The sequence below is a fragment of the Schistocerca cancellata genome, chromosome 6, assembly GCF_023864275.1.
Source record: "Schistocerca cancellata isolate TAMUIC-IGC-003103 chromosome 6, iqSchCanc2.1, whole genome shotgun sequence".
NCBI lineage: Eukaryota > Metazoa > Arthropoda > Insecta > Orthoptera > Acrididae > Schistocerca > Schistocerca cancellata.
Genome location: NC_064631.1, coordinates 513,607,857 through 513,679,945, shown reverse-complemented (window position 1 = coordinate 513,679,945; position 72,089 = coordinate 513,607,857). Strand labels below are relative to the sequence as shown.

General features: G+C 40.3%; 1 protein-coding gene across 1 annotated transcript; it reads right to left on the bottom strand.

Annotated features, from left to right (window-relative positions):
* Positions 1-11,660: 11,660 nt before the first annotated feature.
* LOC126088515 (UBX domain-containing protein 6) lies at positions 11,661-71,569 on the bottom strand. The gene is made up of 9 exons (XM_049906668.1): positions 71,435-71,569; positions 67,542-67,609; positions 53,908-54,235; positions 50,200-50,381; positions 47,635-47,762; positions 47,204-47,449; positions 34,635-34,792; positions 25,406-25,535; positions 11,661-12,089 (listed from the first exon to the last, which is right to left on the bottom strand). Exons 3-9 carry the CDS (start codon positions 54,138-54,140, stop codon positions 11,820-11,822), a joined length of 1,347 nt encoding a protein of 448 aa, XP_049762625.1. The 5' UTR covers positions 54,141-54,235; positions 67,542-67,609; positions 71,435-71,569; the 3' UTR covers positions 11,661-11,819.
* Positions 71,570-72,089: the final 520 nt, after the last annotated feature.

Sequence of the window (72,089 nt, the reverse complement as noted above, 5' to 3'; positions counted from 1 at the left end):
CAAAAGTATCAAAGCTTCTTTTCAACTTCAGGTTAAAAAAAAAAAAAAAGGGGGGGGGGGGGGGGTTGCGTACTCAATCTGAATATTCATTTTCCCAACTTTGTTGCCACTGAGTATTTTTTAACTTTTTATTTTGTTCATAGGTTTGAGAGAAATAGCAGGTTTATTTTGAGTAGATCATGTTCATTCAGACAAACAGTGGCTTTACTCATAGGTTACCTTGTGGCATATGCTCAAGATAGATTTCATGTCTTATCTTGTGGTTTGTATTCCTTGTGACATCAACTTCGTGCTATACTTAAAGCTATTTGTGAAAAATCAAACAATGGAAAATCCAGGATGGAATGTAACAATACGAGAGAAGGATAGTTGCTACTCACCATACAGCGGAGATGCTGAGTCGTGATAGGCACAATAAAAAGATTCACACACACACATGCAAGCACAACTTGCACACACATCTGCAGTCTCAGAGAGCTGAAACTACACTGCAAGCAGCAGTACCAGTGCAAGATGGGAGCGGCGACTGGGTGTGGGTAAGGAGGAGGCTGGGACGGGGAGGGATAGTATGGTGGGAATGGCAGACAGTGAAGTGTTGTAGTTTAGACGGAGGGTAGGAGAGAAAGGGGGGAGGGGGTAAGTAGCGGAAAGGAGAGAAATAAAAGAAATTAACAGACTGGGTGTGGCGGTGAAATGACGGCTGTGTAGTGCTGGAATGGGAACAGGGAGGGGGCTGGATGGGTGAGGCCAGGAGGGTTACAAGAATGTAGGATGTATTGCAGGGAAAGTTCCCACCTGTGCAATTCACAAAAGCTGGTGTTGGTGGGAAGGATCCATATGGCACAGGCTGTGAAGCAGTCATTGGGATGAGAGGTATCATGTTTGGCAGCATGTTCAGCTACAGGGTGGTCCACTTGTTTTTTGGACACAGTTTGTCAGTGGCCATTCATGCGGACAGACAGCTTGTTGGTTGTCATGCCTACATAGAATGCAGCACAGTGGTTGCAGCTTACCTTGTAGATCACATGACTGGTTTCACATGTAGCCCTGCTTTTGATGTGATAGGTAATGTTAGTGACCAGACTGGAGTAGGTGGTGGTAGGAGGATGTAAGGGACAGGTCTTGCATCTAGGCCTATTACAGGGGTATGAGCCATGAGGTAAGGGATTTGGAGCAGGGGTTGTGTAAGGATGGACGAGTATATTGTGTGGGTTCGGTGGACGGCAGAATACCACGGTTGGAGGGGTGGGAAGGATAGTGGGTAGGAAATTTCTCGTTTCAGGGCACGACAAGAGGTAACCGAATCCCTGGCGGAGAATGTAATTCAGTTGCTCCAGGCCCAGATAGTACAGAGTTAAGAGGAGAATGCTCCTCAGTGGCCGAACTATGGGACTTCGGGAGGTGGTGGGAGAGTGGAAAGATAAGCCACGGGAGATTTGTTTTTGTACAAGGATGGGAGGATAATTATTACCTCTCGTCGTGCCCTGAAATGAGAAATGTCCTACCCACTATCCTTCCCACCCCTCCTACGGTGGTATTCCGCCGTCCACCAAACCTACACAATATAGTCGTCCATCCTTGCACAACCCCTGCTCTCAATCCCTTACCTCATGGCTCATACCCCTGTAATAAGCCTAGATGCAAGACCTGTCCCATACATCCTCCTACCACCACCTACTCCAGTCCGGTCACTAACATTACCTATCACATCAAAGGCAGGACTACATGTGAAACCACTCATGTGATCTACAAGGTAAGCTGCAACTACTGTGCTGCGTTCTATGTAGGCGTGACAGTCAACAAGCTGTCTGTCGGCATGAATGGCCACTGACAAACTGTGACCAAAAAACAAGTGGACCACCCTGTAGCTGAACATGCAGCCAAACATGATACCCTTCATCTCAATAACTGCTTCACAGCCTGTGCCATATGGATCCTTCCCACCAACGCCAGCTTTTCTGAATTACGCAAGAAGGAACTTTCCCTGCAATACATCCTACATTCCCATAACCCTCCTGGCCCCAACCTTCATTAGTCACTGGCCTGCCCCCCTGTTCCCATTCCAGCACTACACAGCCGTCATTTCACCGCCACACCCAGTCTGTTAATTTCTTTTATTTTTATCTCCTTAGCACTTCATACCGCCTCCGCACCTTCTCTCCTACCCTCTGTCTAAACTACAACACTTCACTATCCACCACTCCCACCATACTATCCCTCCCCGTCCCAGCCTCCTCGTTACCCACACCCAGTCGCCGCTCCCATCATGCACTGGTGCTGTTGCTTGCAGTGTAGTGTACTGCTGCAAAGGCCTCAATGGCCGAAAACTATGATTGTGTGAATCTTTTATCGTGCCTATTGCGACTCAGCATCTCCGCTATATGGTGAGTAGCAACTTTCCTTCTCTTGTATTGTGAAAAATCAAATGATTACAAGTTTGTGTAGGCATTATATGGCTTTAGTATTATTGCAAGGTAGAGTGAGAAGTGGTATTACTGTGAAAGTCTGCTAGAGTTCTCTACAGTGGTAAAGAATTCAGTGTTATTAAAAATGATTCATTACTTTTTGACATCTTATAAATTCCGTAGTGACGTGGGTCGGGCAAATGCCCAGTGGACAGGACATTTATAAATGGGTATTTTTCAGGAATTTGCCCAAAACAGTTTTAAAAGACCAAAATCTGAGTATTTATTAAAAAAGTACTTTTTTATAGTTTTTACTGCTAGAATGTGTAATTTATCAATTAAAATAAGGGATGGAACAAAGTTAGTGAATGTTTACACTTAAATCTACACATATATCATCCATTGGCTTTATTACTAACAACAAAAGGAAAGAGGAGAGAAGCCTTTTTTTCTCACCTGGCATTCCAACTTGTACCAAGGAACGACACATGTTGCTGACAGCAGCTAATCATTTATAATGTTGCCATTTCTACTCCCTCCCTCCCTCTCTCTCTCTCTCTCTCTCTCTCTCACACACACACACACACACACACACACACACACACACACACACACACACTTGGACAGCTGTTTAGTGATAAGCCAGTATATAATTAAAAAAAAAAAATTTCAACACTTTGTAACTTAACACACTTTATGATTTCTGTCAAATCTCTGAATATTATTGAAGAATGATTATTGGTAGGAAAATTATTGCTGAATGTATTAAACAGCTGGCATGTTTTTCTTGATGAAGTTATTCTTAAATGTTAAACTTCTTTTTTGGGGGGCAGGAGGGAGAGTAGGAGGGGAAGAAAAATTCTTGATTGTCAAATGAAGCAACATTTCACACAGACTATAGTTTTTGTATTCTGTTCCTTTATTTATCTAAAATGAGAATAGTAATATAAAAAGGATTTAATAACATAGTGTCGATGCCCACCTTGCAGGTAATCTTTTTGATTCAGCAGTACGAGGTAGTAAATGGAAGTCTATCGAGATGCTTGTTGCACAATAAGCTTTGTGATACAGCAGAAAACACTGGACTAAACTGTATTCAGGTTAGAAAAAATTTGGCTGATTATAGGGAAAAACAAGGAATTTGGCCCCTACAATTTGTGTGGGAAGGAGTAAGTCCTTACCTCCTCATTGTGTAAATTCTTTATTGTGGTGTTGATGTTTAAGAGGAACTTGTGAACTGGCAGATGTTGCTGTAAAAATTCTGGACACATCAGTTAAATCTGCTGCTACAGTGTGTCCTTTCAGCACTTTTGGGTGGATCCACAGTAAAAAAAAAGAAACTAATTCAGATTAAAGAGAGCTGCAAAACTAAGCTACTTACAACTGGAGGTTGATGAGTGGAGCAGGAACAAAATGTAAGCATGTTGATCCCAAGGAAAAACCAATACCGAACAGTCCAAGCAAACACAAATTGGGAAGAAACCCAGGAATCAGATTCAGAGGAATCTGAGGCATAGTCGGAACTTCATGATTCTTGTTCAACTTGTGAAGATAAAGAAACTGATGGAGAACATTTTTTCAATTTTTTTTTTTGCAGTAGTGTAGTATAAGTAAAAATACTACCTACAGGCTAGCTACTTAATATAAACTATATTTATCTTCCAAAAAATTACTTTTAAGTATAAGTATTGTTTTCTTTTTTATTATGCACTACTACAAGAATTGACCACATTGAAGATGTAAAAATTATGTTTACTGTCCGATTTATTTCCTCTAATAACTCTCCCCTAACTGTCAAGCAACTTTTTCAATTTAATTACCTTATCACCAAAGAAGCAGTGTTGCAAAAGACCTTTCCCAAAACAAAATATCAGCTTGTAATTTTTTTATAAGTGTCACTTATCAGTTAATCTTTAAAATGCATATAGGAAATTATCCTAGGCATTTCCCCCAACTTATGCCCAGGCATTTCACACCTCTAAGCTTCATATACATAATTCCCACCCGTTGGACTAATGAACAAAAAAAGTATTTTAAAGTTTTGTTTGTGTCACTGCAGGTTTCATTACGGTTCTACATGTGGCCAGTTTGCAAAATGGCAACTAATCAACAAAAAGCATTTTGTGTATTGCATTATGGAAACACTAAATCCATGACTGCCATGCAGCTTATGTTCCTTATACAATACAGCATACAGCCACTAACCCATCCTGCTGTGGAATCAATGGTTCTAGGACCAAAGTTGCCTCTGTAAAGGATACACCTTTGGATGATCACATGTTGCAGTTGAAACAATGGAGTGTCTGAGAGGCATTCCTACTTAGCCCAAAGAAATCTGCACAGTGTACAAGTCATGAAGTGGACAGTGCACAACCCGGTGGAAGAATCTGTGCAACCAATTTCAGAAACCATATAGTATAGAGCTGCTACAAGAGTTACAGCCAAGTGACCGCATCGTCAGACATGAATTTCATGAACTGTTCCAGGAAGCAATGTAATATTACGAATTTACCCACCAATTTATGTTCAGTGATAAGGCAACTTTCCACATAAAACGTCAAGTGATATTCACATTGTTACAGTGGAAATGCCAGGTTGGAATTAGTTAATGTTACAATACGATTGAGATAGATTCTTCTGTGCTGTTTCAAGTACCCAAATGTGTAAGTTCAACTTTTTTCTTGGAGATACTTGTGATGAGTGCAATGTGTTTACACATGTTGCACGCTTTATTGCTTCCTAAATTGATATTCCAAACTTCATATATCAACAAGACAAAGCTCCAGTTCATTGGCGTATAGTAGTGCATCAGCATCTGAATAAGGAACTTCTTAACTAGTGGGTTGGGAACTTATGTGACCCCATCAGGTCTCCTGAGTTTTTGATTTTTTTTTTTCTTTGGGAATGAGGGAAGACAATGTTTATGTACCACCTTAACCGACAACACAGGGTTGCATCATTGATGCGCTGATGAACAGTGACATGCTCAAAAGTGTATGGGTCAAAGTCCAATATCAGAGATGTTTGTCCTGGATCAGAAGTGTGCCCAACTCGTTGGAGATGAACAGTTGTTTACGCCATTTGTCATGTCTCCTATGTCTTAGCCAAAAACTAACAACTTATATTAAATGATCCTCTTCATCCCCCAATGGTTACCTGCATATGCATTGAGAGGAAGTGAAGATGATGAGAATATGCCATTTGTGCCGTTTCCTACCTGTAGAACAGCAAGCATTGCTACCACCACTGTTCATTTTAGCAATCACATGTCTATAAAATGGTCTTGACTCTGTCTTATCACTGCTAGAATTTGAAACTGTATATTGAAAACAAAATGTTTTTATATTCTATGTACCTGTCTTAAGCAAAAATGTCTCTGTCCGTGAACATTTGGATATTTATTTACAGAGTGGAAGAAGCCAGTTCCAGAACATTTTATGAGAGAATCTCCACTAGATGCTGCTGCTGATATATGTTTAGTCTCTTCAAAACTTTTTTAAGGCCATCAGTCTCTTATTCACACCCTCAGCACAAAATGTGTATTCCCAGTCTGCATCTGAGCTGATCGTATGTGCCTAGAAGAGTCAACAATTCCTGTCAGATGAAGATGTGCAGCAGGCAATTACAAACTTCTTCATGCAACAGGACACAGCATTTTACCAAATGGGGTATCTTCAACCTGGAGTGTTGGTGGGATGATTGGGTGTACCGATTCTGGACTGTATGGCTCTTGAATGGAAACATTTTGATCACTCTTATACATTTAAATGCATTATGCAATTATGAGACACAATCATGTATGTTTGCTAAAAGTTTCAAATGTTATTTTTCTTCTACTCATTGTGTTGTTCTAGAATAGCCTTAATTTAATTTCATACTCCTTGCTACAAATATGTACCACATTTGAAAATTACCGTTTCTCTAATGCAAACATTCACAAATCCATGTTTCCTCTACATCAAAATTTATACCGTAGCAGCTGATAGGTCAAGTCGCACACACGACCATCAGTAGTCAGAACTGGAAGAAGAAGAAGAAGAAGAAGAAGAAGAAGAAGAAGACCACACACACACACACACTCCCATCAAATCGTTTAACTCCACAGTGCTGTGCTACTTATCCCTCTCACATGAGGTAAGCTGCCAACTTTACTTAGCTCTGGCCTGAACTCACCAACGCCAATTAAAATTAAGCACTTCTTAAAATATTACTATCTCTTTAAGTATTTTTATTACAGAGAATGAGGAAGAAAACTATGCTTGTAAGTTCTAAACATTAGTCGTCAGTTTTGAATTTGGCTGTTACTTGCTAGAAGCATATTACAAAATGTGGCTCAGAACTGCGGGGCACTCAGATATTTGACTCAGGCCACAAGATGCCCGCTGGCTGCAGTTTGACAAACACTGGTCCAGATGATTTAACTCACAAATAGGAAAAAAAAGACTGTCAATTAACTTCTGTCTCCCTAACTGAGATATTTTATTTATGTCCTACTGGACATTACAGTAGATCTTATGTAACTTTAATCCATGGGATTTATGGTCAAGGAGATATTGGCATGTATAGGTGTCCTTATGGGAGGCACAGTTGTGTGTGCCCACCTTTTGCTATAGTTTTCTGTATGCAGCAATGAGGTACAATTGAATACTTTTGGTGAAGTACTCAAGGACTAAAGGCCTGGCCAGACAGAACGCGGCCTGGCCGTCCGGCCTGTGGCCTTGAACCGCAGCCGGCAGGCCGCACTGTTGTATCGCTCGTTACTGAATGGCGGCGGTCACACAGAGTGCGGCTCTGACGCACCGGCATACGGCCTGCCGCACCGGCCGCCGCCGGGTTGTCACAGATTACAGATTCGCCGCAAGCCGGAGCGGCTGCTTGCCTCTGTTGGCGCATTCAACTGCTCTGCGGTCACACTGGAAGCAGCGGCGTGAGACAGTTTTTGTCTTGTAGCTCGTAGTGCATGCATCATGGACACAGAAAGACTTACAGAGGAGGTGGGAGAATACAACTTTTTGTATGATACACGCGATCCTGATTTGGAGGTAGAATACTTTTGCCCTCGATATACTCTTGATAGAAAGCTGAATTCTCAGAAATAGTGTTGTCACTGTGACGTCCATAACTTCCAATATCAACTACTGTAAACTCCGTAGTATGGATCAACGATCGCCAGGAGAACTAGCGAAAAGAACTGTTCGTAACAGAAGAACTGGGATCCACTATCTTTCGGGCATTTTAACATGATATGCTTTCCGTCTATGCTTCCAAGGCAGTCCGGAAACCCCCAAAGTTCTAGAAATCCTTCTTCAGATTTCTTCCACATCTCTGTTGTAGGAGTATGTAAATAAATACTTGGGCTGTAGAACAGTCCATATTGCATGGCACACTTATTTCACAATATCTGAGAGTGTTGAACGTCCTAACCGAAAAGAAAAAGCTATGGTCTGGTGTCTGTCGCCTGTAGTCAAGTATCTGGAAAAGATTAAAATCTGTTATGCCGATAGAACGAATGGATTAGTTAACGACCAAAGATATGTTTGTTTAAATTCAATGACAATGGTATGAATACAATGAAACAAAACAATCTATTAAGTAGAAAGGTCTCTCTAGCGGGACATACGGAACTAGATGTTACTATCGTTTGCTGTACTCGTAAACACTGCAAATAAATTTATCACTCCACTCGTAACTACGTTGTGGGATAGCACTTTCTTCCGCCAAACCTTTCATATGATACAGCAAAACTGAAATGGAATAATTTATGTGACTTCTGTTTGAAGCACAAAGAGGCCACAAACGGTAAAACTTACCTCAAACAAATGGTTAGCCTGTGCCTTGTATTAATTGGCTTTCTCCAGTTCGTTGTGCACTTCTCGGTGCTACCTTTTTTATCGGGCGATGCATTTCCTCGAAACATTCTCGCGACACACGAAAATATTTGAAGAACCTATCTTCGTCAGACTCTTAGATCAATACACAGACGATGGTATTCTCCTAAGCTTCCTCTCTTGCTATTAATGTCGTGCACCCAACATCTCTTCTTGGTGCCATTTCGTATCGCTAGTGCGAGCTACTCATTTCTGCAATTAAAATAAATAAATAAACTCGCACAAAGATAACGCGTCCTGCGTGAGAATTCCAAATCGTCTAACGCCAAGACAATCGCCGTCCGTCGCAGCGGCAGGCCGGATTCTGTCTGGCCAGGCATTAAGTTAGCAGGCTCTTTCAGTGGCAATTTTGTAATCATGACAGTTTTTTAAAAAAATATTTTTAATGGCAGTCCTGGACTATTTCATAGATTGCTAGCCACTTAGTAGATGGTCTTTTGAACAAGAAAACAGAATGAACTCTTCACAGTTGAAGGTTTGAGTGTACCCCTGGGCTGCTGTACAAATACAGCACCCCTCAGCGTTGAGTTTCTGTGATAAATAATCACTAGTATGAGCATGAGCTTTACAAAGCAGTTTTATCATCTCACTCTTCACCAATACTACTACATATGTAGGGGAGGATCTTTAGTGCCAATATGGCTACATTGTACTTGGGATGGAAATACTAGCCATGCACGAAGTATTTCTAGAGCATCAAATTTTCGGTGCAGCTCACAAGTTACACTGAGATAGCACATGCCCCAAAAACTAGTATTTACTGATGACCCTATCATAACGACAAACACATTGCTCATGTGATTGGGCTGTAGGTGCTTTTTAATTTTAATTGCCTGCTCTTGATAGCATACCAAGTGCTGCTAAATTGAATCTGCTGTATGGATACTGATTTTTAGTGCTTTGAACTTTACTGGTATATTCAAAAGTAACTCAACCTGCCTCTGTTCTAAATCTTCCATCTATCACTGAGCAATCCTTTTCCTTAACCTCTTTCTTTCCTTTCAACCCCTATGCCAGGAGGAGGAGCCCACTGGCCCCCAAAGCTTGCGCATTTCCATATCTTTTATATCGGGTTTCTCTTGCCATGTGGTGAGCAGATTTTTTCAACCTATCCAGTTATATTTTCCAACAGTGTAAACTTAGCTGTGTATTAACTTCAGAAAATTCTGTTAAATATCAGTTTAACAATGTGGATAGTGACTGTGTTGTTCGGAAAGTTCCTGCATTTACCGTATTTACTCGAATCCCTTCCTTTTTCACGTGCTTCGTCTGGTTTGAATCGATTGCTTATTTTGCTTTGATCTGATAAATGCCGTTTTCTTTGTTATAGGTGTTTGCATCACTCGTAAGCTGAAAATGCATTACTGCACTGTGTCATGCATTGTTTGTCGCATTCTGATAGTGCGTGTTTACGGCCAGTCGCGGCTCGCGGCATGGCTTGCTTTTGTGCGCGCTACCGCCGCGTACAATTAAGAGAGAGAGAGAGAGAGAGAGAGAGAGAGAGAGAGAGAGAGAGAGGAATCGTCTCATTAGCGAAACAATGGCAAGAGACTGCTATTTGTTGTTACTTACACTGCTGCTTTCTTTGATAATGATCAACAAGAATCAAATAATAGACTGCGTATGATAGAACATGTTCTGAACGAGAGTTTGTGAAAATTTTTCTCCGTTTGAAAATCTTTGCGGCCGGTTCTTTATTACATCAAATTCTGCACAGAAATTACAGTCATCTTAGATTTAAAAATCTAGTCACTTGCCGTGCTTCATTTCTGACTGTATCACTATTAGACATAAGAATAATACAAATATAAACATGACATGATATGTATATTCTTCCACGTTTGCTGTTGTCTCACTCTATAGTTTCGTAGTTTATTAGGCAGACAGGATTTAAATGAGATAGCAGCAAACACGAAAGAATACATGGCAAAATGTTTATATTCGTATTATTCTTATGGTGAAGAGAATACTGTATGTGATTCAAATTTCATCAGGTTCCTATTAGCAACCATCTCTTCTCACAGATAGGAAAAAATTCAGAACGTAGAGTTGGCCATATTGACAAACATCCCAAACAGTCTTGCCAGTCAGATTTTCGTAGTACACTGAAATTGTGCTACATTCGAAGATGAACAATACGGAATTTGTATTTACTTCGTTGGATAATGTATGAAAATGCAGTGGTCGAAACTCGCGGCGGAGAAAAAAAATCTCGTCTTCCACCTTTTTTTTTTTTAACGCAGAGGTTTTGGCGCCAGTATTTATCTTTGTGCCTACAAAGTATGCTTGCGTAGCGCTACATGTATTCGCCGGCAGAAGTTAGTTGTGGCGGCACGTACGAACATTTTTCATAACTTCCGCTAGCTTTGCACTCGATTCTAAGCCGCAGGCGGTTTTTTGGATTACGAAAACCGGAAAAAAAGTGCGGCTTAGATTCGAGTAAATACGGTAATGAAAATTCTTATAATTGTATTTATCGAGTTGGAATTTTATTCCACAGTAGAATCACCTAATACCTGCCTCATGAAACAATGAAATATTCATTCTCTCCTACAAAAGCAACAGTATCATTGGTCTGTAATAGTAGAACAATTACTCATGTTTTGAGGACCCAAAACAAAAGGCAGGTCTCTGCTGCCAGGTTCATTTAAATATAGCTCATTTCACACTCCCATAAAATTTATTTCCTAGTAGCCATATTTTATTTTGTCTCCAGATCCACCTCACACTTTACAACTTACACTACTAGAGCATTTGCAATAAAGCAACAGTGACTGCAGTTTTATACTCTAATATATGATCCAACAAATTTTGAAGTAATTATTCATTCAATTTATCATTTGAATATTTTAAATGGTGGTCTCCCTCCAGCAGAACAAGCATTACTCTTTTATTTCCATTCCATTGCGAGTACACATCAAATAGCTTGCCAGACAGCTTTCAAAATTTATGTATAATTCAGCGTTACACTCTGTGTACATAGTATATGAAATCAAAACACCGGCTTTAATATGGCATGCAACAAGTATTGTGTGGTGTTGATTAACAGCCCCAATTCACCATAAAAATGTCACTTTAGTTACCTCCTCGCTGTTTGTTTTGTTTTACTACCCAACCATATTAGTAACATCATACAATTAAGTGCCCAAGAGCTTCAACAGCATTTACTTGGTCGCAAGGTTTGAAACATTCAACATTTCCTGCTTCAGGAAGGCCTTAACTGCAAATCATTCTCAACCTTTAATATCAGCCATCCCTCTGCAGCTGAACAGCTTCAAGTTTTCCTTTCCAAGAAGAAAGCAAAAGTTACCACTAGTGCAAATACCATTTCTTGTAATCGGTGAAGGCTGTTAACAGAATTATCATAGTTTGTTTATAAATTTATATACACAGTTATATTCAGATATACAGTCCATCAGTGCAATAAATAATAAATATTTATACAAGAGACAGCAATAATGCAGCAATGCACAACCAAAGGATGAAACTTAACAGATTCACAAAAATTTGTGAAGCATAACTATCATTACACAGCTTGTACAAGTAGCATAACTTCAGGTTTGAGATACATTGCTTGTTGGTCAACTGATTTTTCTTCTGTTTCCTGTGTGTCCCAAGAAAATATAAGAACTGAAGCTGGTACAAGGCGCAGATCAACTAATGTCTGATTCGCTTCCTCATGGCTCAAACGACAACCATTTGCCATTATGAGAATGAATGGTTGGTCATCTTGAACCAAATTCTCAGTAACAAAGTTAAGAACAGCGTCAAATTTTTCGTAGACGTGGAATGTCCCCTGAAAATATAAAAAATCATTCACTTCATATACATAATTTTAACAGTTTCACAATGAATTAAAAGATTGTCACAGAGCTTAAGAGGAGACAAGACTTTTTTCCAAGCACTGTATCATAGGTTACTAAACATACAGCATAGATGAAGTAACATGTAACTACTGTTAAAGGTACCAATCAGATGGACAAAAGCAGGCAAATTCAATAATAATTTGATTGTAAATAACAAGTTATAACAAATATCAAGAGCTGAAACTAGGAAAAAAGTTGTTCTCCTCATGTAGAATTACAAGATTCAAAATTAAGTGGTTTAGTTGAGTGAATTACAAATAGAGAAATGTTACAGGGATGGAATTGGCCCAAATATCACAAAAGGAGTAGTTAAAAAAGTCACAGCAGATCTCAGGAAAACAAAAGCTGTAGGCAAGCATTGCACATAGTGAGAGATGCTCAAGGTTTGAGGAGATGATGTGATACAGAGAGTAACATTGTTTATAAAATATACAGGGTAAAGAAAATATGGTGGTTAGCACGAGATTCCTCATCCTAAGTAAAGTGTATCTAGAACAACCTAGTCTCACCAACAGGTTTAACAGAAATGCGATGTAAAAACGAGGCTCTCACACTGCTGTAACTATGCACAGCATGGCCAACAACATGCAGCATGAACTCTGTATGTGCCGGAGCTGCATCATTAGCTGAGTGAGACAAGGCAATGACATGGGGAACGGATAATATGCAGACCTACCACTGTTTGAGTCAAGTTGCAGCCAAGCTCCTTCAATCATATTAATTAAACAATGATGTAGCTGTTGTTATTTAATGATGCATTATTTGAGTGCCTTGCAAAGTGAAATTTGTTACTCCTCTTCAATAAGAAAGATGTTATGGTGATCCACTAACAATCTTATTAGTGTCTAAAATTATGTATTCTTTTAAATGATATAACATAATTCTCCCATCCAATAATGACACAACTGAGGTAACAACACATTCTACTGCAATACAATCTGAGGCTTTTTGCAGCCCTTCATCTGATAAGCTGTAAATTTTTCCAATGGCAGCTGAGAGATTTACTTCACAAAGTACGAAATTTCTTTTATTGGAGTCAATTTATTTGGTCTTCTTGGTTATGAAAAATAAAGAGTTGATCCACAATGGTGTGTAAATAAAAGGTTTACTTCTACTTTTTCATCTCTGGATAGCACAAAAGTCATCTACTTTGCTTTATGTTTGGCTTTGGTCATAGGAATAAATGCATGCTGTTTCTGTCTCCCAGTGACAGCTATGGCTATAAAAACTTTTTGCCAAGCTGCTTTTTTAGACTGCATGCTCATCATTTGTCACATATTAGTGACTGATGGCTCATACAGGTGTTCTGAAACTATTTGTTCGATTTAATACAAGAGACAGAACAAATATATTCCGATAAGGAACATATGGTCTCTGAAGTCAACTTGTAATGTTAGGGAACATTTTGTTAGTGGTGCTATGGAAGCCATTGTGTCGGTGTTGCTGATTGGGAACATACACTGACATTCAAAACCGCTCTTTCCACGGATGGCTGGCTCTGAGATCTGTTTGCAAACACACCAACTCATTTGCAAGCATCACCGCATTGTGTCAACTATGGTGATAGGTTGGCTGGACCACAGTTCTTCCATTTGGCCTCAACAGATAGTGATACCACGTCTTCATGGAACTTGTTGCCAGGACTACTGGAGGACATACCTCTGAATGTTAGACAAAGGATGTTCTTTCAGCACAATGGGGCACCAGCTTATTTCAACATTGCTATGAGAAATCATCTGCGAGCCACTTCTGCGAACTGAAGGACCTGCCGAGGCAGCCCTATGGCCTGGCCACTCAGGTCACTTGACCAAGTGTTTGGATTTCTTCCTCTGAAGGCATATGAAGCAGTTGGTGTAAGAAACAATTGTGGAAACAGAAGGAGACCTCATCACTATAATTGCCATTGCTGGTGGTACCACTGTCGACATTACAGGAAATTTGAAATGGACTCTTACAATGATCTGACGATATACCGTGTGCATGCAGGCCAACGGTCACACATTTGAGCATTACCTGTGAATGGAACTGCTGTAATTAGAATGCTGAACAAATGTCTGTCTAAATCATCCACAACATCAGAAATTACCATCAGCGCCCATATGTACCATAACTAAATTGTGTGTTTTGATGTTCCTTACCTCCTGTCTTAATTTGAAGTAGTTGTTTTGGAACACTATGCACACTTTACCGCATCCAAACAACTGGAATGAAGCTAATATTTGATCACACTCTGCTTCAACAACCGATTAATAGAAGTATTAAGAGAACCATTTTGACTGAACATCCTCAATTGACAAATGTGCCGGTGTCATGATTTAAAATGCTTCGTTTCCCAATAAAATGTTGCACCACTCATGCCTGAATACGACAAGTACAATATTCCACTTCATGGGCTGTGCTTGATGCTTGTTTTCTAACGCGCCTTTCAACATTTTATTGGATGATTAAGCATTTTAAATCATGATGCAGCAGTTTTCAGTCACTTAATATCCCCTGAGCTCATGTGTTTAAAAAGTTATACATGCATAAAGCACCCTGGTCCTCATTCCTTCACCACTATTTTGCTGATGTCATCTCAACAATTCAATCTCTACTGAAGTGAATTACTGTCAACAGAAGTGACTGCACACACACACACACACACACACACACATACAGTTGTTCTACCAATATGTACAACAACTACCGTAAATTAAAAGTTATATAAAATAGAAAATGCATACGATCCCATACATTATTTATGTTAATTGTTATATGTCAAATAGATAAGACGTAAAGAACCCCCTCCATTATGGAAAGGGCTTGGCACATGAGAAAAGGTGCAAGTGGCAGTCAATCTGGGCGGCAAGAGAGAGAGAAAGTTAGGCAGTCAGTGGCCAGCAGTTGCATAGTCAACACCGCAGGTGCCAAGTGGGGCATTTTGAAACCAAATCTATGATGGTATGGCCTCGGATGTGGTTCCAGCTGAGAAATGGTGCTCTCACATGTGGAAAGACTCTAAAGATGATGAATATGTCACCAAGAAGAATTAAATAGAGCTTAAAACTGCCAGCCACCACGTGCTTGCCGCCTCTACTGCGCCACTACTCAACCTACTTGGAAAACAGATATGTATGCCAGTATGAACCAGTGTGCTTGTGTGTGCTTTTGCAATAATTATTCAAGTGTTGCAAAATTTGAGTTTGAACTTTGAAACTGTCCTCTTCATGATACCAAGCAGGGTCCTATCCTAAAAGTGCTAAAGACAGAGTATCCTGTTCATAAAGAAATGCAAATTTGTTTCTATTTAAATGTGCCTAAGTTTCAGTTTTAAAGCATACAAAAGTTGCTAGTTAAATCATTTGTTTCATAGGTAAAGAGAGAGGCACATTATTTTAAGCTTGTTAAAAAGCTTTATTTTGCTTTGAATTGCTACTACTTTGATTGTGCCAAAGTTTAGTGCTAAAGCGAATAAATGTTGATAATTAAAATCACTTGCTTCTCAAGTAATGAAAAAGGCACATAATGCTAAACCTATCTGAAACTTTACTTTATCTTGAATTTATTTCCGAAGCTAAATAAGAATATTGCTAGTGTAAATTATTATCTGCATCTACATCCATACTCCGCAAGCCACCTGACGGTGTGTAGCGGAGGGTACCTTGAGTACCTGTATCGGTTCTCCCTTCTATTCCAGTCTCGTATTGTTCGTGGAAAGAAGGATTGTCGGTATGCCTCTGTGTGGGCTCTAATCTCTCTGATTATATCCTCATGGTCTCTTCGCGAGATATACGTAGGAGGGAGCAATATACTGCTTGACTCTTCGGTGAAGGTATGTTCTCGAAACTTTGACAAAAGCCCGTACCGAGCTACTGAGCGTCTCTCCTGCAGAGTCTTCCACTGGAGTTTATCTATCATCTCCGTAACGCTTTCGCGATTACTAAATGATCGAAGCGCGCTGCTCTCCATTGGATCTTCTCTATATCTTCTATCAACCCTATCTGGTACGGATCCCACACTGCTGAGCAGTATTCAAGCAGTGGGCGAACAAGCGTACTGTAACGTACTTCCTTTGTTTTCGGATTTCATTTCCTTAGGATTCTTCCAATGAATCTCAGTCTGGCATCTGCTTTACCGACGATCAACATTATATGATCATTCCATTTTAAATCTCTCCTAATGCGTACTCCCAGATAATTTATGGTATTAACTGCTTCCAGTTGCTGACCTGCTATTTTGTAGCTAAATGATAAAGGATCTATCTTTCTGTGTTTATAAAGCACCGTGGGCTAAATAATCTTAAGTGGGGTTGTAATTCTGCATTTATGTGATGCAAGCTGTTTCTGAAGTGTGTGCATAGTTGCTTATAAAGGAAGGGACAGTTTAAGGGTCCCCACTTTAATCTTTCATAGTAGGAAAAGGTTAATTTCAATTCAGTTTTTGCTATTGAAATCTGGAACATTTCCACAGTAGAGTGAACATGAAATATCTTTGTACAGAGTTAAAATATTGCATTTGTGATGTGTATGTGTTAGTCAAACTTGAACCTTTGTTAGGTGCCACTTAATCTCTTTGAGAACATATTGTGCTGAATTAATTACTGGTTGAGGTAGTAATAATAGTTAACAAGAGTAAAGTCTCTTTTACATTTCTGTGATTGCTAACCTATGCTATTAATAGCTACTGTTATCCACTGTGCATTTCACCTGGCAGTTGTGTGTTCTTTGCACTTTACTAAGTAAGAATTTATGAAAGTCCCTTTTGCAACGGTATATTTAAATCCACTGAAAATAATGTTTTCACATTATTATGCCTAATTAGGCTGGTGACCTTTTATTATTTCATTTGAGGGAACTTTATTTCTTTCATTTCTTACAAAATTAAAGCCTTTCTACTTTCTACTAACTGCCATAGTATGAAATTCATGTCTGATACCCTCTACCCATTAGGTTAACACATGGTCAATTTCAAAATTCCTCCCAGAGGGTAACGCTATACTGTAGGTTTATATCATATTTGGCATTTAACATTCTGCGGTAGCGTTACACTTGGCTTTCCTGCGACAGGACTAAGAGTTCAGTTATTAGGAAACAAGTAGCACGCACTGCCAATAGTTTTGTAAGTCGGAATACAAATACCATTAAAATAAAATTTATTCCCATATGTTAACTTTAGAACACCACCATGAAATTCGGTACACACGTTATCAGTGTACAACTAACATTTTTAAACATTTTTGTTTGGGAATGAAAAAAGGATTTTAATTAATTGGTCAAGCAGCCCACAGTTTTAAAGACTACAATAAACTGAATAAAATGGTATAAATTTTATGTCTGTATATCAAATACTTTTTGAGATATTGGCATTTTAAAGTTTCCAAACATGGTAAAAATCACAGTTTCAGGAACTTTAAAAATTAATAATTCAAAAACTAGAAGTTCAAAAAAAATTTTAGTTTTGGATTTTATCTTATTCTGATAAATAGAATAAACTGATAAAAATTACAAAATTCTAAACCACCAGGGTTGAAATTTATTTTTTTATTGGTTGATTTCACATGGAATTACCCTTGAAGCCTCAAACTGCATCCAATTTACACCTCCACAACGCAGTATCTTGTGTATTTCTTCCTGCTATTGTTACCTTCATGTAAGTATTAAGACATAACATAAACATCTTACAGGTGTAAACAACCACTTTGTTTTGTCCACGATACAAATAATGCCACTACCAAATAATAGTGGATAACACTGTCTGTATCCAATGAGGTACAAACAACATTAGGTACACTACACTAGACTCAGGGTGTATACAGGGACAAGGAAAAAAAATTCCCGGATTATTCCCGGATTTCTCCCGGATATCCCGTTTAAAAAATATGCTTTTTCCCGGGCGACCTACTGTCACTTAGCACAGAAAAAGTTCCCTCGGAACTGTAAAACTTATCAATCCTTTGAATGGTTAACGTTTTATATAATCGCGTAGAACTTCCCGGAAAAAAAGAAAAGCCGGAGCAGAGAAGTTTTGGAAAGACCTTTGATTTGCAGCAACATATACGCTGCATATTTTCGTATTACGAAAGTATAAATTCGAATTGCACCAAACACAGCTTGTTAGTTTCCGGAGCGTTGCAACCGAGGTTGTGATGTCCTTTTGTAAGCGAGTCATATCTCAAGCCACGAGATCTCGCCAGCCGATGACAGCAGCTATTCAGAGCATAGGACACGTGTTATAGTCAGCCACTAGCAAGATTACTGGTTACATAGCGCGAACACACAAGAGGAAAAGTTAACGGTTTACATTAATGTACACAGTACCGTATATCTACAAGAAAAGCTAAGCTTTCACGTGTAATATTGTTCTTTTTTTGGTGTGATATACTTTAAGATACACACAAACGTGCCAGTAAATTTAAAATTGTGACATAAATGCCTCGGCTCGAAATTCTTGAAGTGGCTAGTCCTCAAACTGTTCAGTTTCGAACGCTCTGTGATTTAGATATCCATCCCACTTTCACACACGTAACATAATTCATCTTGCGTAAAAAGAAATTTACTTTGAAAGTAACGCTTTTCTAACCACCATTCGCAATACTGTTAGTTATAGGTTCGATTTACCAGTTGCCAGAGAGCGCCAAAAACGAATTATTGTGCGTGTGCAACTGCAGTGGTGTAGGAAGCCCGCACGTTCGTGTGTATAAAGCACTAAGAGAGCTTACACTACACCATAAAAGAAACAGGGCATCAGAGGATACTCCAAAAGGCATCAAAATTTCGTGAATCATACTAAAATGCATAATTCGGCTTGAAGTGCACATTGGTTTTTTCCAGATTCACAATGAAGTAGGTCCCATCTGATATTAAGCTTTTCAGTGTGGTTTTTGGGATGTAAATTTTCTTGGAGTACCAATACTCTACGATCTCATGTTATGGCATAATGCCATACATGGCAGAAGATGATAACGTGCACTTGAAATTCAGCGAACAGTTGGAAGTACCCAAAATTGTTAAATGAAACACTTCGTTTCAAATAAAATGATTGCCTCAGCGGAATTTCTTTAGCAAACTTGCAAAAATAACTTCATTCTTCTGCAAGGCGATTAATGCTTGACTGCTACTAACTTGGAAAGAAAATAAAATCAGAAACTGAAATTAATAATATATTTTTGCCCTCTGTAATTTATGTGAATGCATTTTAATTCACTTGATAGCTCCCGGCCACAGAAATCCGTTTTGTCTTCATTTGACGTGGGAGCTGTACACGAAGAGAAGCAGCGAAATCACTTAACGTAAACACGGGTCACGTGGAGACTAACCCCCTCCCCACTACAACTCAGACAACTCTGTGCAAGCGCGAATCTGGCAGCTAGGGCGCGCGAGAAAAATTTTTCTCGTTTGCATCTGGCTGCTTGCTGCTACTACCGATGCAGCTAACAGCCAAACTTCAAGAAGCGGGAAGCGAGAGAAGGTACTGCTTATACGCGAGTCAAATGCGCATGCGCAACAGACCGCTGGCAACTGGTCAAACGAACCTAATGTGAACAGTTGTGACGTCATGCTCATAGCAAGCAGTTTATTGTTACGAAGAATTACAGTCTGCGCCCTACGGCCTTTAACATATTTTTGCTATCTGTAGACGTTTGTGCGTGCACGGTGTTTTGTTGTCGTAAAATGCACATTTCCTTTGCCACTACAGTTTTATTTTTTCCCCTCTCGTTTATATTTTATTGCTGCAGTATCATTCTCCAGTAGCAGGATACAATAACAGTCTTTGCTAGAGAATCAATTCTGCAGTCAAAACTACAAAAATGTAACTGAAAGCTAAAACAATGAAAAATTCCCGGAATTCCGAAAAATTCCCGGGCTTTTCCCGGTTTTCTCCCGGATGAAAAAATTCCCGGGTTTTTCCCGGAATTCCCGGTTGTCCCGGGTCGTATACACCCTGTAGACTGCAAATTATGCTACACACAATAATTCCATTCTGTACGTCTGACATCCAGCCTTAGCTTCATAGAGCCGGTACATACACATACTAGCAACGTTCACTTTCGAGATGATGTTCAAAGTGACCATCTTGCATTTGCAAACACTTTGCCACTCACTGGATCATACTCTGCTGGACCCTTCACAACACACCTGCATCCACCGTTGCCGAAATGGCATGAAAGTGAATGTACATCCATGGGTGGAGTACTATAACCCTCTTCCTTTAAGTGTCCCCAGACATAAAACTATAGCTGATGAAGGTCTGGGGAATATGGAGGTCAGAAAACTGGACCTTCACAACCAACCCATTTCCCTGGAAATGCTTCATTTAAATAGTTATGCACATTCATTCCAAAGTGTGCAGTACACTATCATGTTGAAATCCCAGCTGTCGCCGAAGACCAAGCGGAATATTTTCTAATGAATTAGGCAAAGTATTGAAAAGAAATGAACAATACTGGGGCACATTCAACACGTCCAGCAATAGGTAAGTCCCAAAAGCACTCTTCCCTCATTTGCAGCCCACAGGTTTATGCCACTGTGTGCCTGAAAGCCATGTTCACAACGACACGTCAGTTGTGTTCTGACCAATAATGGAGATTGAAAAACCTTCACGAGTGAAGCTAGATTCATTGGAACATATCACACTATTTATAAAATGTTAGCTACTCACAAAACTGTACTGTCAAATGCGATCTTCTGGCTGTTGGTGTTGAGTTAACATGTAATCATATGGATGCAGTTCTTCATCATGCAACACTTCAACAACCAGTCTTTCAGTTATTGGAATTGCCTTACAATATTATGGGTAATTCATTGCGGTGATTGGTGAACGGATTCAAGACTCAGTCCTGTGTTTGTGGGGTATGTCTAATACTTGGACAACCTCTACCCATTGCTGTGGATACAGATTACAAATTTCCCAAATGAAAAACATTCTTATCAGGATGGTGCCTTTGATGGTACTGCGCAGCATATGTATGAGCAGCAGCAGCTTGGTTATCAGATGTGTCCAGCACCAAAAGCATATAAACATATTCAACGACAGTGTACTCCATTATGCAGCCACCCTACATGATTTTGACAGGATCAGTTATGGTCGTGCACTGCGCAACAGTGCAGTTGTTAAATGTGTGCATGCAGTTTAATGAATCCCACTATCATGTAATAGGCCACTGTCATGAGACAAAATTATGTCCTGCTTACAAATGACGAGAACTAGGAAATGGACGTCTAAAAAATAAAAATGGAACCTGACAGGAGTTCAAGCCATAACTCCATCATGGTTGATGCGGGTTTAATGTCCCAGCAGTCTATTCAGTGAGCTAGAACAGGTGGTATGGTAGTGCGTGGTGATACAAGTTCCTCTGTACATGCTGATGTGCTGCACAATGTGACAGTGTTGCCAGTTTCTTGTTTTCATACAAGTGTTTTCAAAATGAACCTAATCTGATTTTGTTAGATCACCTTTTGTCTTGAATCTAGATGAGGGATCTCATGCAAACCCCCAAGTAAGGCATTTTCTCTTCACCCTGTATACTACAGGTATCTGGCTCAAAGGCTTTCTGATGACACAGTTCACATGCCAAAAAAGTCAAACATAAAGGAGTGCAGATTACGAAACTATCAGCCTTATTTTTCATATTCCCACAGCTGACGTTCATGTAATACTGAGATGAATGGAAAACAAGACAGAAAATAATTTGTCATAGGATCAATTTGGATTCAAGGGAGGAAGAAGAACAAGAGTTGCTAAACACTGGGTATGTTGATGGAAATAAACAGATATGTATGTGAAGTGCTTTATTTGTGATGGTATGCTGTACCAGTACCTCTGACGAAAAAGAAACAGAATCACAGATTTTGAGACGCGGTACAATGACACTTTTGCTGTGGTTGAAACAATGTAAAACAAATGTTTTATCCACACTTTGGAAATGCTCATAAAAGCATTAAAATAATGTTTTAAGAAGTCTAAACTTCAAAACCACCCCATGGAAAACCACAGTACCAAAACATCTTTTTTTTTACAAATCAAGCACTGTGTATGTTATGTATCATAAACTCAGAAAAAAGTTTTTGAGTAAGAAAAAAAATCATGTTAAAAATATTGAAAACATCTGAACACACTAGATGGACAGGAAAGTTAAAGGACTGTGATTATGATAGATCAATGATAAAAGAGTAATTAACCCTTCAAGCCAATAGTTTCCAAGCTGCTGGATGTAATTTATATGCCCTGGAGGGACAGGAATACATCATTTCAGTTAAATTGCTCTAGCACAAGAATTCTTTGTCAAAACAGACCTTTATTGTATTTAAAACACACATGTGCACTTAAACTTTCAGCCTAGTAAATTTTGAAGCCATCTCCAAAACAAAGTCCTACATCAAAATCTCTCCCCGTGAGTTTTGAGAAATTTTGTTATGAGAGACAGCCTGAAATTTATATGTATATCTTCCTTTGCCTTTTAACAGGGCTGGTTCAAGAACACTTTTGCACACAAGTGACTTATCACTTGCTGTCCTCCCTATCCATATTTTTCCTTGTAAACTTCACCAGTGTCAGTTTTCCCTACTAAATATGATACACACAGCACACGAATCTTGCACTTTGGCACCTCTCTCAACTTGCCACCCCAAGCGGCCATTACTACAGTGATATGTTCTGTATAAAAATCATACAAAAGTGGCACCTCAAGCAGCGGCTTGTGTCGCTGTGGCTTTAAACTGGCCCCACCTTTTAAATGGCTTAATAAACAGTAAATGCACTGTGCACTAAAAATTATAGCAGCCTTCTGAATATTTTCACATACCATTTTATAAATTTGTTTCTTTCCACAAGGCAACTTGTAGTTTGATCTCTTCAACTATCTCACTTCCAGACAAGGATCTTGGGTAGTATTGCGTATCATCAAGAGATGGCAGAGTAATACAGTTTTAATGTGGAACTGCAATTGTCAGTACGTGGCCAGGTTCCCACCAATGCACACATGTGCAGTGCTCGAGTACATACTGGCTTTCTAGCTCAAGAGGTTGCTGCATGAATCAGAATTCAAGTTTGATGTCCTCAACAATGATTGAATATATAAGCAACACAGTGTGGTCTCCTCATAGGGAATCAAAATTGATCATTAGCTTGGTAAAAAGGAGTGTTATTGTCACTAGTTCCTGGTGGTTATGTTTTTAGGACTACTTCACAGTGTTTCTAATATTTAAATCTCTTTTATAATTGTAATACATATACAACATAATTATTATTTGATGCAATTTTTAATGAAAAAGTTGAATGTAGTTTAATTTTAGACATTATTTGGTATGAAATTCTGACACTGACAAGTACGAGAAACATCTAAATAGAAAACAATGGTGTGAGTGAAGAGAACTGCTACCACCACAATAGATGGTGATGAACGAAGTACTTGAACATTATAACTTCGCTACAGAAAGAAGACATTTAACACTCACTGTTTAGCCTAAGATTGAATCAGTATAGCTTTTCATAACACTTGATTGTAACATATGTTAGGAATTCAGGGATGTAATCAGAAAATGAAAATTTTCACTGCACATGTGCACTATTCAGATGCTCTGTATGCTGAAAGTCCCTGACAGAACAATGAAATTGATCCTGGACAACAACAAAGCCGTTCCACAGTTCTGAAGGCAGTTTTGTAGAATGAATATATGAAGATAAATCTTTTCTGCCCCAACATTTAGAACCTGACAAAGTCACAAATTTATATTCAGTTTTGTCTGAATAAAGAATGAACTCAGTGTTCTATGAAGATTATATAAGTAAATTCACACAACAAAAAAGATAATAGATATTGCATATAAATAAGGTACTGCAATAAAACTGAAGACTGAATGGAGCATCATAATGTGGAAAGTAAAAGTGAGTGAGATTAGTTGTTTTAGTATGAAATAAATCTTGAAAAAAAATGCTTACAGAACACGTTCAACCCAACTTTCATATGTACTACATTGTTCATATACTATACCAGGTGAGAATTAAATGTAACTAACACCTATTGTACCTTCCATTTCCATCCACAATGAACAGCATATCCCATGAAGTCCACTCTATGACCAAAGGCAATCTGAAAAAACAGTTGCAAGGGACACTTGTCAGCAATATGGTCAACTTCAATTAATCCTTTAAAATCTGTGCCTTATGGATTCTTTGCATATCCTCCAACAGCAACTTCTTGAAACTGCTGAGATGAATACTATTCCTTCAAAGCATCAGTTGGTTTTGCAATCATTCTGACCTTGATTTCCACTGTTTCCATGCCAATAATTGTCCTTGCCCCAGTTCCCTCTTATCATTATTCCCTCTTTCCTCAAACTAACTGCATACTTTCACTCAATGCCAATGTGCTTTCCTCCACATGCTTTTCTTGACAGTCTACTTTGATCCTGCTCCCTCTCTCCAGAACCCCTTCATGCACAAGATCAACTATGTTGCCTGGACTAGGTAAATTTTCAGTTAATCTATCTTTCTTTTGTATACATTCTCATACAATTACCATTGTTTCATATGACATACCTGCAAGAGTATTCCATCTGGAAAGCGAACCCTGATTAAGGCATATCTGTATAGCATCATAATGTGGAAAGTAAAAGTGAGTGAGATTAGTTGTTTTAGTATGAAATAAATCTTGAAAAAAAATGCTTACAGAACACGTTCAACCCAACTTTCATATGTACTACATTGTTCATATACTATACCAGGTGAGAATTAAATGTAACTAACACCTATTGTACCTTCCATTTCCATCCACAATGAACAGCATATCCCATGAAGTCCACTCTATGACCAAAGGCAATCTGAAAAAACAGTTGCAAGGGACACTTGTCAGCAATATGGTCAACTTCAATTAATCCTTTAAAATCTGTGCCTTATGGATTCTTTGCATATCCTCCAACAGCAACTTCTTGAAACTGCTGAGATGAATACTATTCCTTCAAAGCATCAGTTGGTTTTGCAATCATTCTGACCTTGATTTCCACTGTTTCCATGCCAATAATTGTCCTTGCCCCAGTTCCCTCTTATCATTATTCCCTCTTTCCTCAAACTAACTGCATACTTTCACTCAATGCCAATGTGCTTTCCTCCACATGCTTTTCTTGACAGTCTACTTTGATCCTGCTCCCTCTCTCCAGAACCCCTTCATGCACAAGATCAACTATGTTGCCTGGACTAGGTAAATTTTCAGTTAATCTATCTTTCTTTTGTATACATTCTCATACAATTACCATTGTTTCATATGACATACCTGCAAGAGTATTCCATCTGGAAAGCGAACCCTGATTAAGGCATATCTGTATTTCTTCATTTCTCTGAGTTCGTCTTTCTCTCTCATAGCTTTTGTTCTGAGCATCATGCTCTTTTCGATTGTTTCAGCTCTGAAAATAAAAGCAAAATGTAGCATCTATTAATTGTGTAGTCATACTAATGAAATCCAGACATAGTAATCAATTATGACACAGAAAAGAAAGGGAATTTTTGAAGAAATGGGGAAGAAAGAAAAAAAGAGAGAATGAAAAAAGGAGCACCAGCACCACCACAAGACACACACGCACACACACACACACACACACACACACACACACACACACACACAAAGAATTTTTATATACAAAGATTGTCCCTTTCTGACCAGAATACAGATAATGGAATCTTAAGACACACTACATGAAATGAAATTCTGAATTAGAAGTGAGTTCTTTTGTGCTATAAACCTTTCATTACCCATGCCAGCCTTTGCATGTTTTCATCAGCCATCTTTCTTCGGAAACTGACATTTAATCTATTTAAAACACCCCTTTCCCACAAAACCAATCTTCTGACAAACATATTTCTTTCACTGTGCCATTTTTGTCTCCCATCTCATCCCATAATTTCTAGCTTAAAATCATTAAACTTAACCTAGATATCTCTTGTGAACCACAAGTGTACTCTTCCATAATTGCTTTTAAGCAAGGTTGGAATCCACCATGTTTCTCCAAGAGAGCTCAATATCCATAACCTGGGCACTCACTACAAACAAATACCCTAAGCTGCTGTGGTAGGCAAAGTAGCTACCAGTGAAGGAAGAATCCCTCACGTAAATACACATGCTCATTATTGAAAGAAACCAATTACCTTTTTAACCAGTTTTCAAGAATATAGGCACTACTCTGAATGAAAGGTGGTATGGCATAATATGATTTTCTAATAGTTCTAAAGCTTCCAACAACTGGGTGCAGAGTATTTCCACATTTCTACCAGTAAAATAACCAAACAGTTGTAAGTTTTGAGAAGTAATGAAGGGCAGCTTAAATCACTTAATAAAGGCAAGGCCACTGGGCCAGATTGTATACCTGTCAGGTTCCTCTCAGAGTATGCTGATAAAATAGCTACATATTTAGTAATTATATACAACCACTCGCTCACAGAAAGATCCGTACCTAAAGACTGGAAACTTGCTCAAGTCACACCAATACCCAAAAAGGGAAGTAGTAGTAATCCGCTGAATTAAAGGCCTTTATCACTAACGTCGATTTGCAGTAGGGTTTTGGAACATATACTGTATTCGAACATTATGAAATACCTCGAAGAAAACGATTTATTGACACACAGTCTGCATGGTTTCAGAAAATATTGTTCTTGTAAAACACAACTAGCTCTTTATACTTATGAAGTAATAAGTGCTATCAACAGGGGATGTCAAATTGATTCCATATTTTTAGATTTCCAGAAGGCTTTCGACACCGTTCCTCACAAGCGTATTCTAACCAAACTGCGTGCCTATGGAGTATCGCCTCAGTTGTGCGACTGGATTTGTGATTTCCTGTCAGAAAGGTAGTAATAGGTGGAAAGTCATCGAGTAAAACAGAAGTAATATCCGGTGTTTCCCAAGCAAGTGTTATAGGCCCTCTATTGTTTCTAATCTATATTAACAACATAGGAGACGATCTGAGTAGCCGTCTTAGATTTTTTGCAGATGATGCTGTCATTTACAGTCTTGTAAAATCATCAGATGAACAAAACGACTTATAAAATGATTTAGATAAGATATCTGTATGGTGAGAAAAATGGCAATTGACCCTGAATAAGGAAAAGTGTGAAGTTATTCACATGAGTACTAAAAGAAATCGGCCAAATTTCAATTACGCGGTAAGTCACACAACTCTGAAGGCTGTAAATTCCACTAAATACTTAGGGATTACAATTACAAATAACCTAAACTGGAATGATCACATAGATAATATTGTGGATATAGCAACCCAAAGACTGCGATTCAATGGCAGAACACTTAAAAGGAGCAACAGGTCTACTAAAGATACTGCTTACACCATGCTTGTCTGCCCTATTCTGGAGTATTGCTGTGTGGTGTGGGATCTGCATCAGGTGGGACTGACGGATGACATCGAAAAAGTACAAAGAAGGGCAGCTCGTTTTGTATTATCGTGAAATAGGGAAGATAGTGTCACAGACCTGATATGTGAACTGGAGTGGCAATCATTAAAACAAAGGCGTTTTTCCTTGTGATGGGTTCTTCTCATGAAATTCAATCCTTCTCATGAAATTTCGATTATCAGTTTTCTCCTCCGATTGCTAAAACATTCTGTTGCCACCCACCTACATAGGGAGAAATGATTATCACAATAAAATAAGAGAAATCAGGGTTCTCACAGAAAAATTTAAGTGCTCATTTTTCCCGTGTGTCGTTCGAGAGTGGAACGGTAGAGAGACAGCTTGAAGGTGGTTCATTGAACCCTCTGCCAGGCACTTTATAGTGAATAGCAGAGTAATCACGTAGATGTAGATGGCCCGTGCTTTGATGGGATAAGATAAACCTGTGACAGGACTGCAATAGGAACAGCAGGTAGGTAGATTGGGCAGGTCTTGCAACTGGGTCTTCCACAAAGATATGATTCCTATGGCATGGACTTGGATTGGCATAGGGATGGACTAGGATGTTGTGAAGGTTAGGTGAGCAATAGAACACCATTTTAGGAGTGGAAAGGACCTTCGATAGGACATCCCTCATTCCAGTGCATGATGATGGATAACCAAAGCCCTGACGAAGGATATGGTCCAGCTGTTCCAGTCCAGGCTGGTATTGTGTATTTTAGCTGGCTCTTGGGGGTGATGGAAGCTATTGGGGGGGGGGGGGGGGTTTGACAGCACAGGAAATCTGTTTGCTACATCCAGGGGATAGTGCCTGACTGTGACGGCCTTCCTTTGTTTAATTAGATTTTCTGATTCATTTCTCTATTTGCTATGACCTTTTTCCATAAGATTTCACTGGAATGGTTTTTGTTCATTCTTTACTGGGTTCTATTTTCTTGGTGAGCATGCATTTGCACAGCAGCAGATGCACACTCAACCAGAAAATAGAACCAATAAAGATTGAATGACAACTGTTTCAATGAAATTTCACAACAAAATGTTCCAGCAAGTAGAGAAATGTTTCAGAAAATCTAATGTTCGATGTGGCTTTCAAGTTACCACCATAAATTGTGAGTAAAACATGACACATTTGATGCCTCTGGAGTATACAGGATTGATTGTAGTAACTGCGATAAACTTATATTGGCCAAATTGGCTAGTCTTTTAACTTGAGGTTTACGGAGCATTCACAACTGCGTAACAAAACTGCTTTGGGATTGCACTCATCAGAAAGTGACAATACTGTAGGGAGCATTGAGAATAATGTGTGTTTTCTCCACAGGGCGCAAAAAGGCTGTGGTCGCAACTTGTTAGATGAACTTCAAATTTATAAAGAAAAAAGAAACAAGGGCCAGCAACACTCGTTAGTTGACAGCGTGATTTTGTGCCCAATGCTTTGCTTTGTTTGACAGTGTTCTACTTTAATCATTGAACACCTCTATTGGATATGTATTGTCTCTGTCTTTACGTAGTGTAAAGTGCTTTACATATTTGCTTTGTTTTCTTATGCTGAACACATCACTCACGTATTTACTTGTCCCTTCTCGATTTATACAATATATATCGTTAACTAGTTAATTATATTAACTGACTGGTACATTTCCTTAGAAAATTTCTCACCTATGCAGCATTTTGATGGTCACATGCATCATTTTGATGGTCGCACCAAGAGATGGCACTGATTACTTACTACAGTCAGTTGTTTGATCCATTTGACTTCTTTCCCTGCTTAATTTTATCATTTTTATATTATTCTGTTAGTTCCATAAACTTGTTCTTAAGGATGTCATTATATTTTAATCTAAAATTTGGCACAAGAGGATATCAGAATTATTGTCACATACCTATTTCCTTCTTCACAATCTAACTTTAGTCATGTTTTTAATTTATTGCATTTTATTACTGTCATAACTTATACATCTGGTAAGCCCACTATAGACATTATCTACTGTATTCTTTTTAGTCAATATTGTACAATTATATAATTGATGAATACATGTACACCTAAAGTAGCAACAGCTAACGAGCTTATGACATTAACATTTTGTGGCTACTGTTATGAACAACAGTGCTGTTAACAAGGTAACTCACCTGACACTGTAGCCTAGTATATGCCGTATCTCAAGTGTGTGTGATGATGCTAAGTCAGTTTCTCCCATAGATCATTTGAATGATTTTTTTAAAGAAATGATGTGATTACAGTCAGTGTATAGAATATGCATACCATGATCAATGCTAACATTAATGAACACATTATTATTTTATTCCTACTTATGCAACTAAACTTAAAAAGAAATGTTTTTCTTTTTTCAGGCTACCAGTTGAAATTCCTCAATGGAATAGAAGAGCTGTACGGGCGAAATGATTTTAAATTAGACTGACAACTTGCTTTGCTACCTGTCTGACATGTTATGTTACGGAGCAAATGATCAAAACATTTTATTGCTGCATACTGAATCCCTCTCTCTGCCACCGACAGCTTTAACAATGGGTAATATAGATCTTTTCTCCGCTAGTGTTTTCAAATTTTGATGGATTATGTACAATGAATTTCATTAGCGAAAATATGAAGTGACGGCACAGTTAAAATGCCTACTTGAAGAAGTATCAACATGACACATTATCCTTACCGCTCACTTTTGTGTGACCAATATTTTCTTTCTATGTGATGAGTTACCCCTGATCATCATCCCATATGGCATTATTGAGTGGAAATATGTAAATATGCCAGGAGACTGATACATTTCTTTCCAAGATAAGCAATTGTATGAAGAGCAAAAGTAGCTGAACTTAATTGTTCGAGAAGCACAGTAATATGCTTCTTCTAGCTCTAGTTTTAATCAATATGTATGCCCAAAAATTTGTAGCATTCTATCTTACTTACTGACACCTGCTCACGTGCTACGTCAATTGCTAGTATGACTATTTGTTCTGTAGAACTGAATGTAGAGTTGTTTTTTTTTTTCCTTCTTTCAAAATTTAGGGCCAGTCCATTTTCAGAGAACCACTTAATAATTCTTTGAAAATATCATTTACTAACTCTTCTGTTGCTTTCTATCTAATGGGATTTATTGTAACACTAGTATCGTCTGCAACAAGTACCAATTCTGCTTGTTAAATATTGAGTGGAAGGTCATTCACATACACTGGTGGGAAAAAAAGAAAATCACAATACCTAAGGAGTTGTGCATCCCAAAATAAAGTTGGCAGGTGTGTTTCTTCATCTGAAAGAGGGTGTCTATTCAAATTTCAAGCCAGTGGCATACGAGTGGCACTAATAACACCACTATGAGGATGTAAACAAATCTGCTTTAAAAATGGGGTGTAACAGTCATGAGACTGGATGTGGTGAGCTGATGTTAGTCATGAATACTTTAAAGACGACAAAGACGCCATTATCAATGCATCACTGGGTTTGAGCAAGGTTGTGTAATAGAGCTACGAGAAACTGAATGTTCCTTCTGCAATATTGCAGAGTGACTTGGCAGGAATGTAGCCACTGTACGTGACAGCTGGTAGCACTGGTCACGTCAATGTATGGTCACAAGAAGACTGGGCACCAGACGGCCATTTGGCACTACCGAGAGAGAAGACCATCATGTTCGGCGCATGGCTCTGGCACATCAGCCTGTCTCTGCAACAGGAATTTGAGCAGCAGCTGGCACCACAGTGACACAATGAACTGTTACAAATTGGTTACTTCACGGGCAGCTCCGAGCCAGATGCCCTTGTAGCGTTCATTCCACTGACCCCAAACCACCTCCTTGACTTCAGTGTCATAATTGGAGGGCAGGGTGAAGGTCTGTTGTGTTTTCTGATAAAAGCTGGTTCTACCTTGGTGCCCCTAACGGCTGTGTGTTGGTTAGGAGGAGGCCAGCTGAGAGCCTGCAACCTACCTATCTGCCTGCTAGACACACTGAACCTACAACTGGAGTTATGGTCTTGAGTGCAATTTCATACGACTGCAGGAGCACTCCCATGATTATCTCATGCACCCTGACTGCAAATCTGTACGTCAATCCAGTGATTCAACCTGTTGTGCTGGTATTCATTAACAACATTCCATGGGGTGTTTTCCAACAGGATACTGCTCACCTGCATACTGCTGTTGTAACCCAACATGCTCTACAGTGTGTCGACATGTTGCACTGGCCTGCTAAATCATCAGAACATCTCCAATCGAACAAACATGGGCCACCACGTTAACTGTCCCTCTATTGCCCAAGTGGAAAAGGCTTAGAATACCATCCCACAACTGACACCTGGTACCTTTACAACGCAATGCATGCATGTTTGCATCTTTGCATTGAACATTCTGACGGTTACGTGGGTTATTAATGTACCAGCATTTCACATTTGCAATGACTTATCTCGTGCTTACATTAACCTGTGATCTTGCAATGTTAATCACTTACATATGTTACCTACACCAATGTATTCCCAGAATTTCATCACTCTATATTAATTATTTTCTGTTGTTGCGATTTTTTCTGATAATGTATAGAAGAAATAGGGGTGGAACCAAACTTGAACCCTGTGGGACTCCCTTTCTGATTTTGCCCCAGGCATTAAAATTTTCTATCTTTCCAACATTATCTAAATTATTCAGCATGACCCTTTGCACCCTGTTTGTTAAGTATGATTCAAACCAACTGTGTGTAATACCATCAATTCCACAAAACCTGAGGTTTTTATAAGAGATCATAATGATCTACACAATCAAAGGCATTGGAGAGCCCACAAAAAATACCAACTGGTGATATTTTATTATTTAAGGCATGTATTATTTGATGAGTGAATATACAAATAGCATTCTCATTCAAGCAACCTTTCGGGAATCCAAACTGTGATAAGTAAATTGTTTCCGTGTAAGTGTGCTACTGCTCTCAAGTTCATTACTTTTTTACATGTTTTGGAAAAAGGAAACTGTACGATAATTGTTTAAGTCTGTCTTGTGATTTTGAGTTTATCTTTTGATGATTCCACTATGGCTTCATTAAATTAGGACATGTTTTAAAATAGGTATGCCACGTACACTCCTGGAAATTGAAATAAGAACACCGTGAATTCATTGTCCCAGGAAGGGGAAACTTTATTGACACATTCCTGGGGTCAGATACATCACATGATCACACTGACAGAACCACAGGCACATAGACACAGGCAACAGAGCATGCACAATGTCGGCACTAGTACAGTGTATATCCACCTTTCGCAGCAATGCAGGCTGCATTTCTCCCATAGAGACGATCGTAGAGATGCTGGATGTAGTCCTGTGAAACGGCTTGCCATGCCATTTCCACCTGGCGCCTCAGTTGGACCAGCGTTCGTGCTGGACGTGCAGACTGCGTGAGACGACGCTTCATCCAGTCCCAAACATGCTCAATGGGGGACAGATCCGGAGATCTTGCTGGCCAGGGTAGTTGACTTACACCTTCTAGAGCACGTTGGGTGGCACGGGATACAAGCGGACGTGCATTGTCCTGTTGGAACAGCAAGTTCCCTTGCCGGTCTAGGAATGCTAGAACGATGGGTTCGATGACGGTTTGGATGTACCGTGCACTATTCAGTGTCCCCTCAACGATCACCAGTGGTGTACGGCCAGTGTAGGAGATCGCTCCCCACACCATGATGCCGGGTGTTGGCCCTGTGTGCCTCGGTCGTATGCAGTCCTGATTGTGGCGCTCACCTGCACGGCGCCAAACACGCATACGACCATCATTGGCACCAAGGCAGAAGCGACTCTCATCGCTGAAGACGACACGTCTCCATTCGTCCCTCCATTCACGCCTGTCGCGACACCACTGGAGGCGGGCTGCACGATGTTGGGGCGTGAGCGGAAGACGGCCTAACGGTGTGCGGGACCATAGCCCAGCTTCATGGAGACGGTTGCGAATGGTCCTCGCCTATACCCCAGGAGCAACAGTGTCCCTAATTTGCTGGGAAGTGGCGGTGCGGTCCCCTACGGCACTGCGTAGGATCCTACGGTCTTGGCGTGCATTCATGCGTCGCTGCGGTCCGGTCCCAGGTCGACGGGCACGTGCACCTTCCGCCGACCACTGGCGACAACATCGATGTACTGTGGAGACCTCACGCCCCACGTGTTGAGCAATTCGGCGGTACGTCCACCCGGCCTCCCGCATGCCCACTATACGCCCTCGCTCAAAGTCCGTCAACTGCACATACGGTTCACGTCCACACTGTCGCGTCATGCTACCAGTGTTAAAGACTGCGATGGAGCTCCGTATGCCACGGCAAACTGGCTGACACTGACGGCGGCGGTGCACAAATGCTGCGCAGCTAGCGCCATTCGACGGCCAACACCGCGGTTCCTGGTGTGTCCGCTGTGCCGTGCGTGTGATCATTGCTTGTACAGCCCTCTCGCAGTGTCCGGAGCAAGTATGGTGGGTCTGACACACCGGTGTCAATGTGTTCTTTTTTCCATTTCCAGGAGTGTATTTAAAGTGCATGCTTTCCACACGTGTAGTAAACAATCCAATATTTGTATTTGTGTTTATCCCACGTTTTGCTGCAGATATGAAGATGGTCATTGCTGATCAAAACCGGTAGTCTAGAATAAAAGAAATTTATTCTATACTTTCTGGATCACTGTTCTACTCACAACTATGTTGCAGCTTGTGAAATCATTATCTTTTAAATTGAGGTATAATATCAAGTAAATAATACAAAAACATTATTTTGTATAATGTACAACAAAACCAGGTTATAGTTTCACTGGTCTATTTAGATTTTTGAGCCTCCTTTACATTAGTAGCATCCACACTCCTTCTAAACCGCCTATTCAACAACCAATCTCTTCTCTTAATCACTATCCAATCTTAGTTTCCTTTTTCTGTGGCATCCATTCCCAGCTACTTTCTTCCTTCCATATCTGCTCCCAGTACATATTTTTTATTAATTTATCATCAATTCTTTTTATGCTTTGCAGATGTTATTGCTGATACATATGACTTTGTCAACTATTTTATTTCTTAATGTACCACTAAAAATGGATTTTGATGCAAGATACTTGTATTCACCAGAATTCCTTAAAAAAAAAAAAATACCTTAACTGTTGCTCTTTCTTCAGTTCCTCTGGTGTCATTGTATAAAAAACTGGTGGCAAATCTGTCCTATGGGTTGCTTGTGAAGGAAGCAACACTTGCAAATTACGATCTAATTCCAGCGAAATTGGTTCTGCAGATCTCAGGGCATCACATAATGTCTGAAACACAAACAAAATTAAATGGTTTTGGACACTTTTTATGTTCCAAATACACAAATTTTATTAATTTTTAATTTTCTTTAAAAAAAGAGCATTAGGCCAACAAGGAGACTTTGAGCCAATGGGATCTCTCTCTCTCTCTCTCTCTCTCTCTCTCTCTCTCTCTCTCTAGCCTCCACAATCTACATTATCCAAGAGTGGTGAAATATGCATTAAAATGAAAACTGCAGTTTTTGCATTCCGCTGTTGACTTTTTCACTACATGTATCATTCTGTTACTCTCCCTACTTCCCATTCCTTTTGTAATTCTGCTTTGCCTATACCCATTATATTAATGCAACTTACAGAAAGATAACTGAAATTAAGGGTGTTACATTTTTCCACTACTATGAGATACAGTACCAGATTAAAGATGAGCAAGAAAGTGGTCCCCTGACAAGAAGTAGCACTTTGAACCAAGAGGGATACCATTTCAGTCATCTGATATATTATAAACTTCTCATAATTTTTTCCAAAGCTTAATAAGCAAAAAATCAATTGCAAAATTACAAGGACATTAGTATGTCATATTCTCTATGACTACAATATCAACAAGTCACAACTGGATGGATGGCTGGTTGGGGGCCATCAGTCAAGGAAGGTCATCAGTTCCCGATCCAGAGGTGGTTCATCCAGTATTAGTGATGTCTGCAAAATACGTGGTCTGCTGATGAAAGTATGTAGGAGTGGTAAGACTGATGCATTGAAGGCAATACTGATGCCAGAGCCCAGAAAGAATTTATGGAGAAGTGTATGGATTGGGGTACAGAGCATACAAGGGATCTCCCACAGCTCATCCAATGGCAAGAAAATCCCCACCCTGCATCTGACCCCTGCAAGCCCAATGATGGGCAAAGCCAGTCACAGAGCAAAGCATACCTCCAAGTTGGTACATTCAGAACAGTAAAAGTGAGAAGGCTAAAACTGTAATGGATATTTGTTGGGCTATCAATAATAAAAACAACAAGAGAGAAATAGGTAAAGCAGCAAGTGGGCACCATCCCTGCTCCAGTATAGTCAAGGTTTTAAAAAGCACCCACTATTTAATACATTGCTAACTATACAACAGACAATATAATGCAGTATAAAAGGATACAAACCACATCAAAAAGCAATTAACTCAGAGTGAGAGAGGAACAGAAGAGAGAGCTGATCAGTCAGCTAGGATCACGAGACCCCCAGACTCAACATGCAGAGGAACATGCCCCACAACCCCAGCCATCCCACTCACGCCCTGGAGACCGCTTAAGACCTTATATCTGAAAATAAAAACCACCTTCACGGAGAGAAAGGAGAACCAGCTCAACTACCTGTGAATTGTCTGTTTGTATTTGAGGCAAAGTATTTGGAAGGACGTGCTTAGCATGGAGGGCCAGGAGGAGAGAGAATTCCACCAGGATATTAACTACTACTGTAAGGCTCCACAACTACAATGTGGACATGGCTTGTTAAGTAAAATAAAACTATGGGTTAGCCTGGTATGAGCAACGTGGAGACAGCATAGGGTGGTCAATTCCTTCTGGGAGGAGGTGGAGGGTTTGGGACACAAAAGGACCACATTACAGGGTCATCAGTCCCTTTTTCCTCAAGCAACCAAGTCTCAAGATAAAACAATTAAAAACAAAGGAGTTGCAGTACATAAAAGCATGTAAAAGTAACGGGGAATCACACCATAGGAGAAAACGGAAGAAGTAAACCAAAGGGGGGGGGGGGGGGGGGGGGGATGTACATTAAAGGGCTGGCTGATCACAAGGTTAAAAAAGATAAGCCAGCCACTATGCAACACACTAAAATGCCTAGTGTAAAAGACAAAGTGAGATGAACACACATACGAAAAATACAAACACCAAGGCAAATAAGATGCAAAGAAAGAGTGACGAAGAGGTAAAAGAGAGGGAGGATGGAGGCCTGGGAGAGAAGCCCACATGCCCAACCTTAGATGTACGATAACCCTCCTCCCTCAAATAAAACGTTAAACCAAATGGGCCATTGAGGCATTGCTGCCTAGGTAGGGTGCAGCAAAGGCTGAAAGTCCACTGTTGAGCAGCTAAAACTGAGCAGTCCAAGAGGTGAACGACAGTTATATAGGAGCCACAGCAACACCAATGGAGAGGTGACCATGTGTTAGCCAAGTATGGTCGATGCAGAGCTGATAAAGGACAACAGTGACCCTGCAAGTGGCTCGCATGGATTACTGCCACACATTCCTTATCTCCTTGATAACATGGAGTTAGTTTGGGGTACTGAGGGTGCACCGTTCAGTATCCCAGATTATGAAAACTTTGTGGCAGAAGACCAATCAGAGATCAGTCTCCAGCAGGCCGATCTACAGAGTTGGTGTACCGCTATCCTGTTTGGCCAGACTGTCAGCAAGTTCACTGTCCAATATCCCAACATGTCCTGGGGTCCAAATAAAGGTCACTGAACTTCCACAGTCCCCGAGGGCATAAAGCAACTTCTGGATAGTCATTACCAAAGGATGTCAAGGGCAGCACTGATCAAGAGCTTGTAGGCTGCTTAAGGAGTCACTACAGATGACGAAGGACTCACCGGCACAGGAGCGGATATGCTCAAGAGCACGATAGATGGCTACCAACTCTGCAGTGAAAACACTGCAGCCATCCGGCAAAGAGCACTGTTCAGTATGGGCAACATGAATGTAAGTGAAGCCAACAAGACCGCTGACCATTGATCCATCAGTGTAGACTATTTCTGAGCCCTCAAACTCGCTGAGAAGAGAGAGAAATTGCCGGCGGAAGGCCTTGCAATAGGTCCAGCCGGAGGTGTACGTAAGTGGACCCGCAGGAAAGGTGGTAGCAGGGAAGCATCGAGTTCATTAAGAAGTGACCGGACATGGACATCTAGGGGAGTCCCAGTTCCTCACTGCTGTTGCGGGAGATGGACTGCCGTGTTAGGGAAAAGGAGATGGTAATTTGGATGACAAAGACGAACTATGAATGTAGACGGTATAATTTGCAAGCATTAGTTGCCACCGGAGCCGCAATGGAGGAACACCAACTTCCACAAGGAGGGTGTTCATTGGGCTTGATTGGAAGGCTCCCGTCGTGAGCTGAACTCCACGGTGGTGGTTAGGGTCCAGCAGACGCAATGCAGAGGGCGATGCTGATGATGTGGCTCAGGCATTGAATAATATTAAGATTCCACCAACACTTGTCCTTAATCTGATGAAGATGGGGAAGCAAAGTTAAGCAGGCATCAAAGACCAGTCCCAAAAAGCGGCAAGTCGCCACTACATCAAGTAGCTGGTCATCGAGGTAAAGTTCTGGATGGGGATGGACAGTACGACGACAGAAGTGCAAGATGTCGAAAACTGAAAGCCGTGAGTGAGGGCCCACAATTGCACCTTCCGTATAGATCCCCGCAGCCGGTGTTCAGCCACAATAGAAGAGCAGCAGAAATAAATTGACAAAGAGTCTGTACAAAAAATGGGTTGTTGGCTCCAGAGCACTCATGTAGAGTAGCGAGGATGTGGTGTTGCCAAGTGGTATCATAGGCCTTTGTCAGGTTGAAAAATATGGCAATAAGGTGTTGTCGCCGGGAAAAGTCCAATCAAATGACGGACTTCAGGTGCACCAAGTTGTCGGTGGTGGAGTGCCCTTGGCGAAACCTGCCCTGGGATGGAACCAGAAGGCCCCGAGGAGTCAACACAACTGCCAGCTCACCATACATTTGAGCAACTTGCACAGAACGTTGGTTAGGATGATAGCTATCAACATCTAGTGGGTTCTTACCAGGCTTTAGCACTGGGACGATGATACTTTCCCACCACTGCAACAGGAATTCATCATCACTACAGATGTGGTTGATGAAGGCAAGGTGGTGGTGGTGCTGAGAATCCACTGACAGATGTTTAAGCATTTGGGAATGGATGCGATCTGGGCCAGGGGATGTGTCTGGACAATCGACAAGGGCCCTGAGAAATTCCCATTCACTCAAGAGAGCATTATATGGCTCAGGGTGGCATGGAGCAAAAGAGAGCTGTTGTCATTCCACCCACTGTTTGAGGAAACAAAAGGTGGCCAGGTAATCTTCAGGCACAGAGGTGCAAGCATAATACTCTGCAAGATGGTCTGCAATTATGTCTGATCAGCAGATACACCTCCATATGTGGTAATTCCACATACACCTGCAAGGGTCTGATAGCAGTAAAATCATCAAACCAACCCAGAAAAGAGAGGTTTGTGTACCAATGGTGAAGCCGTATCACTCCCAACACTCCGGTTTCCATCGTCTGTGCTCTCCACAATTGACAAGCGGGAGGAGGCGCACATGGAGTATTTTGATGCTGACCTTTTCAGGAAATGAGGAAATGAATCACCCTTGAAGGCCAAGATGAAGGCACTGGTAGCAACCCTATTGTCTTAGGGTCTTCTTTAAATGCACTGGAAGAAATGAACACCCCCACCATTCTAAATTGGCATGGAGCTCACCGTCAGACTGCAAGAGGAGGTCGCGATGGAAAATAACTAAATACCAAGGCAAATATAGCCTAAATTCCAAGGCAAATATAGCTCTGTTCTTTATGTAGCCCTATGTTCCTCCCATGGTGTTGCGAGGGAAGAAAACAATTTAGGGTCATATCTGCCAGCATTGTATTCGATCTTGGTCCACTGCATTCCAGGTCATCCATCCTGAAGCCACCCATTCCGATCAGCAGCTCTCCCCACGGGCGCCACCCAGCCACAGCAAAGGCCACCTGGCACCATGTGTGGTAACCGTATAGATCCCCGCAGCCGGTGTTCAGCCACAATAGAAGAGCAGCAGAAATAAATTGACAAAGAGTCTGTACAAAAAATGGGTTGTTGGCTCCAGAGCACTCATGTAGAGTAGCGAGGATGTGGTGTTGCCAAGTGGTTTTCAGCTCAGGCATCGGCAGTGTGATCCCTGTGTTGTCAGGGGGCTACCATCAAATGGGTACATGATGGCCCCACCACAACAGACTGGCTCCCGTACTGGATACTGGGCACAAAGAAATCCAATATTGTCACAGGGGTGAAAGAGGACAGGAGACAATGGAAGAAGACGACATACCCCGAAAGGTGTCCTCGACCAAATAGTTGAATTGCAGGTGGCGATGCAGAGCCATGACAAGAAGAGGTGCAGGAGATTGAATCTAATGGCACTATGGATAACTGGTGCACCACGTAATGCATCCTTCCCCATATGGAACACACTCTGTAGAATTTGGAAAGTGGGAGGTCAAACCATAAAATGGGACCTAAACTTATAGAGCCAAAAAGCGAGAGACTCCTTTTAGTTGCCTCTTATGGCAGGCAGGAATACCTTGGGCCTATTCTAATCCCCCAACCCACAGGGAGGGGGGAGGGGGGGGGGTTCTGGAAGGGAGCAAAGCAAGAGTCTGATGCAGTTCCTAGTCAATGAAAGGTTAATTATATTATTCAGAATGATGGGGGTGAAAACTGGGGTACATCTTCGACTTGTCGTTTCTGCAGTAGAAAGGTAGCCGGATAAGAAGAGGTGCAGATGCTGTCACAAAATGGGTTGCAAGGTGATCAGCAAAAACTTTGGCATCAGTACAAACACTACCCTGAAGGATAGGACCCAGAACAGTTGTTTATTGTTGGAAGCCCATAAGACCATGGAGCTTGGTCCTCACCTGTGATGAAGAGGCATATATTCCCACAGAGGAGACTTAACACTCTCAGCATTCCTTCTTACTGTGTTTAATTAGATAGTGAGCCTTTGCATGAAGTTGATTAAAAGTGGTAAGATCCATCTGCAAAGGATGTCACTTAAAATGTTGCAGGGCTCTTTGGCAATTCCAAACTGCTATTCCAATGTCTTGGGTCCACCAGGGCATTGGCAAGCTGTGGAGAGGACCTCTAGAAAGGGGAATAGCAGTTCCAGAGCCATGGCTGATCACGTTAGAGACAACTTCATCAATGCATTGTGACAGAATGGGGTGAAGGTGAATGTTGTGGAGTGTGACGTCATGACGGCCCGGAGTTTAGTTCATGAGTTTTTTTGTGTTTGTAGATGTCGTTTTGCTGCAGTTGGTGGTGTCCTCTGGTGGTGTGTGCAGGGTCCACATGTTATGTGGTGTATTGCATTCATTTGTGTGTCGGTGGTTGAAGTGTGAATTTATCGGTCTTGACTGTTATTAAAGAACAGAAATTGGTTTCAGTGAGTTAAGAATTAATTTTCTTTTGTGTTTCGGTGTCGATTGTTGTTACTGGTTTGCTGTTTGTCATGCAGTAAGGCATTTAATTTAATTTGTGCCTACTTTTGTTAGGTATGGATATCACTTCTAAATTTAACAGTGCGCGTCTGCGGGCTGAGAAGGGGGACGACATGTTGTCCGTCATTAAGTTTTTGTAACTTTTTGGACTTTTGGTGGAAATAGTGATTTGCAGCTTTTGAAAAGAGAACAGGCGATTGGCCAGAGTTCTGGTGTCTCGGACCAGGGACTGTTACATGTGGCGGTGCCAATGGGATAACCTTTGGTGCTCCATAGGGCATGGTACCTGGTTCAAGAGGTGTATGTTGGCTATGAGAGAGAGAGAGAGAGAGAGAGAGAGAGAGAGAGAGAGAGAGTGCGTGTGTGTTTTGATGACGTATTATTTTTGTTATAGATCCTCCATCAGTTTTTGTGTGCATGAGACATGTGATAAGAGAGGACTAGAACTGCCTGTAGGTTCTTCAAAGCACCCAATGTGGTACCAACATAGGAGTGAAATGGGTAGAACTACCATCACTGACGAGACACAGATCATGGTTGGTAAGAAGCTGGTCAAGCAGAAGGCCACTAACAGACAAAGTGGCACTCCCCCACTGGGGATGGTGAGCACTGAAATCCTCACGTAGGAAAAAAGGGAGGGGAAAGTTGTTGCATTAAGTTGGTCAACTCAAGGTAAGTATATGGCTTGAATGGAGGTATGTAAACACTACAGATGGTGATCACTGAGGGTGTTTGCACTCGCACTGCTAGTGCTTCCAATTTGGTACTGAGGCGAATCCACCCACTGACCACACCTGTGTGAACCAAAGTACAGACCCCTCGAGATGCCCTATCAGGGCCAGCACAGTTTCAATAGAACGCATGATAATCATGGAGTGATAGGGAATGGTCATCGGTGAAGTGTATTTCTCTTAGAGCAAAGTAAACTGCAAAAAAGGGAGAAAAAAATGTCATGTAGTTCTGGTGGGTGACAATAATAGCCATTACAGTTCCACTGAATGATCACATTAGAAGGTGTCAGGTAGACCATGGAACCACATCAATGAGCACTGGTTCAGAATCTAAAGGCATGGGGGGATATGCTACCTCCAAGGCCACTGCAGTGACCTTGCCTTCATTATTCTCCTCCTCCTCCACCTTTGGTAGCTGCGATTCTTGTGAAGAAGTACCCACAATGAGTATAGGGTTGGATGAAGCGTGGGCAACCCTGGGACCCTGTCACAATTACTTCAGCCAGATATCGCACCTCTGATCTGTGAGTTTCCTGGCAGAGGGGTCCCAAGAGAAAGCCCTGTCACCATAGACACAGGAGGAGGAGGACGAGGAAAAGGGAGCTGTTCCTCTGGTTGAGTGTGGGAAACAGTTCCCAAAGAGGGTGCTGCAGGAACCACAAGAGAGGAGGGCAATGGGAGAATTGGTTTTGAAAAAAATTGACGTAGGGGGAGTGATGGCTGTACCTGTGGCATAATTGGATATCACATCGATAGGACTCCCTTTGCGGAATGATCATCCATAGCTACCACATTTGGGTCCACTGTGCAGTCAAAGGGCTAATGACCAAAGTGCAAACATTTTAAACAGCTCATGGACGGTGGGACGCAAGACTTCATGTCACATCTGCACCATGACTGATTTTTTACAGGTGGACATTCCCATCAAAGGCTAAGAGAAAGGCACTTGTATCTATTCTATATCCTTTTCTGACATGTCAGACAAAATGTACCTCTCACTGTTCAAGATTGTCTGTCTGGAGCCTAGGATCTCAGTGGAAGTTTTTTCCTTGGACAATATTCAAATTTTGTGGAGCAATGGTCACGGCAATGTCACCTAAGTGTTCACGTCTGTAGAGCTGTACTGTGCAGCAGAAGGGGCTTTAATCAACAGTGACCCATTGTACATTTTTTCTAATGACTCAACTTTTCTAAATTTAACTCCAATATGCTCCACAAAAAATAATGACTCTGTCATAGTAAAAGAATCCCCATTAGTCTGAGTACATACTAAGTACTGATAAATTGTTTTGTTCCCAGACATGTAGTTGGGAAAGCACTAGGGTCGTAATTCTGTCCACAATTTATTTTCAGTTCCTCTCTGAAGAGACTGTCAGATCAGAGCACCCATTGTTCAGTGTAACTTAATGCTTTTAATGTGTGAAACATCCACACCAATGCCACCTACTCCAATCAAGTGCTCTCCCCACAGGTGCTACCCAGCCACAGCAAGGGCTGTCTGGCACAATGGCAGTTGCTGGGAGTCCTGCTGTCCCAAGAAGATGGGCAGATACTCCTTGGCACACATGGTGAGCTATCAGCTCAGTCATCAGCAGTGTGATCCCTGTGTTATCATGGAGGCTCGACCAGAAGGGCACATAACAACCCCAGCATGTCGGATTGGCTACTGCACTGACTTTGAAGTGTGATTAAGAGCCTAGGCAAGTATTACTAATGTGTTCTTCCCCAGTTGGTCCACACTACAGAAAAGGAAGGTTAACCCAGGAGAGGGACCATTAATAACTTCAGCCAAAAGGTGGTGAATGAATGGACATTCCAAAACAGGAAGACAGAACCTAAGGAATAGCTAGTTCGACATCAAAGGCTGTCACCACGAGAAAGAGCAAGAGAAGGAAGGATGGTCAGGGACGAGAAATTGCAGCACAAGGAAGGAACTACATGCTGCAACAGCTTGGGGATCCGTGCTCACCACCCATGTACTCAGGAAAGAGTCACAAGTACCTTGAGGGGCACCAGATTTCAATTCATACAAATACTTTGGTGTAACAATTTGTAAATGTATGAAATGGAAACATATGAGCTCAGCCATAGGTGAGGCAAATGGCTGACTATCAGAATATCTGAGAAATTCAATCAGTCTAGAAAAGTGATGGCTTGCAAAACACCACTGCAACCCATCTCAGGATATTTCACAAGTGTGTGGGACCTGTATCACATAGTACTTACAGGGGGTCAACGGAGGTGTCTGATCCCACCTGTCAGCTTTGACCTGCGACGTAAGGGTGTTGTGGAGTGTGACGTCATGACGGCCCGGAGTTTAGTTTATGAGTTTGTTGTGTTTGTAGATGTCGTTTTGCTGCAGTTGGTGGTGTCCTCTGGTGGTGTGTGTAGGGTTCGCGTGTTAGGTGGTGTATTGCGTTCATTTGTGTGTCGGTGGTTGAAGTGTGAATTTATCGGTCTTGACTGTTATTAAAGAATAGAAATTGGTTTCAGTGAGTTAAGAATTAATTTTCTTTTGTGTTTCGGTGTCGATTGCTGTTACTGGTTTGCTGTTTGTCATGCAGTAAGGCATTTAATTTAATTTGTGCCTACTTTTGTTAGGTATGGATATCACTTCTAAATTTAACAGTGTGCGTCTGCGGGCTGAGAAGGGGGACGACATGTTGCCGTCATTAAGTTTTTGTAACAGTTTGGACTTCTGGTGGAAACAGTGAAATGCAGCTTCTGCAAAGATAACATACAATTGGCCAGAGTTCCGGTGTCTCGGACCAGGGACTGTTACATGTGTCGGTGCCAAAGGGACAACCTTTGGCGCCCCATAGGGCACGGTACCTGGTTCGAGAGGTCTATGTTGGCCATGAGGCAGAGAGAGTTTTGATGACATATTATTTTTGTTATAGATCTTCCATCAGTTTTTGTGCGCATGGGACGTGTGAGAGAGAGGATGGTGTTAGACTGGTTTTAGTTTTGTAGTGAGGTTTGTTCTGAATGTATTAAGTACAGGGGTAAGTTGTGCCTGGGGTTATGGTTGAGGCAGATGAGTCACAGTTTGAGAAGACGAAATATGGGAGGGGTAAGTCTCCAGTTGGTTTATGGGTGTGGGGAACCGTTGTTTCGGGAGGGGGGGGGGGATATTCAGAATGTGTTTTCAGGATTTTGGAGAGACATAAGAAGAGGTAATTATTGGGGTAACTGAGGAGTATATAGAGGAGGGGAGTACAGTAGTTTCTGATGCTTTTTCATCTCATAGGAGTTTGGGCAAGAGGGGTTATGATCATTTAGTTGTCAATCATAATTTAGAGTTCAAGAATTATGAGACAGGGGCGTGTACTAATACAGTAGAGGGGTTTTGGGAAGCAGTTAAGTCAGTCATTGGGAGGGGGAAGAGGTGCTCTTCTAACCTGCAATTGCAATCTCATTTAGATGAGTATTGCTGGCAGAAGAGCGTCCCTGGGGAGCATTGCATTTTTTGGGTTTTTTTTGAGGGCTATTAGTAAAATATATAGGCCAAGGGTGGTTAGTTGAGGTTGTTTTGTACAAGGGGGGAGGGGGGGGGGGGCAGTTGCGGCTCAGGGGGGAAGGGAGTTGTTGGTAATGTTTGTGGATTTTGGTGGGTTGGGTGGGTGGGAGTCGTTTTATGATTATGTTGTGGAGGATCTGCTTTGCTGCAGTTGTTTTTGAGTTGTGTGTGTGATCGAGTTTTTTTTCTGATTTTTACTTGTTGGCGGATTTTTGTTTTTTTGTGAGGGGGGGGGGGGGGAAGGTGAAGGTGTTCTTTTTTTTTGGGGGGGGGGGTTGGTAGGTTGTGGGTGGTTTGGGAGTTTGTTTTGGTTGTGTTTTTTTTTTGTTTTTGTTTGTGTGTGTGTGTGGGGGGGGGGGGGGGGGGGCTGAGTGTGATTGGGGTGGCTGACCTAGTGTGTAGTGCTGGTACTTTTTTGTGGTAAGTAGTCATTTTTTGGGGTTTATTGTTCATGTGTTGTGATGTTTGGTGGGGTTTTTCATGTGTTGTTGGATTGGTGTCATTTACTGCGGGTGTAGGTGTTTTATGTTTTGGTATCATCTCTTGTGATTGATTTTTTAACTTAGGGGAAGTACCAGATTCCAATTTTTTTGGTATCGTTAGTTGTATTTTACCTATATAGGTCAAGGGAAGTGTCAGATTCCAATGTGTTGTAGCTATGTGTGTTTTTGTATTGTCAGTTGTAGTTAAACCTATATAGGTCCAAGGGAGTGACCGATTCCAATATGTCATTGTAGCTGTGTGTGTTTTGGTATCGTCAGTTGTCCGATACCAATGTGTCGTAGTAAAATGTGTTTTGATATCACTGGTTGTAGTTGACATATATAGGTAAAGGGAAGTGTCCAATTCCAATTTTTGTTGTTTCAGGTGTTGGTTTTGTGGTATTGATAGTTGCGGTGTGATTATAATTTTTGGAGTGTTGATTTTTATTTTGTGGTATCGACAATTGTGGATGGGCTATGTAGGTGAAGGGAAGTGTGGATATTGTACGTGTAGTGGAATTTGGGAATTTTGTGTTGTTTTTATGTTGTCATTTTGCGTGGTTTGGGATCATGGGGTGTGTGTGTGTGTGTGTGTGTGTGTGTGTGTGTGTGTGTGTGTGTATTTAGTTTGTCCCCACCCCAAAACCCCCAATTTCCCATGCTGGTCCCATTAGTTTGATTATAGTTTTGGAGTGAGATGTGTTTCTTGGTTTCCTGTACGTATTTTCGTGTTTGTTGTCGTGTTTATGTAATGATGTCATAGGCGCCGCCATAGGTCAAAGCAGACGAGTGGAATCGAACGCTTCTGTAATATAGACAGAGGAGGTCACTATTTTGTTTGATTTAACGGAGAGAGTAATGGACATTCTGAATAAACTGAACTGATAGACACTTTAAGAGAGCTGCGAACTATCTCCAGAAAGCCTCCTTACAAAGTTTCAGGAAACAGCTTTAAATGATTAGTCCAGGGATATATTAAAACCTCTTCCATACCATTCCCACAGGGATTGCGAAGACAAGATTAAATCAATTACAATGCATACAGAGGCATTTAAACAGTCATTCTTCCTGTGCTCTATATATGAAATGAACGTTAAAAAGCTCCGATAACTGGCACAATGGAAAGTACTTTCTGCCATGCACTTCACAGTGGTTTGCAGTTTATTAATGTACATATAGATAGTATTGTTGCAAATGCTCCACAGCAGGCCTTTTAAACAATTTTTTATTTAGGTTTACATTAGTTTCATTTTAAAAAAAGAAAAAGAAAGAAACTGCTTACAAGTAACCTCACTCTATTCCCTTAATTTACAGTGTCGCAAGTAAATTATATGACATGAGAATTGTTATAGGAGTCGAAGAAACTTTTAGCAACACAGTTACTAAAATAAATGTTTATTATAATAAAGTTTTACTTACTGATAAATATTCTAAGCTTTCAACATTCTGTTCAGAAAATACAAGGTAGTCCTCTTCACTGCCTTGAAATTCTTCCTTTTTAATTTCAAATCCAGCTGCCATTAGGAAATCTTGAATTCCTTCATTGGGTGCAACACGTTCCTGAAATATTCTGTTTGACATTCGAATCTTTTTGTACTTATCTTCCGTTGGATTTTGCACTATGTTCTCTAAATACTTACAAAGTGTCTCCACACACTGAGCTATCTGTAACAAATATAACACAGAGATGTAAGTATTCAAAATGTTGTAATAACTGTTGCTGCATTTGCAGATATTACATGTCACATTTCATTTGGCGGGGGAAAGGGGGGAGGGGGGGGGGGGGGGGAAGCAGCACAGTGGAATAGGCTTTGTGCAAATAAGAAGCAGTGAAATAATACCATACTTACTTTTTCCCTGTTCTTGTTGCAGGAGTGAATGATAAGACAAGATGTTAATCCACGTTCTTCTTCTAACTGAGAGTATAAGAATTCTTTAATTTTTACGGTCCACTCTTCTTTTGAAAGTATTTCATCACCTGTTGTGATAGAAACAAGATAAATCACAACCAGATACTTGAAAAATGAAGTCAATAGCAATTTACAGCAGATTATATTTCCTCTACAACTATACCAATGTACATTGTGCTGCAAGTGGGACAGTCAAAACTTTCCTCGTAGTGCAGTTATGCTTAAAATTATATTAAATGGAAACATTTAAACAGAAATTAACTTAAATGCAGGCATTTAAACAATTAGCAATGGTGACAAATGCTACAACTGATGTTAATCTTCTCACAGACACACAGCAGCAACTGTTAGTTACAAGTTCTCATCGAGTGCAAACTCTACAGTGAACTTTTTTACTTATGGTTTCTGAAACTTCTTTGAGCAGCTTTTTGACCTTTATCATACCAAATTTATTTAGATTTTTCCTCTTGAGCATTTAGCCATAGGAGAGGTACTGGCACAAAATTCCAAATCATATGACACTTCGTGCGTATGTCTAGAATTAAATTCTGCATATTTCTGCAGTCTCTCATGGAAAGAGGGAGTCAATGATTCTTCTTTCAGTTGGTGACATACGCTCAGTGATCCCCCTTCATGCCATTTGTGAAGAATAGACTATGAAAGCTTAAATTTATTAGCATTCTTTTTGTTGTGCCTGTCTGCAACTCGGTAACTCCACTATCTGGTGAGTAGCAATCTATCCTTTTCTTAATACTGACATCTATTCATTCTACACCTTCCCCACTTGTTATTAGACTTTTCATTCCCTTCCCTTAGAGGAAAGGATAAGTTGTTTGTGGCATTTTATTTTGCCCTTTTGGCCACAATTTTATGTCAGGTTTCTTTAGTCAAGTCAATCATTGCAACACCCATGTGACATACTTTGTCATCCAGCACTGCCTTTAATTTTTTGTTTTCTTTTCATTTCTGTTGTCAATTTCTCATCTCGTTCTAGTATGTGGCAAATCTCTTTCCTCAGTCTCCTGTACGGCCCTTTCAGTTTATGCTAAACATTTTCCTATTTTGCACCTTTCTGTCATTTATACTTACTCTGAAGAAAGGAACATTGTTCTTTAAAAGTTATACTTGGCACAGATGCTAGTCACACTCAGGTACAACAAAAAGACTGTCACAAAATGAGCTTTCGGTCAACAAGGCCTCTGTTGAAGTGGTCGTGTGTGTGTGTGGGGGGTGGGGGGTGGGGGGGGTGGGGGGCGGGGCTGGGGGGTGGAGGGGGGGGCGCACGCATGCGTGCATGGTCTTTTTTCGACAATGGCCTCGTTCGCTGAAATCTCATTTTGTGACAGTCTTTTTGTTGTGTCTGTGTACGACTCAGCATCTCCAAATTTTCCATTGTTTGATACTTGCCAGGGATAAGTTTCAGGAGGAGCTAAGTATACCAGAACCGTCTCAGGACAGTTTGTCTTTTAGCGAAGACCATAGGGACCTGAAAACATTTTTGGGTAAAATTTACGTCTATTTTTGTTGCATTCACATTTTCTGTTTGTTAGTGATTAGATGTACAAATTTAAAAGGTTGTCATGCTACATGCCTAAAGACTGTTAAAAAAAAAAAAGTGGTGGTTGGGTTGATTTTTATCCGGAAAATTTACCTTTGTAAGAACTTCAACAGTTTCCTTTTTCTAAAACTGTCTTTGCCTGTTTTCTTTTTTTTTGGCTTTATTTTAGCTTTCAACAAATGATCGTTTCTGTTCAGAAGCAGCAGCATTTTCCTGCAGGTGAGCTGCATGCTGTTCTGATTTAAGATGTTTCTTGGCATTTTTTTTTTTTTTTCTTTTCACTCCTAATTTGATAATCACAGAACAATCTAGAGTTTTTACTAGCAAAAGGGGGAGGAGCAGTGAGGGAGCAAGCCCTGATTCCCTTTCACAAAGCAGCACTTCAAAGCACAAAAAGAAACAGCGAGCATGCACAACACAAAGCACTGAGCAAAGGCTACGCACAATGGCTTGCTGGGGTTCACAGTGTCATAAATGAGGTAATTAAGGCCAACATCTACAGGTACTTGATGAAACCACATTTCTAAATACCAACCCCTAGAACTGCTTTGTTGAAAGTGTCCACATTAATCCAACTTCTGAACTTCAGCTAGCAGACAAATGTACGCATTTCTTTGTTGTAAGATGCCATGTCCCACAGTTGATCATTACATTGCATCATGTGGTGTGTATCTTATAGAAACAGTACTGGAATGGCACAAGAGCATGGAACACAATGGTATGTTGTTGTGTTCAGGCACTTTTTTATTTTGCAAGTACATTCTTATGCACATTACCTTTTTAACTGGGCTTTGCCAGATGATGTGTAACACCAGTAACCAAAAATCTGACACATCTTTAGTATTTATAAGCATAAAATAAAGCAATTTCAAACTATCTCTTATAGGTAAGTGAATGCAGCAGATTTATGCTACTACAACCTATTTAAATAAATTTTAAATACTCACTTATAAGGGGACATTTGAAATACACTCCATTCACCGCCAAGTGCGGTGAAGCTTCAACTTCCGATGATAGCTTCTGCTGAGCTATAACTACTTCTTCTTCTTCTTCTTTTGCTGCTGCAGATGCTGCTTTCTTTTCTGCCTCTAGTTCTTTGCGTACTTGTGCCTGGATTGCAGCTAATGAACTAAACAGAGAATAGTAATTATCACATACCTTATAAATAGTATTTCTTCTGAATCTATACAGTCTATTTAAAACTGCATAAATGTATGTGCAGTATGATATGAACTGTCCTTCACAAGTATTCATCAGAACACAATTCACAAGTATTCATCAGAACACAAGATAGTTAAATATATAGTTAAGAGTAAGAACATTTGTGATGACTAGTGAGAGTGATGAGGAAAATGGTGTCGGCACTCAGAGGGTAAAGTACTAATAGTGCTGAATTTAAAATCTTACCTATGACACAACATCTTTTACTGAGTCTGTTTCAATGATATCCCTCCGGGTGTATGACTGTGTCGCATGAGATACAGTCAGCCAAAATATTGGTAGTTTATCTCTCATGATGTGGTCACTCACACAGAAGAATTTTATTGACACTTGTGTATTTCAATAAAAAATTATCAACAGACAAAAAATAAAAGCAGCAACCACACACCTACATATAACCAACAGATGCTGAACACTGATGCTTACCCCCCCCCCCCCCCCCCCTGCAAAAATTTCCTTCGAAGTCAACAATACTCTAGGCAAGAATCAATTGCTGGGTCCTCTGTCATTTTTATGAAACTTTTTCATCATGCTCTGAAATCAGACTTAGACTGAAAAATTTCCTCATACTAGTATGACACAGCTCTCATATGCTGCAGAGGGATATCATATACAATTCTGAAACTAATTATTCGTATATTGTTACCTGCATAATCAACAGTTTAAGTTGAGTCCCCTCACAAGTATTCTTCTTAGTCTTGCTACTTTCAAATAAACCCAAATAAGACAGGAGAAACTTCACCAACAGGAAGAGAGAATTCACTAACATTAAAATTACAGAATGTGGACGAAGCAGCACAAATGTGCTTGCAGTCTGATCTCGACAGCCAGAGACTGCAGTCGTTTGTGTGTGTGTGTGTGTGTGTGTGTGTGTGTGTGTGTGTCTGTAGGTTGTCTAATTAGGATGACAGCCTTTTTAGCCAAAAGCTTACTGTTATGCCTACTGCAACTCAACATCTCTGCTATATGGTCAGTAGCAATCTTTTCTTTCCATAATTATATTAATATTGAATAAATATTGAAATAAATATTCTAAGCATTCTCTTTTACTATAGCAGTTTTCATATTTATACTTCCATACTGCAAAAATATGCAGTTTACTTGATACATCACATTAATGCACTAAACTGTGTCATTTTTGGCATGATTTGTTGGGCAAAAGTATAAGGTAATATGATATTGCCAAATGAAATTATAAACTCTATTTGAAATTAAAAGTTGCTTTGAAACTTCCTGGCAGATTAAAACTGTGTGCTGGGCTGAGATTTGAACTCGGGGGACCTTTACCATTTGCAGGCAAATGAAGTGGAGCTGAGAGGGTGGGTCATGAGTCATGCCTGGGGGCTCAGTCAGTAGAGAAGTTGCCCATGAAAGGTAAAGGCCCTGAGTTTGAGTCTGTGTGGCACTGTGTTTTAATCTGAAAGGAAGTTTCATTTCAGTGCACAGTATGCTGCAGAGTGAAAATTCCATTCTAAAAGCTTCTTTCATTATTGTCGGAAAAGTAATTTCTGGTGACAAAACCAGCAAGCTTCCGAAAGCATGACTGGAAAAATCCTTCAAGCAAAAATGAAGGAAGAAACAAATGAGCTAGTTTGCACCTTCTAAGTATGGTCAAATGCTTACAGCCACAAATCCATCCAAGTCTATGTTCACAGCCCTAGGTGGTTGTTTCAACAATGGGATGACGAACTCTATTAATGCCAACAGGCAAATAGGCCATTAAGTGTACCTGGAATGGCAGATCTCAACCATGAAGATATTCTAAACAGATAGGACGTTTTTAATTTAGTGGAAAAGGAACTTTCCATTCCAGCAGGAAGTGTAGATGTTATAAAAGTCTAATGTTGTTGTGGTGGCTTATATAGTATACAAAAGGCTGTTTCCACACTATATTGGGGTGTTAGCATATCAGAAGCATATTGGTTCAGAAGAACTTAGAAGTAATGATGATGTTATCTTTTGGAAAATTTTTCAGTGGTGTGTGGTCACAGAGTTATTTTCTCTTTAATTGAGTAGATTTAATGGGATTAACATAAATAACTTACTTTTCCAGTACTTAAAACAAATGTAATTTGTGAGGTCAGTGTTTATAATTAAACCAACAGATCTTCAATTTCAACATAACACCGAAAAGCAGTTAAATAAGGAAAGAATAAGGAACATACAGTACTTCAAAAACAAACACTTAGGAACTAATACAAAAATTGGCAAAAAATATCAAAATCAGAAGATAACATGAAAATCTGCAAAAATTAACATCCAAAATTGGCATAAAATTACATCAAAATTTGCAAAAAATTAATATCAAACTGGTGATAAAATAAAACTACTTGTTCCTATCCCTGTGCATATCTTGTGCACAGAGCTGCAAGTACAGACAAATAGCATCTACTTCCCTGAAAAATTGTCACTAATGGAGAAACAGATAAACTCAGCTAAAAGATTATTTCATTCTTCTACAATTTAACTCAACAACAATCAGTGGTTGTATTTTTTTTTCCAATTATCAGTTTCAGCTGTGATCTACAGTCATCTTCAGAATGAGGAAACAAAATTAAAAATATACAATAAATATTTTGCTTCTCTGATGCTGAAGTTTCATACCAGTGCTGCAGCATAAAAAGATTGTCCTCCAGTTAAATAAGTGAAGGGAACAAAATTATTCTTTCAACTGCGGCTTTCTCCGAACGAATGACACCTTATATCATAGCAAAAAGATGCAAAGGATAGTGAGACTAAAGATCATGTACTTATTAGGTAATGAAGAAAGATAATATTACTGTAGACACTCTGAACCAAAATTAAAAATTACACTGGTAGATGAGGCAAATAAGGTGTTAAGGTGATAAACAGATGACAAAGACAGACAGCAGAAGAATGTCTAGCATATAATTGGGTATTTTATAAATGGATAGAAATAAAGGGAAAACAAATGTTAAAATGTGTGTCTTCTACAATGACAATTTATGTTAAACCAGATATGAGAGGAAACCGAGCAAGCATGGAGGTATGTACGATTATCAACCCTGTTGGAAGATGAGTCCCATCAAAATATTTGTTGATAATTTTAATACTCATTTCTATTCGAAAGGATAAAAATCATATTATTAATGCTACTAAAATATGGAATATGTCTATTATTTTCAGCTACTTTTTATTTTCTGATACTCTCGTGTGAGATCTTTCATGAACGGGTAAGTTGAAAAATTGCTCATTCATGTCTGCTACTTAAATAATTGCAATTACTAATAAATGCAATACGTTCATTTGCATGTCCCATTCCACATGTCATCATTTTGGAGCCGTAGTCAATTCCAACATTATTTATTAAATGAGGTTACAGAACTCAATGACTGCACTCACTGACACTACAATGGATACGGTCACAATACTCGAGGATAACAATCGAAGGTTCAAACAAATATCTCTCTTACGTGAAGGCTGTTGCACTGTCTTGCTTCTGTCCACCTAGTCTAGCCATTGCAGCAGCAGCTGCTTGGCTTGCTTCCGCTGAAAGGGCAGATCGTGATGTCGTCGGCACACTGCTCTTCGGTGTCACTGTATTTGACCTTGGTTGCTCATCGGTCAGTTTGTATCCCTTCCCTGCTCTCTTGAACTTTGCATCTACTTTTTTCTTTTGGAAAAATTGCTTAATCTTATCAGCCATTTTGATTTTGCCAACTCAAACTCTTGGCGAATGCTCCTTGGGCAATTTCAACAGTGACACACTCTTCTTCAGCTCTTCTATTGTCTTGGAGGTAGCTGCAAAAATTAAAATTATAATATTCAAAGTTGTTGAAAGTTCATACATTCAAGTCCAAAAAGGAAACAATAAGGCATTAGAATACAGAAGAAGGCACATAAACCAGGCTTTGGAGTGCAAGAAATCAAAGCACAAATACACGAGGAGGAGAAAAACAAAAACAATAAGGCAGTACTTGTTAACTAATAAAAATAAACAGTTGACACAAAACAGATGAAAAAAGCTAGGCTTCCCACAAAATGTTCATAAGTGAACAATCTAACTGAGATGGCGAAGTGGTGGTAGTAATTATTACAAAGATGAAGAATGAAGCACCAGGCATTTCTTTCTTAACTTATGACAGGGCTGAAATGACAATCACCCCCTTCCCTAACTATGTCAGAAGAAAAGTTCACTTGAGAATAGTATAAAATTATGTGACAGAATTGGTGCCCAGTACTTAATTTCATGGGGTTAAAAACTTAGTATTAGCAAGAGTAATGTCAATATACAAGGAACTATCCCAGCTTTTGAAACTATTAGTTCCTTTCTCAGGGAGGAAAGAGGGACAGATTCAGGAAAGGTAAAAAGGAAGGGCGTATCACTCAGACTCAAGGATGAGATGAACCCACCTGTGTTGTATATAACTATTTACTACCTACGCTAAAGGCTCCTATTTGCTCTATGAAAAGAGCACTGTCCATTGATTTCATTTAGTATCTGCTTAACTAGCAAAAATAGTATATGCTTGTATCAGTACTGGAACATTCCAAACTTTTTATGGTTTTAAATGATCCAATAATATATTAAAATGAAATATGATACAATATACACCGATTTTTTCAAGTAATCGTCTATCTTCTCTTTTCATTAAAAAAAAAAAAAAAAAAAAAAAAAAAAAAAAAAAAAAAAAAAAAAAAAATTATAGATACAATTAACACACTGTTATTGTTCACAGTTCTCTTAACACTTTTAGTGGATATCTCAACAACCATTCATCTTACTAGCACTTAGCAATCTTAAGATTTTAGTTTTTTTTAATATGTTTTTGCTATCCATACACTGTAGGTGGTTAAGTCAAGATGCTCACTCCTTGTAGATAATCTATAACATTCCACAATCACATTACAAAGTGGTCACATAAGCATGTTCACACTCTTCTGTTATAGAGGACTGGCAGCCTGCACCAGTCTCCATACTCACGCTAATTAACTCCAAACTTTGCCCTCAAGAACTGAGTTTCCTGAGGGGGCACCTGCTAAATGCAGCTGATGTGGTGAGCATTGCCCTCAGTTATTTAAAAATACACTACTGTCAACACTGGTTCTTCAATGCTGTTTGCTAAAATTATCAAGTACTGGCTTACACTATCGCCCCATAACACAAGTTAGAAATGAAGTCTACAAAATAGCCAACTGCACTGTAACAACATTTTGTCTTGAACGGAGACACTGTGTTTATCTGAAATGGTCTATCTCTTTAAGTTATACATGTCTCAGAATGCTGGATTAAAATGTTTTCTACAGTCTCTGGAAGTCATTAACAATTTTCAATATTGTTTATGGACTTTACTACATGATACAGTAACAACCACTGTTTGAGCTTTAGAGCTCTTTGGTTCACTTGTTGCATCTCTCCTGTCCTTCAGCAGTTATGTATCCACACAGTACCTAGCAAAAGTTAAAAAAATCATGTAATTGGTCAGCAGAAAATTTATATCAACACAGAATAGACTTCCAGGTCAGTTTTTCACCCCACAGCTATGTAATGCTTGGTGTCAAACGGTAAATTGTTTCCCTTATTTTGGCAAGAAATTGTCAACTAGCTGTCAGTTCTCATGCACCGACAAACTTTCTAGTAGGCATTTTTGCTTTTGCCGCATTCTAGCAACTTCCAATTCAACTGCTTAACAATAAAATAATGGCATCAATCTCAGATGCTAGATCATCAAAAAGTGGTCATTATTGATAGCACCTCAATTTTTCACTGGCCCAGTTAGCATTTATTCACACTTCTTACAGCGAGAACTGCCTCTTATTTGTATTTAGGTTTTTCTTTTTTGTGAAAGATGACTTTTCCATCTATAGATGATCTTGAAAATCAATAACACCAGTTTTTCTTTGCGCTGTTAAATAGAGCATTTCATTCCCTCAGTCTCTACCAGTAACATATCTCAAGATACACAGTAATACTATCTGCGGATATTGATTTAAAATTCATCCAGTGCTTCGAGGGTGTGTTACCTGTTATTTCCTGACAATTTCTTGAACAACCATTCCATTTTATTTCTGTCATCAAGACAGTGGCAAATGTGACTTCCTTCATTCAAAATGTGACAGAGATGGTTATAAGACTGAGGTGGAAAACCTCCAGTACTGTTGATAACTCATATCATTTCATAGGTCTACACAGAATTAAACTTAACAAACAGCTTTCAATATTATGTAATTTATATTTCGAAGTAGATACTTAAGATCATATACTAACACTATTGCAGAAGGAAATGAAATTCTATACATTTGGGTTTCCTACCTAAACAATACTAAAGGAAATTTGGTACCTTCATAACTCCCAAGACCCAAATGTAAGTGGAACTAAATCAGTGACACACAACAACTGCATGGTCGACAAACTACTGATTTTGGATGTCAGCTTCATACTGTAACATAATGAATTTGTGGCACGTAATGTCTTATGGAAAAGAACAGAACACTATTTTTTTGGGTCTACATTATTTTTTGGAAGAACAGACACCCAAGCTACAAAAACTGTAATATATCATCCACATTACATTTACGGACTCCGAAAACCAAGTCATAAATACACCATCTGCCACATGTAAGAGACTTACTGATATATTTCGCACAGTCGACTCTGACACGTGACAGAAGAGAGAGAAACTACTTCATTTAATAAACCACAAGCTCAATAAGTCTAATAATATATTCTCGATTACATAACCATATTGTTTCTGGTGTATTTCAGTCCTGAGGGAATAAAGCAACAATGAATGTACAACTTATTATACAATGCAATAAACTGTCATCTAAATACTATACACAGAGATACTGCTCTGGGACAAAAAGCTGCTGAGTTCTATGACTGCCTCACCCAGACTACTGGGTTTTTTGTTGTTAAGACGTCGTGTTGGTGACAAGAGTAGCAACAAATCTTTACAATACACAAAGGAAAATTCCTGTTATGCTGGATATTACTACTGTACAAAATAGCATAAGAACTCTTCTCAATAACCACTGCCAACTGTTCAATTTTTGATTACAGATTATAATATTTATTCTTATTATTTATAACAGTGGTTTGCACCACCTTAGAATTCGCAACTAAATCAGGACCCTTGTTATATGAAATACACAATGTTCCTGTATCGAGACCAGTGAGCCACTGAAACACCCCCACAGCTTGTGCTAACAAGACAATTGGTAATACTACCAAGACACCATCTCTTGAAATGCATCTCCAGATGTGTAGCCCACCTGCAAACTGACGAGCAAGCTGGTGAACCCCATGTCTATCCTGCTATATCACAACAAGCATCTACTGTCTGTTTTCAAAGCTATACCAATCCTTCTGCAGCACACTTTTCAAATCAGCGATGACACAGTGTGTCACAGGGGTAATACCTGTTTTCCACTAAATGTGTTAGCACTATACAGAATACAAAAATGAATAACTACTATCACAAATGCAAGAAATGCACAGTAGCATAATCTACATAGATCACCTCATGCTACACAGCACTGTTAAACAGGAAATTGATTCTTTGACAACACGTATGGCAGTTATAGGGTCCTTCTGGGAGAATCTACATTCCCACCACAAGCATTATCCAACATTCAGACAGAGACTATACTTACCATGTGTAACTCCAAGAGGGCATGTATAACACAAAAAAAAAGAGTACAAATGCAGAAATCATCTCCCACAATCCCTCCCTTTCCTCAATAATTGGAATGTGTGGCCTTGCATAAAAACAAAGTGAAACTGAAACATAGTTTGACTGCATTAGTTATAAAGCAATTTAGATAAAATCATATACTGAACCTCAACCAGTGGGCCTACATATTGAAAGTCAAGGGTTAAATTTTTATATATCTGTATCGCACTTTCAGGCACAGTAGCACAACAAATCAAGAAGAAAAGGAATTCTCTTGGATAGATCTCTAATGTGCTGTGGCACTGAACCTGCATACTTGTGGAATAAGCAAGGGTAAATACAAAATCCACCAAATAAGGCACAAAGCTTTGGAAACTGTGAAATCGAGATTGCATTGTACAATATGCTTTCATCATGCAATCTGAGCACAAGATTGGTTGGTTGGTTGGTTTAAAAGGGGGAGGGGGGGGGGGGGAGAAGGGACCCACCTGCGACATCTCTGGCCCCTTGTTCCCAGTAATATAATTACACAGCGGAAAGAAGAAAAGAAAGGAGACATACAGCACAATAATAAGAGAAAGGAAGAGCCAGTAGAACGGCAGAAAGACAACCAACACTACTATGGACAAAAACATAAAAAGAAAACCATAGAGAGAAGCACGAAACAAGTAGAAGGGGTAAACCACAAGAATAAAAAGGAAAAGGAAGCCACTCTGCGACACATTAAAACATCTACCCTAAAAACATTAGGGACAAACGACATGCACTAAAACTTATACAGAATGATAGAACGAACCATCGCATATAAAACGTAAAACTAAATTAGCCGACGAGGCGTTGGCAGCTAAAATTAATGGTAACTGAAGAGTCCGTCGCAGCAGAGGGTACTGAGGTGCTTCCAGCACTTCTGCTTAAGCTGACGGAGGAGATGAAGCCAAGTCAATCAGGCATTGAAAACCAGTTCTAAGAAGCGGTATGTCTCCACTACAGTGAGTGGATCGTCATTAACGTAAAGTTCCGGTTCTGTATGAATGGTAAGATGCTGACAGAAGTGCATAACACACGACTTTGTGGATGAAAACTGGAAACCGTGGGCTAGAGGCCATGACTGCACCTTGTGGATGGCTCCCTATAGGTGCCGCTCAGCAACACCAGTACGGTGGTGTAGTATGAAATGCAGAAGTTGTCTGCATGCAGAGAAGGTGAGACGGATGGCCCTACAGCTGCTGCTAGACCATTAATGGCCACTAAAAATAAAGAGACAATACAGAGACGTGCGGGACCCCATTCTCCTGGATATGGGGGAACTATGGGAGGCACAAACTTGGACACAGAAAGTACTAAGTGACAGGGAATTCTGGATAAAAATCAGGAGTGGGCCTCCGAGACCCCACTCATATAATGTGGCAAGGATATGATGTCACCAGGTCATGTCATACACTTCTCGCAAATCAAAAAAGATGGCGACCAGGTGTTGGCGTCTGGAAAGGCTGTTCAGATGGCAGACTCTAGGGACACAAAATTATCAGTTGTAGAGCGACCATGGCAGGAGCCGCCCTGATATGGAGCAAGAAGGCAACATAACTCCAGGTCCCAATCCAACAGCCGACACACCATACGTTCCAGCAGCTTACAAAGAAAGTTGGTGAGGCTGATGGGCCGATAGCTATCCACATCAAGTGGGTTTTTATCGGGTTTGAGTACCGGAATGACAGTGATCTCCCGCCATTGCGATGGAATGATGTCATCGCACCCAATCCGGTTGAAGGTGAGGAGGCAATTTCGCTTGCAGTCAGATGAGAGATGTTTAATCATCTCACTGTGGATCCGATCTGGTCCAGGAGCTGTGTCGGAGCAATGTGGTAGGGCACTGAGGAGCTCCCACTCTGTAAATAGGGTGTTATAGGATTCACTGTGGTGTGTGGTGAATGAGAGGACTTCCCTTCCAGCCACTGTTTGAGAATGCAAAAGGGTGGGGGGTAATTCTCCGATGCACAGGCTCGAGCATAGTGCTCAGTAAAGTGCTCGGCAATTGCGTTTGCGTCGGTAGATAACACACCATTTATGTTAACACCGGGAACACCTGTTGGGGTCTGGTACCCGAAAACATGTTTGATCTTTGCCCAGACTTGGGAAGCTGACGTATGGCGCCCAATGGTCGAGACATCTCTCTCCCAAAACTCCTGCTTCTGTCGTTTGATAAGCTGGTGAACGCGAGCACGGAGCTGTTTAAAGGGTATGAGGTGCTCCATGGAAGAGTGCTGCTTATGCCGCTGTAGAGCTCACCGATGCTCCTTCATTGCTTCAGCGACTTCCGACGACCACCAAGGGACTGTCTTTGGCCGGGGGCTTCCTAAAGAGTGAGGGATCGTGTTTTCTGCCACAGAAACGATTGTTGTAGTCACCTGCTCAACCATCACATCGATGTTCCCGTGTGTGTGAGATTCAACAGTGACCACACAGGTGAAAGTTTTCCAGCTTGCCTTGTTTAGAGCCCATCTGGGCAGGCGTCCGTGGGCTTGACGCCGGGGCAGTGACAGGAAGATGGGGAAGTGGTCACTACCATACGGGTCGTCATCTGCTCTCCAGTGGACAGATGGGGGAAGTCCTGGGCTGCAAATTGATAAATCAATGGCCGAGTAACTACCTTGAGCCACACTGAAATGTGTGGCGGCCTCAGTATTTAAGAGGCAGAGGTCGAACTGAGACAGTAAAGTTTCAACATCTCTGCTTCAGCCAGTAAGCACGGTGCCACCCCACAAGGGGTTATGGGCGTTAAAATCTCCCAAAAGTAGGAAAGGTTTAGGGAGTTGATCAATCAGTGCAGTTAATGCATTCAGGGATACTACACCATCTGGAGGAAGATATACACTGCAGAGAGTTAATTCCTGCATCATCTTTATTCTGACAGCCACAGCTTAAAGAGGGGTTTGAAGGGGCACAGGATCACTACAGACTGAGTTTAGGACATAAACGCAAACTCCACCTGAACTCTATTACAATCGCTACGGTTCCTGTAGTATCCCTTATAGCCCCGGAGCGCAGGATTCCGCATTGCCAGGAACCAGGTTTCCTGGAGGGCAATGCAGAAAGCAGTTGTAAAGCTTAACAGTTGCCGTAGCTCAGCCAGGAGGTGGAAAAAGCTGTTGCAATTTCACTGGAGGATGATGTCATCGTGACACTGGAAAGGCATGGAACACTCAATGAGGCACTTTATGCCTCAGGGTCACCTGTTGCCACTGACTTTTTGCCTGAGCAGTCTATATCCATTGTGTCTGAGGGTCCAGCAAGATCTAGGTCCTCAGCGGACGCTAGAATCTCTACTTCATCTGCAGACACAGAGCTTGGAGGTAGCATTGGTATGGGTGCCACCACAACTCCCTTGGTCTTGGGGACCTTCTTTTTGGATTTCTCTCGCTGTTCCTTTGGTTTCCCTGGCTGGGAGGACTTCACTGATTCAAGCCACTGGCAGGTGTCATCTTTCCCACTAGCAGAAATCTGGGAAGGGAGTGACCCAAGGGACCCCTCCCCAGCAAAGGCAGCCCAAGAAGTTGCGCACTTCTCCGGCTTAGAAGTAGGGACGGACGTCCCCAATGGTTGGGAGGGTGTTGCTCCTGAAGTAGGTGGTGCAGGAGCAACAGGGAGGGAAGTGCTTCCCACCATCAAGGGGACAGGTGTTGTCTTCTGGCTCTGAGAGGTGAATGGGGTTGGCGGAGCTGATGGGGCTAGAATTGTTGTACCGGCGGCATAAGATGATGTCATGCGTAGAGGATGTAGGCATTAAAATTTCCTCTTAGGCTCAGTGTAGGTCAGTTGGTTCAGGGTCTTGTACTCCATGATTTTCCTTTCTTTCTGTAGAATCCTGCAGTCTCGTGAGCAAGGCGGATGGTGCTCTTTACAGTTGACACAGATGGGAGGTGGGGCATATGGAGTATTGGGATGTGATGGGCGTCCGCAATCTCGACGTGACACTGGAAGTACAGTGGGAATACATATGACCGAACTTCCAACATTTAAAGTGCCACAAGCATGTAACACCCATGACTGGGCAGAGAATGCTGTTTTGATCAAGACTGACCCAGATATCATTTTGGACAAGCCTTCCACCTCCCCAAACTTGTCCTCTAAATGCTCTCAACAAAAAACTGAGGCTTCATCTTCATGAAAGATTCCCCATCAGCTCTTGAACATACAAGGTACCGGGGCGAATAAGAGCCGCTGCCATCCTTAGTCTGATGTTCCTCCCTTGGCGTGGTCAGAGAGGGGGAACAATTTGGAGTCATACTTCTGTACACTGAATTGAGTCCATGAACGCTTAGAGATTGCTAATGTTTGACCACCAGCAAGAGATGATGTACTATGCTTCATCGCGTGTCACCCACCCACCCCAAACAGGGCCCCACAAGCGCCACCCAGCTGCGGCAAAGGCCACCTGGCAGGATGGCCATTGCAGAGGTCCCAATGCCCCAGGGGGATGGGCATCTACCCCTTGGCATACACGGGGAGTTAACAGCGCAAGCATCAGCAGAGTGATCCCTGTGTGGTCAGGGGGCTACAACCAACATGGTACATGGCGGCCCCACCACAACGGACTGGCTACTGTGCTGGATATCAGGTGCAAACAAGTCAATTATCATCGTCAGCGTAGAAAACGATACTGCACTGTTGACAGAAAAATATGCACCCAGGAGTGTGACTTCACCCAACAGTTGGAGAATGAGCAGAAGTGCAGATCCACATCAATGAAGAAGGCGATAGGTCTCAGTGCATGATGGACACGATGCACCATGTAAGGCGCCCTTCCCCAATTGGCTCACTCTTCGGGAAAATTTTGAAAAATGGAGGTCAAACCCTACCACAAAGGCCAAAACTTGAGAGACTCCTTTTAGCCACCTCTTTATGACAGGCAGGAATACCTCAGGCCTATTCTAAGCCCGGGACCCGCAGGGGAATGAGCACAGGACATGTTATCTAGTTAGGCAATTACAGTGAGCACAGCGGACATGATCTATTCAGCCAATGTGACTATTTCATTACGCACACACACAAATTAAAATACATATAGTATAGAAATAAGTAGAGCTATGGCTTCATATATAATTTTGGTTTTGCTTTTTCTTTTCTTTTTTTCCATCAGAGGCATGGTTAGGCTGGGATGTGACATGACATCTTAAATCTATGTGAATGAAGCAATGACACTACTACTAGTTTTGAGCAAACGTAAGCTGTTTTATTCTGAATATGTTGTGGTTTCCATATCGTTATTTCCAAGGTGTGGTACTGCTTGGATGTAACAGAACTTAATCTGAGAACATTTAAGAGGGTTGGGGGGGGGGGGGGCATTGCAATGTCATTATTACACCACTGTAAATTTTACTACTCCATATTTTATATCAAGGATGTCATAATTTATGGTTTATGTACTGTTTAATTACAAGATCTCCAGTGGTATGTCATATACAAAATGTCCTATCTTGCACCCTATACTGACAATAATCATGAATTGGTTTCAACTGCAATTGTAAATTCGAGGAGAGTTTAGTGATCTAGGGTAAAACTGCTCAGAATGAAGTGACTTTTATATTCTTTGTTATTATAAAGAATTATTCTATGAATAGGTCATGATTTCCAGGAATGTGGTTAAGTTGCTTTTGGCTGTATTTTCAGAGTTTGGCTGTGAGTTGGCAAAGTGAAATTTAGGAAAATAAAACAAAGAAATTCGGGGAAATTCTACAAAACTGGGTGTTTGGTGAAATTCAAGAGGGTCGAAAAATGCTTCCCACTGAATTTCGGACCAAGGAAGTGTTTTTCACAAAAATAAAATAAAAGATGCTCCCTGGGACAACAATTATCAGTGACTCCTTCAGTTCGTACAACACTCAAGATACCAAAGGTTTTCAGCACCTTAAAGTGAACCAGTCTGAACTTCGTAAATGCAAATGATCTTTCTGTTCACACACAGAATGTGGACAGAATATGGCAGTACATCAGAGGTACCATTACACAATATGGCAAAAAGAACAAACATTTCATGAGTTACTTAGCTGAATATGAAACACATCACCAAAAAGAAATATTACATCACTTTTTTTTTTTTAGGCAGGTTAATTTCACCTGCCCAGGAGAAATGTAAAGCAATAACGCTTTTGAAGAATGATGCAAGGACGACTAGTGACTACAATTCTTTGCCTTCTGGAGAAACTGGCACCTTCAATTTCTTCAACATTACAGGTATGTTACAGCGATCGGTTGGTAGGGCATATTCTGAGGCATCAAAGGGATCACCAATTTAGTACTGGAGGGCAGCGTGGAGGAAAATCATAGAGGGAGACCAAGAGATGAATACATTAAACAGATTCAGAGGATGTAGGTTGCAATAGGTACTGGGAGATGAAGAACCTTGCACAGGATAGAGTAGAATGGACAGCTCTGGACTGAAGACCACTACAGCAGCATTGCTATGCTTGTCATTGAATATTTTGTACATTACATTGGAGTATATAATTTATTTGCGTTTCATTCTTAAAATGTTTTCATTGTTTGCATGCTCACACATTGAAATTGTGATGATGCGATTGGCTGATTACATGACGTGTAATGTGCTCTCATTCTGTAATCTGATTGGCTGAGGAGATCATGCGTCATGTGCCCAGGATGTGTAACAAAATCACAGCATACAGTGCAATCTCAATTCCATAATTTCTGAAGCTATTGAGGTGTATTTGTGTGTATTGCATATTGAACCAGGGACCTAGATACGATGGAGAGGTTTTGTCCCGCCGTAGCCCTCAGTAGTTCACAACCCCATAACAGGCCACAGCAGTCCACCCACCTCACCGCCGCCCCATATTGAACCCAGGGTTATTGCGAGGCGTATTTAGTGGATTCTGTATTTATATTCGCTTATTCCGCAAATATACAGTTTCAATGCTACAATGCATTAAAGATCTATCCAAGAGATGCCCTTTCTTTTTCTCAGTTTGTTTTGCTACAGTGCCTGAAAGTGCAATAGCGATATATAAAAATTCTACCTCAAAAACTATGCAAAAATTATACAGAAATTTGACTTATATTTCAAATTACCCCCACTATCTAGTATTCTACATGGTCCTATATCAACATTCACATCTTTTAAATAATAGTGAAACTATCACCATTAGTGAAAATACTGCTACAGTTATTACATTTAATGCACACTTTACTACTTCCCCATCCCCCTGCTGTTGTTTCCACTAGCCAGTACTGTCTATTTCTAACACAAAAGAATTACTAAGTACTGGCTAACTAGACACAGGTGATTGTGGGAGTTATAATAGCCCCATGGCACAGTTTTATTGTTTGCATTGATACCTCATATCTGTATATGCACAGGCCATAAGTGTTTTTGTAGGCACTCTTCATTATTAGATGGCAACACTTAACAATATGTTATGTTCCCAGACTGTTTGAGCTTATCTTTACCAAGAGCAAATAAACTGCACACCATGAGACCTTTGACTGCTTCACGACCATCCACACAAGCTAAGTTGACACTTGGCATGGTGACGAACAGGAGCACCTGTAAATGGGACTGCCTTTGCTATCGCTCTCAACAGCCACATTCATTTGGAGTGATCTAACACCAAATCCCAGAACACAAGACCAGAGATGTATCCTTGTGAACAGCTTTTGTTAGTCCTTTGGCTAAATGTAACTTCCTAGAGGATGCTCAGTCTCAGTCCCGGCTATAGTTCTTCAGCCAGTTGTACAGTGCTTGAGTGCAAATTACTTTCCTCAGCTGCTAACAATATGGTGACCACCAGAGGCAGTAATACCCTACCAACAAAGTGTACATCACAGTTACCACTTATTTTGTCCGTAATGCAGTTATTATGAGAGAGAGCTAGCCATGAGGTTGCACCTAGGCAGTTCCTTCTGTTCTATGGTCTAATTTTTCATTAAAACTATTTGCATATGCAGTATAGATGACTTTTGTTGTTAATTTTAAGTACTGTATGATTTACTCGTAGCATGGGTACTGCCAAAAAACGCTAAGACAACTTTTATTAAATTTAAGCCACTATACAAGTTAGTAATTCGTAAATGGTAATACGAAGTGCATTCAAGTTCTAAGGCCTCCGTTTTTTTTTTTTTTTTTTTCTAATTAACTACTCACCCTAAATTGATGAAACTGGCGTCACTTCTCGACGTAATCGCCCTGCAGACGTACAAATTTTTCACAACGCTGACGCCATGATTCCATGGCAGCGGCGAAGGCTTCTTTAGGAGTCTGTTTTGACCACTGGAAAATCGCTGAGGCAATAGCAGCACGGCTGGTGAATGTGCGGCCACGGAGAGTGTCTTTCATTGTTGGAAAAAGCCAAAAGTCACTAGGAGCCAGGTCAGGTGAGTAGGGAGCATGAGGAATCACTTCAAAGTTGTTATCACGAAGAAACTGTTGCGTAACGTTAGCTCGATGTGCGGGTGCGCTGTCTTGGTGAAACAGCACACGCACAGCCCTTCCCGGACGTTTTTGTTGCAGTGCAGGAAGGAATTTGTTCTTCAAAACATTTTCGTAGGATGCACTTTTTCAGCACTGGCGGTTACCCAAAATTTTTTTGGTGGCGGTGAATCTGTGTGCTTCCATTGAGCTGACTGGCATTTTTAAGTATTTAAAACCAAGGTTGCTACAGTTCTCATTCTCGCCACTGGCGGTAAAATTCCATCTGCCGTACGGTGCTACCATCTCTGGGACGTATTGACAATGAACGCGGCCTCATTTTAAAACAATGGCGCATGTTTCTGTCTCTTTCCAGTCCGGCGGAAAAAAAAATAGGAGGCCTTAGAACTTGAATGCACCTCGTATTTTGAGAGCAACTAAGCAAATTTTATATGTGAGATGAACCAAATAAAGAATACATGAATCTGTAACCATCTACATTTATCACTAATTTTTAAAGTGATACATTCAAGGATGCAGTAATGGTCCCTTCAAACATGAGGTCAGGCTCTTCAAATAACATTCATAATCAGACTGTTAGATAAACCAGGGACAATTTTGCTAAATTTAAAACAGCAAATTACTTTGGCACAAAATGTTTTTGCTTTCAGAACAGAGAATATGGAACAAAATTACAATCTAATGGAAATAACATCTTAGAAAAACACAGTATGTCAGTAATTTCAAAATGTTAAAAAGAGGTGCAACTAACCTATAACAAATATGATGTAATGCATTTCCTTTAGAAGTCTCAAATCATCATGATGTTCAGTACTACATGATAAGCCATAAAACCCAACATATACTGAAGAGCAAAAGGTATGTAAGGTGAAAAGAAATACTAGGCATATAGAAGTGGTTTTTATAATCACAACATTTTGGGAATCATAAGCAGATAAACTACTGATAGTATACTTGAGAACTTTTATTACTCAATAGAACAACAAAACACCTGCATTTATTGCTCTGTCCTCTATTCTCTCCAGAACCAGTTTTATTTGAAGGCAGATGGTTGAAATCCTGGAATAGGAGCAAAAATTAAATAGTATCTAGAAATAAACAGCAAAGAACCAAGCTATCTACAGTGGGTTTATTCCTTTTACAGGAGCTGTAAAGTCATGTATGAGATATTCCTTGAGAAACAAAATTGTGGTAATTATGTATGAATATTAAATTACATAAAAGTTAGTATCATCACAGACCATAGTGATGTGAAAAAAGGCCACTATATACCGAAATGCCTCATGTAGGCCTACCTTCCATTGATGTTGCCTGTAACCTCAGTGCCATGCTACTAGACAACTATTTTTTCTATGTTTTCACTTTCGAACACATTGATTGCTGTTGTGTCCAGACTGTTCCAAGTAACACTCCTTAAGTCAACTCTCTACTAGAAATTATTGTTTCAGACAGCTGAATCCAAATAGTAGCCTTACAATGATCACTGGGCTAGAGGAGACATCAAACAACTTTTTGCAGAATAAAGCTGTAATTTTAATTGTTTGTTACCTTCACCTTTTTTTAAATTTTATAAGGAAGTTATTTATCAAGAAGCTCTTTACATCATCATCTTTGAATGGAAAGTTAATACAACACATCTGAGCATTAAAAACTCCTAGAAACAGAAACAGTCTTCAGTACGGATAACAAAAATCTTGAACAACTCAGATTCTGAAACAACATTTTAATAAAGATAGAAGCTACCTGAAAATCACCAGCAATGAAAAATCTGTTATGAAACACTCATGTTATAGATTTTATATACACAAATAATATGATGGACAATATACGCAGCAGTCTGTGGCTGTTTGCTGATGACGCAGTGGTGTATGGGAAAACGTCGTTGTTGGGTGATTGTAGGAGGGTATAAGACGACAGACAAAATTTCTAGTTGATGCAATAAATGACAGCTAATTCTACATGAAGAAAAATTTAAGTTAAAGCAGGCGAGTATGAAAAACAAACCCATAATGTTCAAATACAGTATTAATAGTCTGCTGCTTGACACAGTCACGCCAGTTAAAAATCTAGGCATAATACCGCAAAGCAGTATGAAATGGAATGAGCACGTAAGAACTGTACAGGGGAGGCAAAATGGTCAATTTAGGTTCACAGGGAGAATCCTGGGAAGACCAAATACAGGACACAAATGGGACTCATTGCTCAGTACTGTTCGAGTTTTGGGATCTGCATCAGGTTGGGTTAGAGGAAGACATTGAAGCAATTCAGAGGCAGGCTGCTAGATTTGCTACAATAAGGTTCAAACAACATGCAAGTATTACGGGCATGTTTCAGGAACTCAAATGAGAATCTCTAGAAGGAAGATGTCGCTCTTTTTGAGGACCACTACTGAGAAAATTTACAGAATCGGCATTTGATGCTGACTGCAGAGCATTTCTACGGACGCTAACATACATTTTGCATAAGGACCATGAAGATAAGCTCAACGAGATTAGTACTTGTACAAAAGTATATAGAGTAGGGTACCCTCCGTCACACAACATACAGTGGCTTGCAGACAATGTATGTAGATGTACACTTCATGCAATCTGTTCATGGCTGTCACATTTCTTGCCTAGGGTAAAAGATGTTCAAAATGGCTAATGCATGCAAAAAAATATATGATTTTGATCACGCTAAATAGTTCAGCTGCTATTCTTGAGGCCATAATGGAATTAAATCTTAATGATGAATGAAAAGTTGTAAATGAATTCTCCCTCTATCCCTACAATGTGGCAACATAAAATCAGGACCTAAACAAAAGAACACATCTTGCTAGAAACTGTGAGATATATTTTCTACAAAAAGTAAACAACTGAAAACAATGTAAAGTCCAGGAGGGAATAAAAGCAATATGGAAAGGAAATATTGCTGCTCAACACATAAAGAATCACAGACAGGCACAATGAAACAAGAACTAGAGGTATCTCAATTTTCAATACGGCATGGACATAAACATTAGGCTTCACTACCAGTCAATTTGTTACCACAATCAGATTTTCTACTTTCAAATTTGTGGGCTGCACCAACTCACAACCAAATTGTCACCTTCCAAGCTAAACTAGACCTCAGGCTGTCCTGCAGATCAGTCTGTCACCACAACCAAGATTTCAAGGAGGTCCAATACGTAGCTTTGTGCAATAGCTCGTGTGTGTGTGTGTGTGTGTGTGTGTGTGTGTGTGTGTGTGTGTGTGTGTGAGTGAGTGAGAGTTGGTTGTTTTTGGAGCAGGCGAGACAGCGAGGTCATCAGCCTCATCTGATTTGGAAAAGAAGTCAGCCATACCCTTTCAGAGGAGCCATCCCGGCATTTGCCTGGAGCGATTTAGAGAAATCACAAAAAACCTAAATCAGTATGGCTGGACACGGGATTGAACTGTTGTCCTCCCGAATGTGATAGTATTCTTTTCATAGTGCCTGTCTGCAATGGCACTGCAACCCATTTTAAAAATAAATCTCCACCATTTACATCTGAGGAAGGCAGTTACGATGTCCATAACAGCCAAAGGCCAATTCAATAACAAAAGGATTACACAGGCATGCCACAATGCTTTCTCATAATCCATACATCATGTCGGTGCTGAAATAAAAATTAAATAATGATGATGGAAGAAAATGATCAATTTTGTTATAATCACTTTGTACAATGTCCAATCACCCATCAACTTTTCAGAATGGGTTTTTCACCAGTCTGCAGCACATGTGCACTGTTGTGAAACTTCTTGACAGATTAAGGCTGTGTGCCAAACTGACTGGGACTCAAACCTTGTCTTTTACATGCAATGTTTTTATTGACTTTAAGCCATCTATACACGCCTTACAACTTGTCCTCACAACTTCACTTCTTCTAGCACCTCTATGTTACTTTCCAGACTTCAATAATACAGGATTCATTTTCAAAACAAACCAATCGTCTGTGGCAAAACAATTTCTCTGCAACACAGTTGTTTCTAAGCATAGGAGAGAAATAGTAGAAGTGAAACTGAGGACAGGTTATGAGTTTTGCCTGGATAGCTCAGTTGGTAAGAACAAAGCCCACAAGAGGCAAGCTTCTGGGTTCAAAATCACATACATGGCTTCAAAGCTGAAGGAGTAAATGTGAGTGTAAAAAAAATGCATTCAGCCTATGATGAGTAATCAGTGATTGGACAGCATCAAAAACAGGAAAGAAAGACCAACTTTTCAAGATACAGTGCATGTCAAAGGAGCCAAATTGTTTGTTTTCAGAGAGAAAGACTGTATCAATAACATTTAGGCTATGGAAGAAAATCAGAAAAAATAAAAAGTTATTTGTTTTTGAATGGCACAAAAATTGTTTGTTTTTGAAAGGCATTGGTTATGTCATGCATGGTAAGCAAGCAGGTCATGTCTCTACAGGTGAATTTCATTTTTTTTAAATTCTGCATATTCTTAAAAATTTTAATTAGGCTAACTGCAATTGTATGTTAAAAATAAATAAAAAGAAAAAATGTATATACCCATTTGTAGTTCTGTGAAATAACATTTTAGAATTCTATCACTAGTTTTATGTCTAAAAATCGTATTAGGCAAGCGCAATTTATGGTGCCTAGTTAAGCAAGATAGGCCTATGTAGTACTGAGTATTATAGAAAACATCACGATAATAACAATACACACGGAAAAACATTACTGAAAAGGGGCTAATATGCTCATGCTGTAATTTCCGTAAGATAGTGTTATATACTAAAAAATTCAATTTCATTGCTTTAAAAATATTCTAGAGGACTACACCGCTGGACCTTCTTGTGCAGATCAAAACATTAATACCATGACAACACTACAGTGACACAGTCATAAAAATCTTACAACTGCCGTCAACCCTACTAACCTGGTTTCAAAAATCGCTCTGATATTTGTTCTCCGTACACCCTCCAAGACAAGAAAATGAGTACCAAATTTGCCACAAGTATGAACAAGAAACCATTTAACAACTTTATCTGAAACTCATCAAATGCTAGCCAGTTAATCAGACTGTCAAGAATATCCGTTGCATACCTCGACGACAAATTAGCCGTCAAAGGTGTAGTGGAGGTTATGTTAAATGCACTAAAAATTTCATTAAACAATTGGCCAACATGATGCTGTATCACGTTCAAAAAAGAGAAATAGCTAAAATAGTCATCTACGAATGTCATCACATATGTAATTGTCTGTATTTAATATTCACAATAAACGTTAGCGACTCCCATAACAGAATACAAAACACACGCCCTTCCAGTTCCAATAGCTTACACCACATTCGCAATAACATTACCAAAGATTTGAAGCTGCAAAGACAAATGACAGTTATCTCAGGCAAACTGTCAAAGTGTAAGTGCGGCCCAGTTGGTTCTACTTATCAAAGACTTCACTTGCGTTCGTACTTTGTGACTGTGAAATTGTGCCGAAATCAGATTTCCACGAACACTTTAAGTTGCGCTTGAAACGATTACTAATTTATTTTGACATTAGTTTTGTACCTTTATGAACCTATGCAACACAGA

Excerpts from the sequence above, each read along its gene's own strand:
- LOC126088515 (XM_049906668.1), bottom strand. The coding sequence starts at position 54,140 with ATGGCTGATAAGATTAAGCAATTTTTCCAAAAGAAAAAAGTAGATGCA. Across the intron at positions 50,382-53,907 it reads GACAGTGCAACAGCCTTCAC|TTCATTAGCTGCAATCCAGG; the intron begins GTAAGAGAGATA and ends TTCTCTGTTTAG. Across the intron at positions 47,450-47,634 it reads GCAACAAGAACAGGGAAAAA|ATAGCTCAGTGTGTGGAGAC; the intron begins GTAAGTATGGTA and ends TATTTGTTACAG.